We start from the raw sequence: 72,089 nt of genomic DNA on the forward strand, positions 1-72,089 counted from the left end.
TCAACTTTTTTGCTCTACTGCTCATTATTTATAATAGTTCCCAGGTAGCAAGACTGTTTAACGCGCTCTATCTGAATCTGCGTTCCATTAGTGTGCAGATGGGTTATAGGTATAGATAGGGCTATTATAGCAATCGCCATTAAGGCCGGCCATTGGTAATGTTACAAGTATAGGCGATCCCATCACCTTTATAAAGTACACCACTCATAATCTAGAGCATATATGTATACCGAAAAATGCTTAACCTACTAACAATATATCTCGCTAATTACAGCCATATTTTTGCTGCCCTACCTGTTGTGTATTGTTTATAAAAAAATGTGAAAGTTTTGCTTTTTTTTCAATAAATATAAGAGCGTTTATATCTAAATTACTCAAGTATTTAAATGAATTTCATGATAAAAGTCCGTTTAGCACTAGCCTATATGTAACGGAAGGATGTAACGTTAAAAAAATGTGAATTAATAAAGTACTTTTTGCGTGGTGTACTTTTAAAATAAATTTCTGGAATTAATAGAAATTGGCATGTGAAACGTAAATCTTGTACATATAATACACAAAAAGTATAGGAATCTGTAAGAATCTAAGCTCTGTTAATGTAGCGATTATGTATAAGATGGCGCTACGAAAAAAATTAAATAAACATCAAAAATTCAGGAGCGTAATGGCCCGTTTGAAACTTTCCTTAGGAAATTTCGGTACTTGACAAATATGAGTTTATTAGGGGTTCGGACAAATAATCCCCGGACAAAAAATCCCCACAAATTATCCCCGGACAAAAAATCCCCACAAATAATCCTCACAAATAATCCCCACAAATAATCCCCACAAAAAATCCCGGACAGATAATCCCCACAATTTTTTTTTGACAAAATATCCCCGCAAAAAATCCCGGACAAAAAATCCCCAAGAAATATTTTTGCCGAATAAAGTTGTCAAATGAATGCTTATAATCCAAGGATGGTACTAAAGATGAGAAATTTAGACTGTCTGTCCGTCGGTACGTCCGACCGCGAATGTAACTACTCCGTCAATATGCCAGGTAGATTGACAAATGGGGTGTCGAATGAACGGTTATAACCCAACGATGGTACTAAAGATGAGCAATTTGGTCCGTCGGTCTGCCTGACCGCGAATATAAGTCTTCCGTCACTGTACCAGGTAGAATGACAAATAAGGTGTCGAATGAAAGCTTATAACCAAGGATGGTACTAAGGTTGAGACATTTGACCAAGGCTGTCTGTCCATCGGTCCGTCCGACCGCGAATGTAACTACTCCGTCAATATGCCAGGTAGATTGACAAATGGGGTGTCGAATGAACGGTTATAACCCAACGATGGTACTAAAGATGAGCAATTTGGTCCGTCTGTCTGCTTGACCGCGAATATAACTCCCCCGTCACTGTACCAGGTAGAATGACAAATGAGGTGTCGAATGCAAGCTTATAATCCAAAGATGGTACTAAAGATGAGAAATTAGACCAAGGCTGTCTGTCCATCGGTCCGTCCGACCGCGAATGTAACTACTCCGTCATTATGCCAGGTAGATTGACAAATGGGGTGTCGAATGAACGGTTATATTCCAACGATGGTACTAAAGATGAGCAATTTGGTCCGTCGGTCTGCCTGACCGCGAATATAAGTCTTCCGTCACTGTACCAGGTAGAATGACAAATAAGGTGTCGAATGAAAGCTTATAACCAAGGATGGTACTAAGGTTGAGAAATTTGACCAAGGCTGTCTGTCCATCGGTCCGTCCGACCGCGAATGTAACTACTCCGTCAATATGCCAGGTAGAATGACAAATGAGGTGTCGAATGAATGGTTATAATCCAACGATGGTACTAAAGATGAGAAATTTGATCCGTCGGTGTGCCTGACCGCGAATATAACTCCTCCGTCACTGTACCAGGTAGAATGACAAATGAGGTGTCAAATGAAAGCTTATAATCCAAGGATGGTACTAAAGATGAGAAATTAGACCAAGGCTGTCTGTCCATCGGTCCGTCCGACCGCGAATGTAACTACTCCGTCATTATGCCAGGCAGAATGACAGATGAGGTGACGAGTGTACAGTGAACGGTTATAATCCAACCATGGTACTAAAGATTCACGCACGCATTTCGTTTCCGAAAGTTGCACTTTCACGCACGACGTGCGGGAAAGTAAAATACCTTGTAATATTGCATTATAATATATTATAATACTTGCAATAAACTAATATTGAAAGTTTGTTTTTGACAACCTTGTCAAATAATTGATTTGTGTATTTTCACTTCTAAATAAAAATTGATATAACTCTATTTTTTGTGGCTTTTTCCAAACGTACGGCCCTAGAATATATATTAGGTTTGTTCGTAGAACGATCAGCAACCGTTGCCAACCGTCAGACGCAAGCGCGTTCGTAGTCTACGAACTCGAACTGTTAACTGCGCAGCGCTAACTGTTAACTGCGCATGCGTCTGATGGTTGGCAACGGTTGCTGATCGATTGGATCGTACTACTAACAAACCTATTATTCCTAACTCGTGCGGAAAGTGTGTTCCTCGCACTCGAATGCCTGCCCGAACTCCGCTATCGCGTCGTTCGGGTCAACGGCAGTCTCGTGCGTGAAATTATCACTTTCCGCACTAGTTAGGAAAATAACTATTTTATGATGTCGATATTTTCCAAGTTATGGGGGGAAATAGTGACAGTTGGAGGTTAGAGTTAGAGCATAACTATTGAATTGTCTCGTTAATTATGACTTTTACGACAAAAATGTAGGTACCTATAATACAAAAATAGAACTTAGTAGATAGAATTAACTTTTACATAATTTTGAATTTTGATCTCTTTCATTTTTTTACGAATATTTAAAATTGTTTCAAATATGATTTCCTACAATTATTTCTTTTTGACAATTTTTTTCGTGCGGTTGATATTTTCCGAGTTAGCGGGAATATATTAAAAAGGGGTGGGGGAGCATAATTATTGAATTGAATCTTGTTTCCGAGCTGCCCCAAATTTTATAATTCTAACCTTTAGGGGAGGTCAATAGTGGTGTAAATTTAAAATTGCGACTGAATTCCGCTGAAGGGTTAGCCGTCATATTGATTTTAAAGGAGAACCGTTGATGCTAAATACCTCCACCATTTTCAACTTTTTTGCTCTACTGCTCATTATTTATAATAGTTCCCAGGTAGCAAGACTGTTTAACGCGCTCTATCTGAATCTGCGTTCCATTAGTGTGCAGATCATGGACGTATAAATAAAGCGTCCATGGTGCAGATGGGTTATAGGTATAGATAGGGCTATTATAGCAATCGCCATTAAACCGGTTTTTGGTACGAAAATAGTGATTAGCAATTAAATTTAAACATGAATTGTAATTTCGATTACCAAATATCGAATTCCAATTGTGAGTTCTTTCAAAAATCGTGCATGCAGCACTCTGTTTTGAATAACCCTGTTCAAAACATCCTATTTGTGATGATAATTGCTTGTCCTGAAAACGATAATCTTGATTGTAATACAAAAAAACCTATTCATTTTTGTAATTTCAAAAGTATTTGGTCATCATCATCATCAATGGCGTTATAACTCTTCGAGACTCTGCCACATTTTTTATTATTTAAAATCAATACAGCTGCCCACGATGTGATATTTGATACCGTTCACGTTATCAACACCAGTAATAAAAATTTAATGTGTTTCTCGGTCGATGATCGAAATGCCACATCAGCGACTTGTTAATTATTGTGTTTTGACTGGAATAAGAATGTGAATTTTAACCGAATTTTTAACGTGCATACAAATTGCACATACAATTTTTTTTGTTTATGCTTATTTTTTATTATAATAAATATGTTGATTTTCACCCATTCGTGAGCAAAAATTTGGTTGTTTTGACTTCTGAGTAATACCAAAAAGTCAAAAATCGTTATAACTGAAAAAACTCGACAGATTTATGCTCGATAAACTCATAATACTCATAAAGCTAATAAAATATTTTTGATCTTTTCGTTTCACATGATTCACTGAGCGTTGGCTTATTTTTTAATATTTTTCCTTATTTTTTTTTAATTCATTGAATTATAGCGTTGATTGAGATATTAGAGGCCGTCCAATATATCAATCAACGATTATAGTGAATATGCTTATTTAATTTAAAAATAAAATAATTCTATCCTCTTCTTCTTGCTGTGCCTGTCCGTGACGAATGTTGGCGATCTCCATGGCATGGCAATCTTTATTTTATCTGCAGCAATGCAGGAAAGCTTCACATATGTTGAGTTGAACCAGGTTCTGAGGTTCTTTAACCAGGATGTTCTTCTTCTTCCTGGACCTCGCTTTCCAAATATTTTTCCTTGCAGAATGGCTTGTAGGAGGGCATATCTGGATTCATTTCGCATAATGTGCCCAAAGTATAACTTTTGAGATTTGATGGTCTCGGTTTTTCCCCATTCTTCTGTAAGGACCTCCTCATTTGTGACCCGATCAGTCAATGGGATTTTAAGAATTCTATTATAAGTTCAAAAAAATTCAAAAAAATATGCTTGAAATATTTATTTCAAACTCTAAGCTCACCCCACCTTAAGGATAGCTATGACACGAATTTGATAGGCAAGCCATGCAAGTCGTTTTTGTCTATGTATGAAATTTAATAAAAAAATGTCTCATCCGGAAAGCAGATGGGTGCAGGTCGACCTATATTCGGATCTTAGACTATAACGTATATATAGTTTCGTAGAGTTTTGCTATCAGCCGTTGATGATTTGCTGATGAACGCTACTCGTGTTATTTCTTTCCGTTCATGTTCACAAGAGCATGTGTTAACCAGTAATTGGACTTCGTAAGTCCTAGGTTTTCATCCAAAGTAATCGAAAGTAGAACTGGAAGTCGATATTTTAACTCTTCGTGTAACTTTGCGTCGATTCATATACGATTTTACTAATTTTGGATCATATTCATTTACATTCATACCATACTTTGAGTCACTTTAAAACAGATACTTGCGGTTGCAACTCTAAAACTGAAGTCCGATGTTAAATTACTCATCTTTAATACCATCCTTGTGTTATAAGCTTTTATTCGAAACCTCATTATTTGTCATTATATCTGTATTAATACGGAGGAGTTGTATGTAGGAGGACAGACGGAAAGACACTCATGAAACCGGAAGTATATATTTGTTCTCGCCTTGCGAAGGCTCGTCGAATAATATATCACTTTTACTATTCCGGTGACTTTAAAACAGTATTTCCGGTCCCATTTGTAAAACCGGAAGTCCTTGGTCAAATTTCTCACCTTTAGTACCATCCTTGGATTATAAGCTTTCATTCGACACCTCATTTGTCATTCAACCTGGTATAGTGACGGAAGAGTTATATTCGCGGTCGGACGGACCGACGGACAGACAGCCTTGGTCAAATTGCTCATCTTTAGTACCATCCTTGGATTATAAGCTTTCATTCGACACCTTATTGGTCATTCTACCTGGTACAGTGACGGAGGAGTTATATTCGCGGTCAGGCAGACCGACGGACCAAATTGCTCAACTTTAGTACCATTGTTGGATTATAATCGTTCATTTGAAACCTCATTTGTCATTTTCCCTGGCATAATGACGGAGAAGTTACATTCGCGGTCGGACGGACAAATGGACCGACAGCCTTGGTCAAATTTTTCATCTTTAGTACCATCCTCGGTTATAAGCTTTCATTCGAAACCTTATTTGTCATTCTACCTGGTACAGTGACGGAGGAGTTATATTCGCGGTCAGGCAGACCGACGGACCAAATTGCTTATCTTTAGTACCATCGTTGGATTATAACCATTCATTCGACACCTCATTTGTCATTCTACCTGGCATAATGAAGGAGTAGTTACATTCGCGGTCGGACGGACAGATGGACAGACAGCCTTGGTCAAATTTATCAGCTTTAGTACCATCCTTGGATTATAGGCTTTCATTCGACACCTCATTCGCTATTCTACCTAGTACAGTGACGGAGGAGTTATATTCGCGGTCAGGCAGACCGACGGACCAAATTGCTCATCTTTAGTACCATCCTTGGTTATAAGCTTTCATTAAATGTTCTAAAAATTAATTACATTTTCATTCTAAATTAGACAATTAGACAAATTTGAGTGATATAATTGTTCTTCCCTGGTATAATTTTATAATATTGGGACATGAGAAGTAGGTAACAAACTATGATGAACCAATATGCGAAATAGATTTTTCCAATACTTTTGGTTTAGATTTTACCACGAGATACGAGCACAGTATTTATCCGAGTAAAATTTTCAGCGAGAACCCGTCCTTAAACCTCCTAGAAAATGAAAAGTTCGCACCTCATATATAAAACGATTTCGAGTCATCTTAGCGAGACCGCACCTGCATACCTCTCTGTACTGAAACTAAACTATCAGCTGACTATAAAGTCTGGAGTCCGCGCTTCGCTTAGATATCTATTGCGTTATTTCTCCTATAGAGGCAGCATCTCTCGGGAAAGAATCTTTTCTCTCTGTTGCACTGAGACTTGGGGACCTCTCTTTCATACAACGGCCGGCCTTAAACCGGTTTTTGGTACGAAAATAGTGATTAGCAATTAAATTTAAGCATGAATTGTAATTTCGATTACCAAATATCGAATTCCAATTGTGAGTTTCTTTCAAAAATCGTGCATGCAGCACTCTGCTTTGAATAACCCTGTTCAAAACATCCTATTTGTGATGATAATTGCTTGTCCTGAAAACGATAATCTTGATTGTAATACAAAAAAACCTATTCATTTTTGTAATTTCAAAAGTATTTGGTCATCATCATCATCAATGGCGTTATAACTCTTCGAGACTCTGCCACATTTTTTATTATTTAAAATCAATACAGCTGCCCACGATGTGAATTTGATACCGTTCACGTTATCAACACCAGTAATAAAAATTTAATGTGTTTCTCGGTCGATGATCGAAATGCCACATCAGCGACTTGTTAATTATTGTGTTTTGACTGGAATAAGAATGTGAATTTTAACCGAATTTTTAACGTGCATACAAATTGCACATACATTTTTTTTTGTTTATGCTTATTTTTTATTATAATAAATATGTTGATTTTCACCCATTCGTGAGCAAAAATTTGGTTGTTTTGACTTCTGAGTAATACCAAAAAGTCAAAAATCGTTATAACTGAAAAAACTCGACAGAGTTATGCTCGATAAACTCATAATACTCATAAAGCTAATAAAATATTTTTGATCTTTTCGTTTCACATGATTCACTGAGCGTTGGCTTATTTTTTAATATTTTTCCTTATTTTTTTTTAATTCATTGAATTATAGCGTTGATTGAGATATTAGAGGCCGTCCAATATATCAATCAACGATTATAGTGAATATGCTTATTTAATTTAAAAATAAAATAATTCTATCCTCTTCTTCTTGCTGTGCCTGTCCGTGACGAATGTTGGCGATCACCATGGCATGGCATCTTTATTTTATCTGCAGCAATGCAGGAAAGCTTCACATATGTTGAGTTGAACCAGGTTCTGAGGTTCTTTAACCAGGATGTTCTTCTTCTTCCTGGACCTCGCTTTCCAAATATTTTTCCTTGCAGAATGGCTTGTAGGAGGGCATATCTGGATTCATTTCGCATAATGTGTCCAAAGTATTCCAACTTTTGAGATTTGATGGTGGTTAATACTTCTCGGTTTTTCCCCATTCTTCTGTAAGGACCTCCTCATTTGTGACCCGATCAGTCCATGGGATTTTAAGAATTCTATTATAAGTTCAAAAAAAATTCAAAAAAATATGCTTGAAATATTTATTTCAAACTCTAAGCTCACCCCACCTTAAGGATAGCTATGACACGAATTTGATAGGCAAGCCATGCAAGTCGTTTTTGTCTATGTATGAAATTTAATAAAAAAATGTCTCATCCGGAAAGCAGATGGGTGCAGGTCGACCTATATTCGGATCTTAGACTATAACGTATATATAGTTTCGTAGAGTTTTGCTATCAGCCGTTGATGATTTGCTGATGAACGCTACTCGTGTTATTTCTTTCCGTTCATGTTCACAAGAGCATGTGTTAACAAGTAATTGGACTTCGTAAGTCCTAGGTTTTCATCCAAAGTAATCGAAAGTAGAACTGGAAGTCGATATTTTAACTCTTCGTGTAACTTTGCGTCGATTCATATACGATTTTACTAATTTTGGATCATATTCATTTACATTCATATCATACTTTGAGTCACTTTAAAACAGATACTTGCGGTTGCAACTCTAAAACTGAAGTCCGATGTTAAATTACTCATCTTTAATACCATCCTTGTGTTATAATCTTTTATTCGAAACCTCATTATTTGTCATTATATCTGTATTAATACGGAGGAGTTGTATGTAGGAGGACAGACGGAAAGACACTCATGAAACCGGAAGTATATATTTGTTCTCGCCTTGCGAAGGTTCGTCGGATAATATATCACTTTTACTATTCCGGTGACTTTAAAACAGTAGGTATTTCCGGTCCCATTTGTAAAACCGGAAGTCCTTGGTCAAATTTCTCACCTTTAGTACCATTCTTGGATTATAAGCTTTCATTCGACACCTCATTTGTCATTCAACCTGGTATAGTGACGGAAGAGTTATATTCGCGGTCGGACGGACCGACGGACAGACAGCCTTGGTCAAATTGCTCATCTTTAGTACCATCCTTGGATTATAAGCTTTCATTCGACACCTCATTTGTCATTCTACCTGGTACAGTAACGGAGGAGTTATATTCGCGATCAGGCAGACCGACGGACCAAATTGCTCATCTTTAGTACCATCGTTAGATTATAATCGTTCATTCGAAACCTCATTTGTCATTTTCCCTGGCATAATGACGGAGAGAAGTTACATTTGCGGTCGGACGGACAGATGGACAGGCAGCCTTGGTCAAATTTCTCATCTTTAGTACCATCCTTGGTTATAAGCTTTCATTCGACACCTTATTGGTCATTCTACCTGGTACAGTGACGGAGGAGTTATATTCGCGGTCAGGCAGACCGACGGACCAAATTGCTCAACTTTAGTACCATCGTTGGATTATAATCGTTCATTTGAAACCTCATTTGTCATTTTCCCTGGCATAATGACGGAGAAGTTACATTCGCGGTCGGACGGACAAATGGACCGACAGCCTTGGTCAAATTTTTCATCTTTAGTACCATCCTCGGTTATAAGCTTTCATTCGAAACCTTATTTGTCATTCTACCTGGTACAGTGACGGAGGAGTTATATTCGCGGTCAGGCAGACCGACGGACCAAATTGCTTATCTTTAGTACCATCGTTGGATTATAACCATTCATTCGACACCTCATTTGTCACTCTACCTGGCATAATGACGGAGTAGTTACATTCGCGGTCGGGCGGACAGATGGACAGACAGCCTTGGTCAAATTTATCAGCTTTAGTACCATCCTTGGATTATAGGCTTTCATTCGACACCTCATTCGCTATTCTACCTGGTACAGTGACGGAGGAGTTATATTCGCGGTCAGGCAGACCGACGGACCAAATTGCTCATCTTTAGTACCATCCTTGGTTATAAGCTTTCATTAAATGTTCTAAACATTAATTACATTTTCATTCTAAATTAGACAATTAGACAAATTTGAGTGATATAATTGTTCTTCCCTGGTATAATTTTATAATATTGGGACATGAGAAGTAGGTAACAAACTATGATGAACCAATATGCGAAATAGATTTTTCCAATACTTTTGGTTTAGATTTTACCACGAGATACGAGCACAGTATTTATCCGAGTAAAATTTTCAGCGAGACCCCGTCCTTAAACCTCCTAGAAAATGAAAAGTTCGCACCTCATATATAAAACGATTTCGAGTCATCTTAGCGAGACCGCACCTGCATACCAATCTGTACTGAAACTAAACTATCAGTTGACTATAAAGTCTGGAGTCCGCGGCTTCGCTTAGATATCTATTGCGTTATTTCTCCGATAGAGGCAGCATCTCTCGGGAAAGAATCTTTTCTCTCTGTTGCACTGCGACTTGGGGACCTCTCTTTCATACAACGGCCGGCCTTAATTCGTAGAACAATTTTAACAATTGTTTTCAATAAAGATTTCAATCCTCGACAAATAGTTTCTCATGTTTTTGATGTAGAATAATTAGGGAAGCAGGAATTCAACAGTTTAGAATTTTACATTGAGTTTCCTATGGCCCGTTTTCCACATAGAGTTATATATTAGCATAGAGAGAGTGTCATTCAGAGCGAAGTGACGACACCATCTTTTTTATTTGGATTAGTGTTGTTTCACTCTTACGCATAGTAAAGCTGCTACAGTTGTCCTACTCTTCCGTGCCTATGTTCACACTGAATGTCATCATAGATTTTCCATACAATGTGTTAGAAAGAGATGCAGCAAACCAGTCCATGAGATCTTGTCGTCAGGAAGCGCGAAAGGTAGGCTCCCTCTATGTTAATATATACCTCTATGGTTTTCCAATGGACCATGATAGTGTGACGTCAAAACGTCAAAATTTTTCCAAACACGTTGTGTCTAGGGTATACGCTACCGTGTACGCAAATAAAAAAGTTAGGTAGAATTAAACGTCATAACAAATATTTTTCTATCAAACAAACACTAAACATATCAAAATAGCGTGTATCAAAATATACAGTCACTGCCCACGCTAAATAGTCACTAGCTTGATGAAGTTTAACTTTTTTATTTGCGTACATTTTAGCGTGTACCTAGACACAACGTGTTTGGAAAACTTTTTTTGACGTTTTGACGTCACGACTATCACAGTCTATTCACCACCCTGTATAGTTAAACTCTGTGACGTCACGGATCGTTAGAACTATTTTAAGAAACAGAAGACTTTAAATTTGTACTTCAAAGTTATTATGAATTTTTAAAGCGTGAAATTTTGAAAATCTCATTTTTATACAAAACTGAACATTACTATGTAATAAAAAAATGTGCAAGTTCCCTATTATTGAAATTAAGTAGATTTTATACTTTAACAGACCAGCAGCAGGATTTTTAACACATTTCATATTTCGCAGATAAATATATTTTGAAAATTGTGTCTTAAAATAAATATAATCTACCTGTAACACTAGTTTTACTAATTTACAGTTATAATTCAGGATAAAAACAATAATTAAAAATATTCTTTCGTTGTCATATTTACAGAAATATACACTGTTTTTCAGAACCACTTATTTTTAGGAAAAGCGCAAAAACACGTCAAATAATATTTGAATGGGGAGACATTATGCCATATTTAAGCTTGCTGGGGAAGGCACCCTCTCATTCCCTAACTCAAGGCTTTCAAGCGCCCCGGGGCAAGTAATTTTAAGCGCCCCTTTCCTCCTTCCTTTGTAAGTAGTCTTTTGCAACTTAATGAATCGGTATACGGTATACCTACAAACTATTTGATATGTGTTAGGAAAGTAACATCATCACAATCTAGCCGTTATCGTCCACTGAACAACATAGACCTCCTCTAATTTTCTCCATGTCTCCCTATCTTAAGCTACCATCATTTAGTTGCCGGCAGTTCTTTTTACATCGTCACTCCAGCGCGTTGGTGGCCGATCTCTGCTTCGTTTGTCCGCCCGCGGTCGTTATTCCAATAATCTTCTAGTCCAGCTGTTGTTCGGTGTTCTTGCCACATGACCTGTCCATTTCCATTTCTTTTTTGGTACATGTTCTACTATGTCTTTGATTCTTTTTCTTTGCGTGATGATATTATTTGCTATTCTGTCTCTCCTTCTGATTCCTAGCATGGTCTTCTGGGTAACTCTTAGTTATCTGTTCTTAGATTTTCAGCAACATGAAGGTAAAATGCTGATAAGTTATTATGAATACTATAAATATTTACGAAAAACAACGATTACACTATCAGAGAACAGATATTTATATAATTATAGTCCGTTTACTCACGGTTTTGCTCCATATTTTAAAAAACCGCTTGGATTGACATGACATTTGGCGTACGCATAGCTAACATATCAAAGAAAAAAATTGATATTGCGTCGATGTGTGCTTTTGCCCTGGGGGTGAGTACCACCCTTTTTCCGGGATGAAAAAATATACATTTAAGATAAGTCCGCAAGGCAATACTTTTCGAGTTATTTAGACTGTTTTTTGCAAATAACACAAAAAGTGTATATTTTATTAAAAACAATTTTCTAAACAAAAATATAGCATATAAAAAAATGAAAAAAATTGTGTATGTATGGAGTCAGTAGACCTAGTAGAGGCAGAGTTATAGCTCGTGGAAAATGGGTCCTCATTAGTCAAATTCCAAATCGAATAAATATTTCAAGTTGAGATAACCAAAAAATGAAGCACTTTTCGGGTAAAACTCATCATACTTTTTTAAAGTCTTTAGAAAAAGCTTTATTATTGTTTTTTTAATGTTTCTAGCATCAAAAGTAAGCCACTTACGCAAAAAATAAAGTTGGTGGCTTTTTTTGATAAAAAAAAATCGCAAAAATATCCGCCTAATTAGCATCCCAAATGAAATTAATCGTTACAGCTTTACAATTTACTTATGTATTTATGTACTTATGTATTTTTATATGATCTCTAAGTTTTATTGTTTCAAAGTGATTTATTAAAAAAAAAATTGGTTTAAAAAAAATGAATATTTTGAAAAAAAATGCTTTTTTTCAAAATTGTTCCCAAGATTTTTTTTTGTTAGAATATTTACTTTTTGAGTTATTTGGAAAAACGCGTTTAAAAACTTGTTTTTTTATTGAAAAATGAACATATTTATTCACTAGCAAATAACTCGAAAAGTATCGACTTCATTATTTATCTTTATAGTTACTTACAATTCGTCAGTTTGTCCACCTCCGGTCTTATTTTGAACTTATATTTTTTCACCTCTGAGAAGGTGTGGTACTCACCACCAGGGCAAAAGCACACGTCGATACAATATCAATTTTTTTCTTTGACATGTTAGCTATGTGTATGTCAAATTTCATGTCAAATCTAAGCTGTTCTAAAATTCGGAGGTTTTGCAATATTTTACCGTGAGTGAATGGACTAATAGTTCAGGTTAATGAGAGAAATAAGGGTTCGTACACTTATGGGATCAAAGTAATACTAACTGCTATTTTAATATTTACCTACGATAGGCAAGTTTTCAATTTTACAAGATAATAAAATATTATTACTAATATTTCTAGTAATTTCGGCATTGTCAATTTTTTTTCGGTACCTACCGGCGCGGCGCCTTTTTGATTCTGGGCCGAGGGGCGCCGCCCCTCTTTGCCCTTATGGACGGCGCGGCCCTGCCCTAACCATCCTTTCCCAGCAAGCTTAAATATGGAATAATCTCTCCCCCTTCCAATATTATTTCACGTGTTTTTGCACTTTTCCTAAAAATCAGTGGTTCAAAAGTTATAATAAGGTTAATCATTTTATCTGAAAAGCACTGTATAACATTTCAAGAAAAGTTTTGTGATTTTTTTTAATTGGAATTATTTTATTTTTAAATTAAATAAACGTATTCAGTATAATTCAAAGAATATTAAAATAAAATTTCAAGCCAAAATATTGAAAAGTAACCCAACAGTAGTAAATTTTTACAGACAACTCCAAAAAAATGGATTTTACGGTGGACATCAGAACTTGTTGTCATTGGATCATGTGAAACAAAAATTCAAAAACATTTTATCAGCTTATCAGTTTCTCGAGGTAACACTGTTGAGTTTTTTTAGTTTTAATGATTTTTGAGTTTTTGGTATCATTCAGAAGTCAAAATAACGAAACTTTTTGTAAAAATGGGTAAAAATCAATATATTTATTTTATATTGTTAAACAAAAAATCAGCCCAAAACAAAAAATATCTCGACAGCGTTACCTTACGCAATGTCAAAAAATATGTGCAAAATGGATCAGTTTCTGAGTTACAATGTCCACCGCCTTTGAAAAAAGCAGATTTTGGAAAAACACGTTTAAAGTTTTCATAATATTTTCAAGCCTGTCAAATCGTAAAGTGATGCACACCGGAATATATTTTTGAATGGCGGAGTAATTTACAAAAGAGAAGGGGAACAGTTATTGAAAGTTTCTCACTACGCTCAAGCGCACTGGTGCAAAGCTGCTGGAAAGCGAGTCGAAAGTAGGGATATTCAACATGCTGTGTTTTCAGTTATTTTGATACGATCAATTTGAAATTTTCAGTGAGTATTCTTGAAGTTTTGTACTTTTATTTAAAATGATAAAAATCGAAAATTTCAAAATTTTCTAAAAAAAGTACTGCAAGGTATTTTTAGTGTAGGAAAGTATGCAAAATACATTCATTATATACACTGCCTAATGCTAAATTTGTTTAAAACATCTAAATGTTGCCGTTACGCATTATATTGTTACGAAATGTCGATGTTACGAAGTGTCACCGTTACGAATTGACGGCATTACGGATTTGTCGGGTTACGAACTGTCGCGTTACGAGATGTCGTGGAACCACTAAACTGACAGTTATAAGTTCAAAACCTGACCATCTCAATAGGTCTATTCGCGAAGCACATCCTGAACTTAGCCAGAGGGAGAACGCCTGCGCATTACAAAATTTGGCGTTCGATAAGGTCGAATTTTCCCCTCTGAACAGCTAAGGCGCAGGCGTTGTCCCTCTGGCTAAGTTCAGAATGTGCTCCGCGAAGCGATCCTAGTGTTTCTTTGTGTAATAAAATGTTTGTCCTTTTATATAAACGTATTTAGAACAATTAGGAAAGCCTAAAATTGCCTTCGTGTCACTACGTCCATTAGTATTAGTTTTTGTACATAGACTAGACCAAAAAAGGTGTATTTTCAATAATAAGGAATTAATTTTAATTTTTGTTCTATCCTGTGATGTATTAAGTACTTAAGATATTCAAGACAAGCTCACTTGACGAAGCTATGGAATATTATTATACTAGGTATCTACAGAAGAAGCAGTACCTATTATAGTTTATTACTTTTTATTAAATCTACGAAATAAATTATATCAATATATTATTCAAACCTTTTAGATCCAGTATTCTTTAATGTTTCAATTGTGCTTCTTCTTCATCCAATGGAAAATTTGACAATGTTGTTTTGGGCCAGCTGAGCTTGACTGGACATATTTTGTACAAAAATGTGATAGAAATAGAATGTAATGATATTTATGGTTTTGTATGTGTCATTTGAAAAAAATGTTGTGGAATATAAATAAATGTTAATAATAAACTTGATTTTTTTTGAAGCATGAAAAATAACTCATTGAAGGGCAGTTAACGGAGAAATAGAGAAATAAAGAAACAACCTTTCATATGGTAGGTTTTCATTGATCTTGAAAAAGCATATGGTAGAGTTCATCAAGAGATTATGTGGTGGGCACTCAAAAAAATACCAGAGAAAGTACAGGGTAACATCCCCTGGTGTTTAATGTATGCTGATGATAATGTAGTGTTAATAGGAAATAGTGAAAGCGACTTAGAACAATAACTTGGACAGTGGAGATAAGCTCTTGAAAACTTAGAACTTGAAAAAGGTTTAAAACTTAGTAGGGCAAGACAGAGTATTTGGAATGTTCATCGAAAGATGTTATAGGTACCTACTACAAATAAAATTATATAATAATGGGGAAATAGATGGAGATGCACGCGGTAGAAATAGGGTTGAATTGATGAAGAGCAAGGAAGTGACCGTAATTTTAAAGTCCTTCCAAAGTTCTTAAATATTTTCTAGTAGTTAATCAATGTTTTGTGGTTTGGAATTAAATTCCTGTTTATTTTATTTCCGTATTATCACAGTTTTGTGTACTGGGTTTTTGTTATTATCGTTTTTCATTAAGGATACCTTTATAACAGCCATAAGGGGTTGATGATCTGATCCATACTTGCCTCCTTTTTAAGTATGTAACGCATTTGATTTCTCATGAGTCGTAGTATCAAATTATTGATGTTTCAAGTATATAAGCATAATTGGGAATTATATAATTCGAATATGTTTCATAATTGTTCATCTAAGCTTATAAGTTCATAAGTACCTACTGATTGTCCTCGTCAACCTTCTCCAATATTTGCCTTGCATCTGTTCACAATATATTATGTAATTTCTTTTTTTTTTAATTTGTGTAGACTAAAAATTTGGTCAGATTTTTTTACTTCTTCTCAAAATTTCTTCCTTATCATGCTGTATACTGTATAGTTTACCAAATAACTAATAAATTAGAAGCATAGTTTTACAATTAATTTATTGAATTATCATAAAAATGCTTATAATAAACGTAACAGCAAAGAATTATACCACAAGAGTGACACTATAAAAAATCAGTGGATCTGTGCAAAATACAAAATTCATGTGTAAATCATTGCATTTGATATTATTATACGTGTATAGCTCCCTATATTTATGATCTCAAGTTTTGTTATGGCAACAAATCACTCAACAATACGAGAAAAAAAAATATTTTTAAAATAACAGCAGTAATTAAAAACAAAGATTTAAGTCAGATATGTTAACAATACAGTTAAGTTACTAGTACATTTTAGAACACCAAAATAAGCATATTTTTCAAGAATTTTTTTCTCAGAACCTTTGTTAAAAATGAACATAAAACTTTTTACATATTAATATCTAACTCTTAGAGAGTACAAAAAAATCTTTATCTGCTCTAAGTCATATTATGTATAAGTTTTTAGTTTGTGAAAACTGTCATTACAGATAGCAGTCTGTGAAGGATTTAAAGTGTGCGTGAAGTAACAATGTATTTTAAACGGGATTTACTTTTTCGCACGGTCTTTGGTACACTTTCATATAATCAAATATCCTTAACTTTCGCGTTGTCATGGTGATGACATAATGAGAAATAAATTACAACAAATGTTTTGACAGTTTTGTGGTTTGAAAGAAGTTAGAATTTTTAAATGCCAAAATTCTAAAAATTGTAGAATAGAAATGAATTCCAGTGACGAAGAGTTACAGTTTTTTTATTTGTTTATCGTAGATAAAATATTGTATGAAACTGTGCGTGAAGTACTTTTTGCGAACTTGCGCGAAGTATATCACTCGCTCCGCTGTCGCTCGTGCTCTAAACATCGCGTGCGTTCGCAAAAAGCATACTTCCCGAACTGTTTCATAAATAACTATTTTTCATTTATGCACGTACATTAATATTGTAGAGGGCGCAAAAGTCGAGGCCTCGAAAAAAAGTAGTTCCGATGGCGGACTACTCAGGATTGGGATCTCTGAAACAAAAAAATCGTACGGCATTTGAAAAAGGAAGTATCTTACGTGACAATTTACCACAATTTGACCAAAAAATAAAAAATAAATATTTTTTAACCATGAAAAACTGAAGAAAAAGGTCGATGTTTTCAAAAAATTTTCAAATTTCCGTAAATTTTTTTATTGCGGAGTTTTCCACTAACGGTGGTAAATTGTCACATAAGAAACCTTCCTTTTTCAAACGCCGTACGATTTTTTTGTTTCAGAGATCCCAATCCTGAGATTAACTGTCCGCCATCCGAACTACTTTTTTCGAGGTCTCTACTTTGGCGCCTTCTACAATATTAGTGTACGTGCAAAAATGAAAAACGATATATTTTTGTGTACTTTCTAAGAGTTAGTTATTAATATGTAAAAAGTTTTATGTTCATTTTTAATAAAGTGTCCGAGAAAAAAAATTCTTGAAAAAATGCTTATTTTTGATCTTCTAAAGTGTACTAGTACCTTAACAAAAAAAAATTAACGAAAAATACCAAAAGTTTTATCAGGTGTAATAAAAACTGTAATGGGTTAAGGAACACAATAAAGTTAAACTTTGGGTGAAATGGGTAACGGTGAATTTGTAACTATTTTAATCTCCCATCGTAATTCCAAGCCAACTGGCCACTCTGGCCCTCAGCTAATTTTTCGATAACCCATCAACTACCGGTGAATTTGTAATTTTCATTTTCTAAGTAGTTCTTGACGATGTTTTTAATCTAATACCAGTATTCCAGATATTTATGTTCCTGTATAAACTACCCTCTTTGAAGGTGGTGTAAAAGGTACTCATCATTTATGTAGTGTCTCTTGGAAGAGTTATTAGAGAAAATGCAAATAAAAATAAATTTTGTTAAAATGGCTGTAATTCTTGTAACAGATTTCGTAATGAGTGAACATGGGTGTAAGTTATTAGTGCTAAATAATTTTAAATTTTACTTAAAGAAAGTGCTAAAAAGTGAAAAACATTTATGGTACTGTTCTGCATTCTGCATCTGAATACCTGAGGTATAAGATTTAAGCAATAGTTTCGAATTCACCTGTATAAAGTTTCGAGTTGGCAGGGTCAGGTAGTAGAAAAGTTACGAATTGGCCGGTATACATTTTGATTTGAAAATGTTTGTCATTAAAAGTTGCGAGTTGGTGCGTGTCCGGTGAAACTAAAACAAAAGCCTGTAAAATAAAAAAATGCCAAAATGTATCCAGATGATTTTAAGAAAGGTATCTCTTAAAAAGATCAGTAAAGTTTTCTTAATATAATGGAAAAAGTATTGAGATGTATATAAAAAACAATGAAGAACACTAAGCTACAATGGTATCTCCGTTATTATGATTATGAACTCGTATATGTTCGTTTTTAATCCTATCATAACCAGGAGATGAAGCTTAGCGTTTTAAGTTTAAAATCACACTATAAATCCCCATTTAAAAAATAAACATACCTAAAAAAACACAATATATTTTGTATGGATCATTGAAACATGAGATCATTAAGAAAAACTTCTTAAATTCCAAGAGACCATTTAAGCTCTGATAGTCTGAGGTGCTTTTGGTTTGTTCTGTATAGGTAAAAACAGCTTAAACTCCGCAGGCAACTCATCTTCAGAATACAGCCTATCAGAAAAGTATACCCGTCTTATCCTACAGTTTGCATGAACTTGTACTCTGAGAGTCTCAACGTAGTTTGTTCCGTAAGCTCTTCTTGTGAAGTCAGCCACATTAAACTGGATTTGATTCCATCCTTCATCTAGCCTCATAGGCATAGTGCATATGAAAGGTTTTACTCTTGTAGTTGATTGGTAGTTACTGGCCCTGAACCTTCTCCTTACATTTTTATCATCTAATATCTAAAATAAAAACAATGATGTAGGTCACACCTCTTAAAATAAAAACAAGAGTGTATGTTTAACACTAGCAAATAGGAAACATAGAATTATGCAACAGTAGAAAAACTGGACCCCGTATCACAAACGAAGTCATGAATGCAGTAAAATTGTCAGAAGATAATAAAGCTAGAGGTCCTGACGAGATACCAGCATAAATTAATAGGAGATCAAATAGATTATACTAAAAGACCTGCAATGTAGGAAACAGAAGTTGAACATCGCAAACTCGACACAAGTCCGGTTTTATTTTTTTTTTCTTTCGGTATATCAAGGGGTGTTTATTATGAGACTAACTTTTTCTTAAAAAAATTCGCCCCGGAACTCATTTTCATCCCTTTAAAGGAGGTAGTTTGTGGTTTTGGCGAAACCTAGCCCTTCCTGTACGTTTTTGCTAAAAAATTCCTTTATAGTAATATGAAGAGGACTACATTTCCTACAATTTAATCCGCGACAGCATATGTCTTTCACCCACCGTTTAGTGCAGGTGGCTAAAGTAGACTAGTTTGAAAAAAATGTTTAAAAAAAATATTTTTCCTTAACTGTAATGGAATCAAGAAGAAACCCAGCGGCAATAAATCACAAATAAGTGGTCGATTTTTTGGTATAGGTTACATTTAAGGACAATTGCCCATTTTTTAATTACAAAGTGTTACATTTTAAAAAACCCCTTTTTTAATCTGAACCGCTTATGCTAGCGTAAAAAAACTTTCAGAGATTACCCATACCCATGCACTGGTGTTATTTACAAATTTGTATAATGCACCCCATATTTTCCCCGGAACCAGCCCAAAAAAAGGAGAATTGATAAAGAAAATATGGAAAAATTTGCTTTGGGCCACCACTGTGGCTTTAGGGTGCAAAGAAAGTAAAATATGTATAGGTGTGTGTAGCCGACAGTGTGTTATTTTATTTGCCATAAGTACGTTATCAATAAAATGAATGGGTGACGAAAAAAAAAAAACAACAACTGGAGCCCACTAAAGCATTTGTGAGGTTTACGGCGTCACTGTGCCGCAACGGTTGCGGAAAAAATGCATAGGTACTGAGAAAATCCTAAAAACATGCTCGCCAAACTTATTTTCAGGGATAGGGGTATTTCCGCAGGGATGTTGCAATAAGCATATATATTTATAAAAACTCCTATTGATGGAGTATAGGCCCATATGGGCCAAAAAGCGAACAATTTTTTGTTTTATTATTTTTTTTTTTTTTGCTACAGTGGTTCCACCAGGAAATCGCTTTTGGTGTCTATGCATGGGTAATAAGAACGTGCACAAAATGATATTAAAAGCATTTTAATAAAGAGCACCATGTGGTGTGTGAAGGATTCTAAGAAAACCACTTTCTTTATTAATTCACCTTTTTTGGGGTGGTTCCGACGAAAAAATGTGGGTGCATTATACAAATTTGTAAATAACACCAATATATGGGTAATCGCTGAAAGTTTTTTTACGCTAGCATAAGCGGTTCAGATGGTATAAAACGTTTTTTTTTTTGTTAATGTAACACCCTGTAGGTAATTAAAAAATGGGCAATTGCCCTTAAATGAAACCTGTACCAAAAAATCAGCCACTAATTTGTGATTAATTGCCGCAGGGTTTCTTCCTGATTCCCATTACAGTTAGGGAAAAATATGTTTTTTTAAAAAACATCTTTTTTAAAAACTTGTCAACTTTGAGGTGTCATCCCCGCTAAATGGTGGGTGGTAGACATATGCTGTCGTGGAATAAATTGTAGGAAATATATTTCTATAAAGGAATTTTTTGCAAAAACGTACAGGAAGGGCTACGTTTCACAAAAACCACACACTACCCCCTTGAAAGGGATGAAAAAGGGTATTCCAGGGCGAAATTAAAAAAAAGTTAGTCTCATAATAAGCACCCCTTGATATACCAGAAAAAAAAAATAAGATCGGACTTGTGTCAAGTTTGCGAGGTTCAACCTCTGTTTCCTACACTATTGTACAACACCATAATATGATGCAGAGGCATCATTCCAAAAGAATGACTTAAGTCAATGTTTGTAACTTTACCAAAAAAAGTTAACACTAGAGAATGCCATGACCAGCGAAATGAGACACACTCATACAGATATTTTTGAAAATTATTCATCAAAGGATTTTCAGAAAACTGGAGCAAGATACAGGGGTCGGCACAGTGTCGGTTTATCCACTGGGCGTTTGGGGCGGGCGCCCAGGGGCCCGTTCCTTTTAATTATAAAAAAATAAAGACGTTAAAAATAATCTACATATGCTCCGAAAAAAATCTCATACGCAGATACACCAATACACTGCAAAAGCCTATGTTCTATTGTTACATCTCTTCACGCCTATACACAGTGGCGCAGCCTAGCCTCACAGGGGCCCCGTGTCAGTGTTTGTGGCGGGGCCCTCTTCCAAAAACTATAGAAAGTTGTCAGATTTAGCTATGTCTCGAATTGTATCCAAAATAATCGCATAAACGGAGTTTTTTTAGTTTCTAATCATTTCATTTTGAATTGTGGGGCTTAAATAATAATAGGTATATCTCACTTATCGGCTTTAAAATAAGTTCTATTAAAATAATAGTTAAACGAAAGACAAAACTAGATACACATACATCAAATTTATAGATAAAGAATAGATTATTCTCGAAAATGCCAATACCCAAACAATAGGTACACACTCTTTCAAACATTCAAAAGTAAAGCGATTACAAAAAATGCAATTTGGCATTATACAGTGGCCTCTAAGGCTAGCACTACACTTGCGATTTGTAGTCGCGGCGACAAAAAAATCGCTGTCGCAAATATTTAGAGTCTAGAAAATTAGTCGCCGTTTTCAGAATCGCGAATTGAATGCTACAAGGGTGTGACATCAGCTTTTAGATGTTTTTTTACTCTAGATAAACAAGAAGTCAAGACGTCAATTAATACTTTATGCGAGAAACATAAAAACCTCGATAAAAACGATGTTGATGAAACCAAAGAGAACTTGCATAATGAAATTACCCATTTTGTAACGTTATGCCAAAATTTGAATAAACCTAGAATTTTAGAAAAATTTGATGTCATCCAGGATGTAAAGGCAACTTTTCCCAATATCTTAACTTTACTGCAAATTTATTTGACGCGTCAGGTGAGTGGTCTTTTTCGACTTTAAAAAGAATAAAAACATATTTAAGAGGAAAGGAACATTTTGACGCCTGTCAAAATTTTCAATGTATTTTAAATGTAATCATTTTTTTCGAATCCTCAGAAGACTAATAAGTATTTTTGAAAAATTTAAACGCAGAATGAAAGACTATTTTATTACCGAGGGCCGAAAGTCTCTTAGAATGAATAAAAAGTTTCTTTTGAATGAGATATTTGAAATTAAAAATCACAATACATTTTCTCTTAGTTTTTCACCCCTGTAACTTATTAAAATAAACATTATAAAAGTTCTCAGGGACTTTCGGCCCTCGGTAAGAACGTAATCTTTCATTCTGCGTTTAAATTTTTAAAAAATACTATTAGTTTTCTCAGGATTCGAAAAAAAATGAATGCCCATTTAAATACCATTGCAGCCGAAAATACGTACCCATCCCCTTAAGGTCAAATTTGGGTCAAAAAAACCTAGACGCATTATCACTATTGTATAAAGAACTGGAGAAAATGAATTGTGATAATATTATATGGCAGTTTGCGAATGCCAAGTCAAGAAGAAAAGTGATCTAATTTTTGTCTTTGTGTATTTTTTAAAATATGATTTTTTGCTTGTCATGTGTTGTTTTGTGGAACTTTCTGTTTTTTATTTATGTTTTTAAGAGCATTTTTTGGATTATTTTTTACGTTTTCTATTCTTCTTGCTTTTAAAAAAAATTACTTTATGGGTTTTACAATAAACCTAGTTAATGCATGTGTTTTCTTGTTAAATAACTGACAACGAATATCAATGAAGGGGGCCCCTAAACCTCCAGCGCCCAGGGCCAGAAGTTAGGTCAAACCGGCACTGGGTCGGCATAAGTCAGGCAGTTCAGGCAACAAATTTGCATTAAGAGAAAAAATGCAGCTTCAAAACGAATAAGAAATTAGAAAAGGGATTCGAAAAAAAAAATATTGTCAGTGTTCAAATTGATGCCCATCTTGATCAATGCATTTATTGCAACTTTTCGCAACGGAGAGGCAGGTTCGGCGAAGCACGTCAAGCTGTCCGCGAAGAATTTCAAATTCTTCAATTGCCGTTCGGAGCTCAGAAAGGATGTAGTCCTCTTGCAAAAACGCGGTTCTTGAGAAGACCCCACAGCAAGAAATCACAGGGTGTCAGGTCACATGAGGGTGCGGGCCACTCGACGATTCTTCATGTGCCTATCCATTCTCCAAAGATGAACATTAAGGTTACTCCCGCACACATGGCATGTAGCTCAATGCCCACGTGCTGGCATGACACTAACACAACAGTCTGTTTTAATCTTTTTTGACAGCTTTGTCTGACTAATGCGACCCCCATATTAGTTGTAATACTGTAGTAACATGCCATGACCAGCGAACCCTCAACTTCATGAGCCACACTCATACAGATGTTCTTGAAAACTATTCATTGAACATTATTGATGAGTTTGGTGTCCTAGTTCATTGTCCAGGTGATCCAGCTGTTGATGTGGCACAAGCTTATGGTTACCTAAAATTTTACCAACGAAACTCTTTACCTAATGACAGAAACGTATTTTTAGACCTGGTTTTCTCTAACGATAGGGACTTGGATATCACAAGGGCGGGTGATCCTCTCTTGAACTCTAGTTTACATCATTTCGGCTATGAAGCTAGTTTAATGGCCTTAAACACATCCTCCTCTTCATATCTGTCCTATGATGAATTCTACTATGATTTCAAGAACGGCAACTACTTTGAGTTTAATAACTTCTTGGCTGCTATAGATTGGCAGGAACTTAGGTTATAGCGATATAAATGTATCAACTCAAGCCTTCAATGAAATTCTTGCTACAGGTATCGCTTTTTTGTACCTTTGAAACGCTATAGATCTTCTACTTTTCCTAAGTGGTTTTCTCATGATCTTAGATGTTTGACGAGAGAAAAGAAGTATGCCCACTCTCTGTACATGAAGAATCGGTCTGATGTTAATTATTCCAATTTCTCTCGTCTCTTAAACGGTTGTCTGATGCATGCTTTTCCCTGTATATTAGAGGTTTAGATGCTGTCAGCTTAGAACGGTCAGCTTCTAATGGACAAGGTATTGCTAATTTATTCAAAGATTTCTTTCAGACTGTTTACTTACCCAGTAATAACGATCTCAAGTTACCCAGTGCACATTTAGATAGCAACATCGGTGCTTGCTTCAATATCACTGACTTTACTGTCACTGATATTTTTGATGGTATAGGTTCTCTTCCAAATAAAACATCCAGCGGTCCAGATGGTGTTCCTAATTTCCTTTTAAAAAAATGTGTCTGCACTGTGGTTGGGCCATCACTGTTATTATTTAATAAATCCTTACAGTCTTCTACATTTCCAGGTGCTTGGAAGGAGAGTTTTGTTGTACCCATATTTAAAAAAGGTAAGAAGAATGACATAGAAAATTATCGTAGTATATGCATTCAATCCGCAATTCCCAAACTCTTTGATAGTTTGGTAGCTAAGCAGCTGTCGTGGGTGTGCAGGGGTCTGATTTCTGAATCTCAGCACGGTTTTTGCAGACAAAAATCTACAGTAACGAATCTAGTTTGCTACCAATCTGACCTCTTAAAGCATATGGAAGATCGTAAGCAGATTGATGCTATTTATACTGATCTCAGTAAGGCATTTGATCGTGTTGATCACCAAATTCTCCTTAATAAATTGGCATCCATAGGTTTTCATGTCCATTTTGTTGAGTGGGTTAAAAACTTTTTATCTGGTCGTACCCAACGAGTTAAAGTGGGTGGTCTTTTTTCTGATGTTATTACTGTAAGTTCTGGTGTTCCACAGGGTGGGCATACATCTCCCCTGTTTTTTGCTTATTTGTTAATGATATCGTTAATTGCTTCTTATATAGTAAATGTTTAATGTTGGCTGATGATGTAAAATTTTGGCGAGTTGTGAATGATATTGAGGATCAGAAACTTTTACAGGCTGATATGGATTGCTTATTTGATTGGTGCATTTGCAATAATCTTCAGTTATGTGTTGAGAAGTGTTGTTATATTAGTTTTTCCCTTAAGTTAAACAGAATTGATACTGCTTATCACATAGACAGTAAACCTCTTAGATATGTCTCGTCTGTTAGAGATCTAGGCGTTATCATAGATAAAAAGCTCTCATTTGTCGAACATATCAATTCATTATCCGTAAAAGCTTCTAAATTACTTGGATTTGTTAAAAGAAACTTTAAATACTTCTCTATTGATGCTGTTGGGTTGATCTATTGTTGTCTAGTCAGATCTATATTAGAATATTGTTCGGTAGTTTGGTCTCCGTACCATCAAATTCATATTGACACGATTGAAAAACTCCAACATAAGTTCCTAAAATACTGTGCTTATAAAACTCAGACTTATATTGAGAACCATGATTACACTGGGATTGAGCAACGTTTATCATTAGCTCTCCTTAGTGTTAGGCGTGATATTTCGGGAGGTGTCTTTGTTTTCAAAATCATTAATGGACTTATTGATTGTCCCAGTTTGTTGGATAGTATAAGATTTAATGTTCCATATCCAGGTTTACACTACAATGTTACCTTTAACACGGCCTTTCACAGAACATCCTACAGTAGTAACATGGCTTTAGATAGATATATGTGCTTCCTTAACGGTTTTGATATGGATCTGTTTAATATAAGCCTGGGCCAACTGAGGAGATCTCTTGCCATGTGATAATTAGGTTTCATCTTGCAATGTTGTTGTATTTTATTATTGTATTTGTGTTTTGTATAATTTTATTGATTTGTTTCAGTTACATGTGTACATTTTACATTTTATTTTTCTAACTGTTATGTTTTGAATATCTTGCCTGGTGATTTTTCAAGCCTTTGCTTTTCTTATTTTTACTTTTTATATTTTAATGAATGATTGTACCTCATTTCTTTATTGTATTTATTGTATTTTTACTGTTAATGGGGTTTTTCCGTGGGTAAATAAATAAAAAAAAATAATAAAAGGATTTTCAGAAAACGGGAGCAAGATATTAATTAGTAACCCTCACTTTGGTTTCAGAAAGGGAATGGAAGAGGCCTTTTTTGCCAATAATGTATTGGCGCAAATATGTATGGATATTAACCAACCTCTATAGCTTTTTCCTTGGCTATTCTTGGTATCTACAAAAAGGTAATTAACTAAGTCTTCAATATCAAACCTTTACTTTATTCAAGTTGAATCTGTAAAGGTTGGCAATGAACTATCAGAAAATATAGAAATACAATGAGGGGTTGGCAGGGATGCATACTTTCTCTGCTGATGTTTAACCTAAATGCAGAATAGCAATAGATCATTCAGAAAGCACTAAATAAGTTGTTTGAGAAACTAATCTCAGATACAAAGTCGTATATGTTTCAAGAGAAACCTGACCCTGTTTAACCCGCGAGTAGTCACTCCGTTAGATAGAATCTCACATTTTATCCTTTTCTCGATAACTTGATGAAACTTTGAAAAAATTTCGTAAGTGCCTCGAGGAAGGGTGTAGTAATGCGTAGGATTTTTTTAGCTCTTTTTTTTTCTTCTTCTTTTTGTCGAATTTATGGCTTTGGGGAGAGCCAATTAGCTTTATAATAATTGTTAGAAATAATATTTCTAACATAACAAGTAAATGAAAATACTATAAAATAAAAATTTGTTGTAAATTCTTATTTAAATTCGTATTTTGAGAATCTAACACGGGACTATTCACGTTACAGAAGTGAGTGCGACTACTCCCGGGTTAACATTCTATATGAACCTAGAGACTTGAGGAATTTTCCTGAATCAAGTTTTTGTACTTTTCCACAAAGTCGCTTTTGTGACTATGTCAGGTTTCTCAAATGACAGAGAACCTATAAACAACATCCGATACGCCAATGATTAGTTGCCGAGCTCCTTGAAGAATTGCAGATTCTGATGAATAATATTGTAGATAATAGTGAAGAGGGTAGACTTACTTTAAATATCAAAAAGACGAAATTCATGACCATTGCAAAGACACAACAGTAAGAGACGTTATGGATTAGGTATATACAGTATATACAGGTACTCAAATCACATATATAGGAAAAGCCCAATCAACATTTAATAATATGAGAACCATACTTTGCAGCAATGATCTGAGTCTGCAACTCAAAGTAGGAATACTGATGTGTCATGTATTTTCTGTGTAATTATATGGAATGGAGGCTTGGACGCTAAAAGGAACGGAATAGAAGTGTTTGAGAAGTGGGCTTATAAAAGAATTTTAAAAATTAGTTTCTTCGAAGGTTATGAAGAATGACATTTTAACCTTTTGACTGCCACCCACAATAAGAGGTTGTTCTCCATATGCCAGCGAAACATTAGACACATAAGATGAATCATATGAACAACACGAGAGTTGCATTGCCAGTACATAAACACAGCGAGAGGCATAAGAAAATTATAGTAGGGGTATGAGTCATGTCATGAGAGATATGCATTGCTGCAGTTATTATACAGGGAAAGATACTGGGCAGAAGAGGCATAGGCTGACAACATAATATATCCTGGCTGAACAATTTGAGACAATGGTACAATTTTAACACTGTTAAGCTGTTTACAGCAGCAGTATCAAAGGTGAAGATATACAACCTTCCTAGGAGACGGTACTTAATGAAGAAGAATGTTTAACAATGAGCATAAATCCCTTATATAGGAAAAGCAGTTTAAACCATATCTAGTATTTCACAGTTTGCATGTTTGCACTCCATTAGTACTTAATTTGTTTGATCAATACATTTACTTTAATCAATAAACTCTACTTACTTGGACTTCGAAAGTAAAATACTTTTTCAAATTCTTCACTATCATTACTAGATAAGGCAACTTTATACCTAAAGTCTTCTTAGGATCGGCAGGGCACGTAATATACGTGGTACTAACATTACACCCTATTAATTCCAGTACCAAAGACTGTATATCTTCGTCGGTGATTCGTTTAATATGACCATTTTTGTATTTCTTGTCCCAAATCTGGAGCGGTTTGCTTCCTATGCTGTATAGAATGGAGAGAAACCCACTTTGAAAAGTGTTTTTGAACATTTTTACGAAAGATTTAAATCATCTTGCTCAACATGTCAACAAACAATATTTGAGGTTAGAGATAACTTTAAGTTTTGTTTGATGTGTTGCCTACATTCGAAACAAATATCTGGATTAATTTTTAGGAATTATAGAATTCCTCCTATACTGTGATTATAATATAATAAAAATGATACACAAAATTCATCAGTCGTATTAAAAATGATATAGAATATTGTTATTTAAAATATTGCGTTACATTTACATCCAATGAAAATAAAAATGATTTCGATTATAAATGTTTTCGATTTTATTATATTTCAATACATAGAATCGATTTTAAAGAATGACGATGAAGTTCTGGTTGCCGACCTTAAGAGGTTTTTGTATTTAATAAAATATAAATATTAATATGTTTTAATTTTTCTTCTATTTTAGATGATAAAGAGTGTTACCACTTCACAAAGGAATACTTCTTCTTCTTGTGCCATTCCTATCAGAGATTGGAAATAATCAAGGCTACTCTGACCTAAAAAGTTCATCAGTGGTGCAGCCATAGGCGCCCATACCCATGGGAGCCGTGCCCCCTAGCTTTTCGGGTGCTTTGAACTATATATTGTTATTCACAGTGTTCTTCCTTCTTGTATGTAGTCTTTAAAGCCTGTTTCTTCTTCAATATTAGAGCTCCTAAATTGTTTAGGTTATCGCATCATCTTTTTCTTGGTCTGCCAATACTTCTTCGTCCATTTGGTGACTTATCTCGCTATTCGTACTATCCTATCCTCTGCTATTCTACTAGTGTGTTCGTTCCACTCTTGTTTCCGTTTTGTCACCCATCCATTTATGTCTTCTATATTGCATGATCTTCTTATGTTTTCGCTTCTCTCCCTATCCAACAGATTTTTACATATTCGTCGGAGTAATTTCATCTCTGTTGTTTCTAGTAGTCGTCTCGTTTTAGATGTGTCAGGCCTTGTCTCCGCCGTGTATAGGTCTAATTGCTGCTTTATATATTCTTGCTTTTGTGTCTTGTCTTAGGTGTTTGTACTTCCAGATTGTGTCATTAAGAGATCCCGCCGCTTTACTTACTTTTAAGCTTTGTCGTCTTACTTCCTCTTTAACATCTCCGTAACTGGTTATATCTATTCCCAGATATCTAAACCTTGCTTCCTTTATTATTTTCCCATCAATTTCGATTTTACATCGTAGTGTTTATTTAGATGTTGTCATACATTTGTTTTTTTCTGCTGATATTATCATATTGTGTTGAAGATGTGTGTTAATCTTTGGAGATCGTCTTCTGTCTCGACGATTAATGCGGCGTCGTCTGCATAACATAATACTTGGATTTCTTTGTTAACCATTCTGTAACCATGACCTTTACATACTGCTTCTATTATTTCGTCCATTATTATATTAAAGAGCAGTGGGCTTATAATGACTCACCTTGTCTGACTCCGCTTTGTACTGGTATAAACTGCGTTAGTTTTCCATTTATCTTTGCTGTATTCGATTATGAAAGTAGATGTTTTCGATGGTTTGTATAATATTGATTGGTATGTTTCTTCTATACAGTAAATGTAAGACGTCTTCGACTTGGATGCGATATGCGATCGAAAGCCTTTGTCAAGTCTATAAAACATAGATATGCTGGTTTATTGTACTCAATGGCCTTTTCTGTGATTTGTCTCAGTACAAATACGACGTCTACGCAGGATCTTCCGGATCTGAATCCTTGTTGTTCATCTCATGATAAAGTTGTTAGTTTATTGATTTTTTTGGTTATCTTAAGTGCGGTGTTTAGTAGATTTATCTATAATTGTTGGGGTCTTCTTTGTCTCCTTTCTTGAACATTGGTATCATTATGCTGTTTCTCCATGCGTCTGGTATCTTGCAGTGCAATATTAGTTTTTGTATAAGTTTTGTCATCTCTAGGGTTATACTTTCTCCTTCGTATTTTAGAAACTCGTTGGGTATTCCGTCTGGTCCTGGTGACTTTCTATTTTTAAGTGAATTTATGGCTATCTCTACTTCCTGAAAACTGATTTCTATTTCGGGTCTTAATTCAGGTAGGTTATTATTTTGATTATGATTTTCCTTTCCTTTAAACGGTTCCGTCAAGTATCTTTCCCATTCGTTTGCTGGTATGTTATTGTATTCCTTCAATTCTGCCATTTATTTCCGTTGGTTTCTCATGAATCTCCATATTTGTTTTTGTGTTCCGTAGAAGTCACTTTCCATCCTTTTTGTAAACTGTTCCCAGTGTTCATTTTTTGTTCTTCTTACCAATTGCTTTGTTTGATTTCGTATTATTCTATAGGTGTCTCTGGATTCTGGAGTGTTTGATGTTTTATACTTCATGTAGGCGTCTCTCTTTTCTTTACACTTATTTTTTATTTCTTTTCTGAACCATGGTGTATTGTTGTTGTTTCTTTTGTTTAGTATGACTTTGCGTTTTTCTAGAGCTTCTTTTGCTGCCTCTTTAATGTTTTTAATTTTCTCCCAGCTCGCGTTTATATCTTCGATGTCGTCTATTTGTTTCAGCTGTATCTTCTATGTTAGCCTCCTTTGGTACATTTCTCTTGTAGAACCGTTTCACAGTGATTCTACATTGAATTTTTCCTCGGTGATTTCCTGTAGAAAATGTTTTGGTGTTAGTTTCATTCTTATTTTTGCTAGGACTAGTTTGTGTTCACTCCCTGCGTTTGCCGAGTTTAAAGTTCGAATATCTAGAGAATCTGCTCTGGGTGGATTTTTCTATTAGTGACTATAAAGTCAATCATAGATTTGTGCCCCCTGGAGTTTTCAAACGTATATTTATACTGAAGCTTATGGTCGAAAAATGTATTATTGATTCTCAGTTCGTAAAAAGCACAGATATTAGCCATGAGTTCTCCATTTGAGTTGACATGGTTTTCTTTGAATCTTTGTTTTACTCCTGGAACTACTTAATTTCCGATTCGTGCATTAAAATCACCCATAAGAATTAAGTGTTCTTCATCAGGTATGTCATCCAGGATGGTTTGCAACTGTTCGTAGAATGCCTCTCGTTCCTTCTTAGGTTTGCAGTCCTCGGGGCTATAGATAGATATAACATTTAATTTTTGGTAGTTCATTGTGATGTTCATATGTATTATTCTTTCGGAGATGTAACGGCAGTTATTTATGTTGTTTTTAAATTTTTTATGGACAAGTATACCTACACCTGCTCGTGCTCGTTATTCACTCCACTATATGCTAAAATATATTGGTTATAGTTTCTTTGGCCTTTACCTTTCTTCTTGGTTTCTTGGATTGCACAAATGTCTATGTTTTTGTTTATCAGTTCTTCGATTATCTCTTGGTCTTTGTTGTTGAACGATAGAACGCAGCCAAACCACTCTCTCAAATTCCGCAACCATGACATTCTTCTATACGGCCTGGATTACGAAGGTATACTAGAAAATCGATTAATATGTATTAATCCCGATTGATCTGACAACGTCGCGTAACCAAAGTCATCGATCGGTCTGACCTTGGTGATTTCAGATATTTCTGTAGACCTGTACCCATATTATCAATATGATAACAGTTGATATCAGAAACATATATACAGTGCGCTGGAATAAGTGTTACCCACCTTATTAACTTATTTACACAAGCAAAACGCTCGGACAGGTCGATTTTTAAAACAATCATAGTAGGTATATTATAGCATCAATGTTTCGAAGTTTACGCGATCACTCTTCAGGTGACAGGCATAACTTTGATTTTTTTTTAATGGGAAAGTACATCATGTGACACCTCATTTAAAAGCTTTTGAAATACTGGATACAAAAATATATACCTATGTTCTATGTTGTTATATTTTTCTTCGATTTTTTTACAACTTAAATTTACCGTACAATTCTCCGAGATTATAACCTTAATGCTTATTACTAAGCTGAAGATTTTCTTCAGTGTTTTATAGACCAACCTGCATGCTTATGGTGATTACATATTAGTACTCTTTTTGCTCTGGTGGCATTGAGGTAAGATTTTTATGTTTTGTTGTAGCTTCTAACCTATACTCACATACTAGTTAAAATAAATTATATATTATAAGTATATTTATTTGTTTAATGTATGGCTAATCACAGTTTTTGTATAAAAATAAAGATCACAATACATTATAAAAAATAATAATTAATTTTTATAAACGAAAATTTAGTTGATAAATATATTGAATCGACTCATTGGTCGCCACTAAAAAATCGGACCAATTGCCACTGTACGATCTGATGGGGAATTCCTCCACCAAATGCTCAACCGTTTGTCTTTCAGCACCGCAATCGCAATTTGGAGAAGGTATTTTCCCCATCTAAAAAGTGAGTCAGATCACCTACCACAGTTGGCTATGTAATTCTATTTAGTGTCGCCCAGATCCGCCTTGGTCGATTGAAACCCTCTGCCTTGCTTGTAATACATGGCATATTTCGGATGTCAGGTGGAGCATTCTTCTCCCAATCTTCTTGCCAACGGTCGGTTATTTCGAAATTCCTTTCAATTAGTATCCTTGCAGAATCCAGAGGGTTTTTTCTTGAACGAAGCCTACTTATGTCTATGTCGTTAATATCAACGTGAGAGCGGAGTACAGGATTGGCGTTAATTTTTCTATACTCCCTGACAAGGACATGTTCTCGACGGATTTGTGAGGGGGCTATGTGGCTTAGTGCTGGTAGCCAATACGTTGGCGTGGCCTTGATTGTACCTGATGAAATACGCCAAGCCTGGTTTAGTATATTTTATTATAAGTATAATACAATTATATATAAACAAATTTTAGGTTTTATTGTAAAATTGTTACTTTAACAGCTTTTTACCTATTTTAATAGCATAGATTAATTCTGTTCACACAGCAAGAGTTTATATAACAATTTCTTTTATTTGTTTCAGAGCTGATAGACAAAACCAAGCGTCGGAATCTGAAGCTATAAGGTGGTTTAATGTAGGCTCCAATGAATAATTTTAGACAATAGATTATACAGGGTGTCCCGAAAAGATTGGTCATAAATCATACCACACATTTTGGACTCAAAAATAGTTCGATTGAACCTAACTTACCTTAGTACAAATATGCTCATCAAAAAAGTTACAGCCCTTTGAGGTTATAAAATGAAAATCGATTTTTTTCAATATATCGAAAACTATTAAAGATTTTTTATTGAAAATGGACATGTATCATTCTTATGGCAGGATCATCTTAAAACAAAATTATAGTGAGATTTGTCCACCCCATAAAAATTTTATGGGGGTTTTGATCTCTTAAACCCCCCCAAACATTTGTCTACGTTCCAATTAATTCATTATTGTGGTACCATTAGTTAAACTCAAAGTTCTAAAACTTTTTTGCATCTTAGTACTTTTTCTTCGATAAGCGAGTTTTTATCGAGATGCAGCTTCTTTTTTAATATAATTCAGAAAAATTTTAAGGGAGTTTTGTTCCTTTAAACCCCCCAAATGTTTGTGTACGTTCCAATTAAACTATTATTGTGGTACCATTAGTTAAACACAGTGTTTTTAAAACTTTTTTGCCTCTTAGTCTTTTTTTTTTGATAAGTCATCTTTTATCGAGATGTGGCTTCTTTTTCAAAATACATATAGGTACCTAAAAATGTAAATTATAAATACATTTTCAGATTATTAACAGGTCTCTATAATCGTACTTAACCATATACAAATATGTGGTGGATTCGATAAATATTCAAAATATTTCGATAAACACTGGCTTATCGAAAAAGTCATAAGAGCCAAAAATGGTTTAAAAACAGTGTGTTTAACTAATGGTGCCACACAAATAATTAAATTGGAACGTACACAAAAGTTTGGGGGGTTTAAGGGAACAAAACCCCCATAAACTTTTTATGGGGTAAACAAATTTCACTTTAATTTTTATTTAAGATGCTGCTGCCATAAGAATGCCACATGTCCATTTTCAATGAAAAATCTCTGAGTTTTCGATATATGAAGAAAAAAATTCATTTTCATTTTGTAACTTCAAAGGGCTGTAACTTTTTTTGTGTACAGTATTGTATATAGGTAAGTGAGGTTCAATCAATCTATTTTTAACCCCAGAATCTGTGGTATAACTTATGACCAATCTTTTCGGGACACTCGGGTATTTTTTTTTATTTATTTATTTATTTACGGGATTACCCCCATTACAACACATACAGTATAAAATCAATCTCTGTAATATCTACTAAACTAGAGTAAAATAAATCTTAATTACATACTTATTAAACAAAAACGAAATATTAATAGTTATCCATTACACATATTACATCTATTACACAAATCAGTTCAAATAAACAAAAAGTACCTGTCAAGCTCTTTTAATCCGATTCTTAAAACCAGCCAAGGAGACACCAAACATTTCCAAGTTATTCTCGTTTATAATTTTTAGTGTTCGCTCAATGGGCGAATGCATACCATAGTTTGTCCGATGAAAAGGTATATAAAACAAATCAACATGTCTGAGACTTCTGGAGGGAACATATAAATTAATAGATTGGAGAAGTTCAGAACAACAAATTAAACCATTTATTAATTTAAACACAAATACCAAATCAGAGTTATCTCGTCGAGTTTTTAATAAATTCATGTTGAGTGTTTTTAAAATATAGGTATAATCATGATTAGTAATGCGTATGTTTAATTTGTATGCACAATATCTCAAAAATTTATTCTGCAATCTCTCCAACGTAGTAGAATGAGCTTGGTATTGTGGAGACCATACAATAGATGCATATTCCACTTTAGATACAACCAAAGCATAATATACCGTTCTTAAAGCCCCTACAGATAGTCTCAGACAGTTGCGAATGATAAAGCCCAAAGATTTTGATGCATTTACTGTTACACCATTTATATGTTGCACAAAACGCAACTGCTCATCAAATGTGACTCCTAAGTATTTTATTGTTTTAACATAAGACAATTAATTTTCATTAATTGTGTAAGAAGTATCATATTTTTTATTACCTCTATAAAAGCTTATATAACAGCATTTAGCAACATTTAAATGCAAAATATTATTCTCACACCAAATACTCAACCGGTCTAAATCTTCTTGAATTAATGTTACATCAACATTTGAATCTACGGATTTAAATAATTTCAAATCATCTGCAAACATCAGGAAATCGCAATTTCTAAAACACTCTGATATATCGTTCACAAATATATTAAATAACAAAGGTGAACAGTGAGCTCCTTGGGGTACTCCTGATGTCACATGAATTATATTTGAATTAAAACAACCTACTCTCACCTGCTGTGTGCGATCTCTTAAAAAGCTATTGAACCATTGTAAGGATTGATGACTGAAGCCAAAAGCATTTAATTTTCCCAATAACATGTTATGATCTACTCTGTCAAATGCCTTGGAGAAGTCAGTATAAATAGTATCCATCTGACTTTTATTCTCCAACGCGTTTAATATTTTTTGTTCAAAGAGTACTAAATTTGTTACCGTTGATTTATTCTGAGAAAATCCATGTTGATTGTGTATTAGACGCTCTTTACAATAAAATTTTAATTGATCGTGCAATAGTCTATCAAAAAGTTTTGGTATAGAGGATTGTTTACAAACGCTTTGATAATTTGTTATGTCTTGTTTATTACCTGATTTAAAAATTGGACAGATATAAGAGTGCTTCCATAAAGTTGGGAAAACTGATGTCTTTAATGATGACTCAAAAAGAAGATATAAAGGATTAGTTAGTGAATATATACAGTTCTTTAGAAAGAAATCGGGAATACCATCTGGACCACTGCTTAACTTATTGGGTAGGGATAAAATGTTGTTGAAAATATCTTTCACTCATATTGAAAAATTAGGTATAAAAAGATTGTTGTTTCCCTTTACTTCCAAGTTATTAATATTTGATTGTGGCGAATAAACTGTTGAAAAAAATTGACGGAAACAGTTTGCAATCTGTTGTCCGTTTGTTGCTATAGCATTACCATAGTATATACTGTTTGGTAAATCATTTGATGCTCTCTTACTGTTTACAAACTGCCAAAAGTACTTAGGATTACTGCATAAATTATGATTTACTTGATTCAGATAAGTGTTATAACATTGATTTGATAGATCCTTACACAATCTCCTAAGTTCTGAAAAAATCACATAATCCTCTTGATTACAGGAAGCTAAATAATTTTTATGAGCAATTTTTTTCTGTACAACTAAATAACGCAAGTCCAAACCATTTTGGATAACTAGAAGTTTTAAATCTTTTCACCGGTACAAACAATGATAGTGACATATTAAGTATGTTGTAAAATTCTGTTAAAGCATCATCAACATTTGACAAATTCAAATGGTCTTCCCAATGTATCATTGAAAGATAGTTATTGAGACCTTCATAGTCTGCATTTACAAAATCATGATAAAATTCAGTATATTCTAATGACTTACCTCGATGTTCACACAAACTAATATTGTAAGTGTAACTTATGTGATGATAACTATTTTTAAAAATCGGATCTGAGGCTTTTGCTACTTGTAAATCACAAACATTTGTAAATATTAAGTCTAAAAACACATTTCTTTCATTTGGAATATTAATCATCTGGAAAAAATTCAAGTACCCATAAAACTCAGCTAAGTACAATGCATGTGAACCTTGAGGACAATTCACCAAGACACCTGATTCATTGTTATCCCATGAAGCTTCCGGAAGGTTGAAGTCTCCGAATATATATGTCTTATGATGATTATACCTTTGGGATATATCTTCGACTGATAAACAGTGTTGTTCATATATTTGTTCTACGGATTTTGGTGGAATATATACCCCTCCAATTATAAAATTTTCTTTACCAAATGAGCATAAAACAAAAAGTTGTTCAATAGATTTGTACAAGGGTTTCAGCACAGTTACCTTAATGTAGTCTTTAACAACAATCAAAATACCTCCTCCTCTTGACTTATAACTATTATCACGATCACATCTAAAAGTTCTATATGAAGGTATTTTAATTTCACTATCTAAAATATCCTCGTTTAACCAACTTTCAACAAATATAAAAATGTCATAATCAGAACATAAAATAGAACTAATCAGATCTTGAATTTTTGTACGAAGTCCTCCGACGTTCTGACAATAAACTTGTAATGGGGATGAGATTAGTTTTTTCCTTCTTTCTTGAATGATCCAATTTTTGGTACACCATTTCTGTATTTTATGGCAATGTCTTTTTCGCCTTTATTTTGTCTGTCTTTTAATTCTTTCCAAGTTTTACTGAACATATCCCTTTGCATATTTGTTTGATCACTATTTTAGTTGAGTGATTAATAAATAGTATTATATACAATGGTATTGTATTTTTTATTCATGTTGTTTTATTCAAATTGAGGTTAATATGTCAAAACAAACCTTAATCAAGCTTGTATGAACTTTGAAAAAACAAACTTCATGCAACAAAACAAAACAAACCTTTAGCAAGTGTGTTATATTATAAAGTTTGTATCAGGTTTGAAAAAATAAACTTCATGCGAGTTTGTCACACTGTAACTAGAAAGTTTGATATAAACTTGCAGCAAGCCTTCAAGTTTGATGTATCAAACTTGTTGCAAGTTTCAAACAAGTGTATATTGTTATCTGGGATTTCAATATTGGTAATGGTTGACAACACCGTCGACATCCCATCCTCTCCTGGTTGTATGTCGAGTCAAAATATTTGGAAATTCAGTAGAACAAACTTCATGCGAGTTTGTCACACTGTAACTAGAAAGTTTGATTTAAACTTGCAGCAAGCCTTCAAGTTTGATGTATCAAACTTGTTGCAAGCTTCAAACAAGTTTATATTGTTATCTGGGATTTCAATATTGGTAATGGTTGACAACAGTCAACATCCCAGTCAAAGTATTTGGAAATTCAATAGATATATAACACATTTCTTTTGTCATGCCATTTACTAATCATTACTCTAACATAGGTAGTATATACTAGTAACATATATGTTAGAATAATGTAAACAGTATGTTAGAGTATATATGTAAAAAAACACTGGATCCAGCTGGATGCAATTTCTAGTCACGGCGCGCCACTGCTAGTATGTTTTCGCAAATGAATCTTCAAACTACTTCCTGCAGTAAATGCCTTAAAGCAAATTTCACACTTGTAAGGTTTTTCCCCTGTGTGCACTCTCAAATGTCGTTTCGAACTACTTGCTTTGGTAAATTGCTTCAAACAAATTTCACACTTATAAGGTTTTTCCCCAGTATGTATTTGCAAATGTATTTTCAAACTATCTGCTCTAGTAAATGTCTTAAAACAAATTTCACACTTGTAAGGTTTTTCCCCAGTATGTACTGTATTATGATTTATCAAACTGCCTTGCTGAGAAAACTGTACAAGACAGATTTCACACTTGTAAGGTTTTTCCCCGGTATGCACTTTATTATGATTTATCAAACTGCTTTGCTGAGAAAACTGTGCAAGACAAATTTCACACTTGTAAGGTTTTTCCCCTGTATGTGTTCTCAAATGAATCTTCAAATTATTTTCTGCAGTAAATGTCTTAAAGCAAATTTCACACTTGTAAGGTTTTTCCTCAGTGTGCACTCTCAAATGTAAATTCAAATGACCTGCTGTAATAAACTTCTTAAAACAAATTTTACATTTGAATGGTTTTTCTCCAGTATGTATTCTCATATGTACTTTTAAATGACTTGCTGCAACAAACTGCTTAAAACAAATTTCACACTTGTGAGGTTTTTCCTCAGTGTGCACTCTCAAATGTCTTTTCAAATTACCTGCTCCACTAAATTGCTTAAAACAAATTTCACACTTATGAGGTTCTTGTCCAATCTGAACCTTTACACTTTTGTTTAATATGGTTTCTTCCGCATGTATTTGTTGGTCTTTATTATGGTATGAATGTGTTGGTGATAATTTTTTGGGTTCCGTTTGAATGTTGATTTTGGGGAAACCTAAAATATAAAACAAACCATAAACATTTAATTTTTTACTGCAATGAAAAATTTGTGCACAAACTCAACGGCAGGAATACAAATAACAGTCTACAAAAAAATTATTAATAAACAACCTAACATAAGTTTACCTTTTGCAATTTACCATTTTAAAGAAAAAAGAACAAAAGGTCCCAGATACAAAATGCATTATTAAAAAAAATAAAATTAAAATAACAAATAATGAATTAAATCTGAAATCTGCAACCACTTTCTGGTAACATTCTTTATCTCTGACTTAAGCCAAGAGACTACGAATAAAGAAAGCGAAAAGGATTCTATAGGAAAAGGTCTGAAAGACAGTTCCAAGTACTCAAAATCTGAATAAAGATAAAAGTGAACGACAGTTTGTGTTTCCCTTCGATTCGGAGGATATCCACCATCCCTAGACAGCTGTTTCTGTCTCTAGACATCGTCAGTGGGACTACGTGAACACCTCCGAACCAAGAAAATAAATTGCGTATTTAAGTGGAATTATATAAATAATATTAAAATCCACTTTTAAAACGCTGTAGCGACATCTCTTAGAGAAAAGAAGAAAGGTCTTAGATACAAAATTCATTATTAGAATAAATTAACCAATAATGACTTAAATCTGAAACCTTTCTTGGAACCACTTTCTGGTAACATAATTTATATCTGACTTTTACAATTTATAAGCCAAGAGACGACGAATAAAGAAAGCGAAAAGGATTCTACAATACGCAATCAAATTTTATGTGATTGCATATTTATTATTAATTAATATCTTTAATGTTAAGAAATATATTTCGCAGATATAATCGTATATTTAGAATTAAGTTACATTTCTTTGAGTTTATTTCTGATTTCAGTTTATTTTCTTTGAATGTACAAAATATATACAACAAACTGATGACTTAATAAAAAATTTAATCAATCATAAAATCCTTCCTTCCTATAACATTTGCTACCTTTTGTCATTAAATAATAAAACCGTATATGACTATTTAACAGAATTTATTTCAAAAAGTAACCTTAACTTGTGAGCACAGTTAAACTAGTAACCTTTGTTTTACACCATTTGTTTAAAACCTTCTTTCCGTGACCCAGTCTAGTTTGTGTATTAATTTAATGTCTTGATGGGTCCCTAGACGAGAAGCGAGAAACCATGTTATTTCTTACTGATAATCAAATAGGTATTGTGATAATTACTTTCTTTTCTTTGCTTTAGGAAGAACTTAAAAAGGTTGTGACTGGCTGAATGGCAAAAGCCTATGCCAAAAAAAAAAGTTACATTTCTTGAAAATAGAGTGATATTACATACGGCGAAATAAATCATTGTGTTAATGTAAAATCATTCTTTATTAATAAAAACAGGATATAAAACGTTATTATTACATACAAATATTTTCTTCACTCTTAAACCACTGACTTCTATACAACAATAACCGGATGGAGAGGCAAATTCAACTTTTTCAATTTTTATTCTTTTTGAATAGCACTTTATATATCAGCAATTAACTAAACTAGTAACTATTTTTTATTGGTATCCCATTTTGCTTATTTAGTACGAAACAGCGTGTTTAAATTCAACTTTCAAAAACGCTCGTGTTTTAAAGTTACCATGGCAACATCAACAGTTTTAAATATTGATCTAACCTGATAGGAGTACATACCTTGCAACGTCAGATAAATAAAATATTACTAACAAAAGTTTCAAAAGCTTTATTCAAATATTTGAAAATCTTAATGTTTTAAATGAATGTGAAAAATACAGTTGGTACAGTTTAAAATATTTATGCTTCCGTTTTTAAATCAGAGGAAATGCTGTTTAAATTAATACTACCGACATTCTCGGAAGCAAATGAGGCTGTACTTCCATTATTGATACTTGCAATAATGTTTAGACATTCTTCTTATTGGTAATACTCTCTTCGACGTAACCAGTCGCCACAGCTGCCGATTTCAATCCTACTTGTCCTTGAAATTGATCCACTGTCTTGCCACTGTTCACCATAATTAATTGTAGCGGACGTACGTCGAAACGCATGTCCCGTTTATTTCTCAGGACATGCCACTATTTTTAAACATCTGTACAAATTGACAGTGACGTATTTATGCGAGTAAATATTTATTGGAATATTTCTCTTCGCGCCAATATTGTAAAGTCAACAAATGTGATTATGGTTTATTTTTGACTGATTGCACAGTAAATGGACTGCCATAGAGTGAAAGCCACCAAAGCACAAACTTGGAGAAGATCCATCATGGACGAGATAATAGGTCAAGGGAAGCTTTGGAATGAGGTGAAGGCCTTAGGACAAAATAGAACCCGATGACGCGTTTTCACTGAAGCTTTATGCTCCACTTAGGAGCAGTTCACACTTGTAAGGTTTTTCCCCAGTATGCACTCTCAAATGTACTTTCAAACTACTTGCCTTAATAAATTGATTCAAACAAATTTCACACTTGTAAGGTTTTCCCCTGTATGTGTTTGCAAATGCATTTTCAAACTATCTGCTCTAGTAAATTGTGTACTTTATTATGATTTATCAAACGGCTTTGCTCAGAAAACTGTACAAGACAAATTTCACACTTGTAAGGTTTTTTTCCCGGTATGTGTCCGCAAATGAATTTTCAAATTGCATGCTGTAGCAAATGTCTTAAAGCAAATTTCACAATTGTAAAGTTTTTCCCCAGTGTGCACTCTCGAATGTACTTTCAAATTACTTGCTGTACTAAATTGATTAAAACAAATTTCACACTTGTAAGGTTTTTCCCCTGTGTGCACTCTAGAATGTACTTTCAAACTACCTGCTTTAATAAATTGCTTCAAACAAATTTCACACTTGTAATGTTTTTCCCCGGTATGTGTTTGCAAATGCATTTTCAAACTATCTGCTCTCGAAAATGTCTTAAAGCAAATTTCACACTTGTAAGGTTTTTCCCCCGTGTGTACTTTATTATGAGTTATCAAACTACTTTGCTGAGAAAATTGTACAAGACAAATTTCACACTTGTAAGGTTTTTCCCCGGTATGTGTTCGCAAATGAATTTTCAAACTACCTGCTGTAGTAAATGTCTTAGAGCAAATTTTACACTTGTAAGGTTTTTCCCCAGTGTGCACTCTCAAATGTACTTTCAAATTACTTGCTTGACTAAACTGATTAAAACAAATTTCACACTTGTGAGGTGTTTCCCTTGTATGTGTTCTCAAATGAACCTTCAAATTATCTGCTTTAGTAAATGTCTTGAAACAAATTTCACACTTGTAATGCTTTTCTCCAGTGTGTATCTTCTTATGCTTTATCAAACTGCTTTGCCGAGGAAACTGGACAAGACAAATTTTACACTTATAAGGTTTTTGTTCTATCTGAACTTTTACACTTTTGTTTAATATGGTTTCTTCCGCATGTATTTGTTGTTCTTTATGGTATGAATGTGTAAGTGATGTTTTTTTAGTTTCCATTTGATCGTTGATTTGGGGGAAACCTAAAATATAAAACAAACCATATAGGGGAGTGCATATAGATTTTCACTTCGGAAAAAATCAAATAAGATATAACTTTTTGTAATTTCATTAAGAAATGTTTAATAAACAACATATCAAAAAGTTCTACTCGAGAAGTGGGTGTTTCATTTTTTATTAAACAAATGAACTGCTAAATTAGATGTTTTTTTTAAATAACTCCGAAAATATAAATTTTAGAAAATAACTGACTTGTCCATTGAAAAATTCAGAAAATTTTACAAAATAAACCTTATATAAAGATTTTTCTAAAATTAAATCTATAGCTTCTATATTTTTTTATTTATAACGCTAAAGTCACCCTTCTCACAAACATTGACTGCGTTCACCAGATGCAAACACATTCACAAATGTTTGCGCTTTGATTCTAAACTTGTTGACAGCGAACTGAACGGTTGGTTGTTTAGGTTAAAATTTGACATTTTGCTTGCTTGGTTTGAACGTAACCTAAAATAAATTTTCTCAATAAATACGTTTTTGAATTTATTTTTTTTATTAAAGGAAAAAAGAAAATTTATTTAATAGATAATAACGTAGCAGAATGTCTTCAGTAGCCTTTATTTTATATATAAAACTCTTATCAATATATTTTACAATATATACAATTTAAATTCCCGCCATATTATTATTTCAACACGTTTGCAAAGTTCAACTTAAATATCTTATGTTTGCAAAAATGGCGACCGCTTTCCAAACATGTTTGACGTTAGCAAGTCGTTCAGAACCATAAAGCGCAAATTGATTGCCAACGTTTGCATCTGGTGAACGCGCCCATTGGCGCACTGTTGTAAACTAGCGTTCGGCGAAGTGCATGGTTGAGTTATGTCAAAATAATTCTGTAACTAATGGATCAAACGAAATTTTTCAAATTGGACATAAAAAAAGAACAATTAACCTATCTTATGGTTATAATAAAAAGAAGTAAAATGTATGGGCATAAGTACGGTTTGGGCGGAAAGTGAGACTTATAGGTCTGGATCCCGCGCATGAAAAAAAAAGTTGATTAATAGCAAGCTGAAAATTTGTTAATAGCTTAAGGGTGTCTAGTCGGACAAACTTTGATATATGGGAACACTGGAACAGGGTAAGTTTTAATTGTGGAACAGGTTAAAAATTTGGAACGGTCAGACCACGAAAACGGCACATGTATTTTGTCCGACAGAACAGACTTAAACTCTCCGAACAGAGATTAAACTCTCATGCAAAAATCAGACTGCTATTTATCACCAAATGGGCGTTTTAATGAGTGGAACATGTAGAATATGTCAAATGACAGGAATTATGACAGGTGATAAATAGCAGTCTGATTTTTGCATGAGAGTTTAATCTCTGTTCGGAGAGTTTAAGTCTGTTCTGTCGGACAAAATACATGTGCCGTTTTCGTGGTCTGACCGTTCCAAATTTTTAACCTGTTCCACAATTAAAACTGCCCCTGTTACAGTGTTCCCATATATCAAAGTTTATCCGACTAGACACCCTTAAGCTATTAACAAATTTTCAGCTTGCTATTAATCAACTTTTTTTTCATACGCGGGATCCAGACCTATTACATGAATTTTGTTTAAAAATGATCTAAAAATGTGTACATAACTAATACAATTTTACTTATAAAACTCTCCAATTTGCACAACTTACCTCTCAAACATCTTACTAAACGATGTTTTATTCAGACAAAATCTCAAAAATTTAACTCAAATGATACATCTAAAAAAATATAATTTTTGAAAACTTTGTAGTTTTACAGAATTACTACCATTTTAAGACAATATTACTCAAGTTTGAACAGATTTATTACAATTTTATAGGTGTTTTTTTTAAAGCTTAGGATGCAATATTTAAAATGCACTTAATTATTTTACTTTAGAAACGAAACAAACAATTTCGCTTTGAGAAAATTAAGAAAGATAAAATAATGTAATAAAAAAACCGAAAATTTCCTGCTAAAAAAATGTTTATACAAAGTGATCAAAACTTTTTTCTGTAAAATTTACCTAAAATAAATTTAATAATAAGCTTCAACAATAATAAATGTTCAACAAAAAATTTTTTTGTGCTCTTATACAGTATGTCGGCGTAAATTGGAACCTATTGATAACTTTTTTATTATCAGTTTTACGAAAACAAGTTATTCTTTATAAAATACTCTTCATCATATATAATCTGAGATGCAACCATAAGATATCAAATTTTATTAATTTTATACGAGGTATGTCAAAAAATATGAATTTCACTCAAGAGTAAAGCACCTTTAAATTTCACAATATTAAAAATTTTAGTTAAAAAAAGTTGTTTGGAATTAAAAACTAAGTTCCAATGTTCAATTACGTCCTTCTAATTGAAATATTATGCACTATAAGGGCACTTAACTGTTAAACGAAATTCATATTTTTTTACATACCTCGTATAAAATTGAAAAAGTTTGATATATGATGGTTGTATCTTAGATTTTAGACCAGGTAGAGAATTTTATGCGGAATAATTTTTTTTGTAAAATTGATAATAAAATAATTATCATAAATGTAATAAAATGATGATAGGTATCGGGTAATTTAAGAAAAAATTGAATTTTTTTTTCTTAATTAGGATATCATTGTATATTAAAACATAGTTTTTAATTCCAAATAACTTTTCATAATAACAATTTTTATTATTCTGGAATATAAAGGTACTTTAAAAAACTCATACAGAAGTAAAAACTTAAACTTGTATTCGGGTCGGGTATAAAATCGTTTATTAAAAAACTATCTAAAAAGTCATCCAAACGGATTGCAAAACGTTTTCGTTCTAATTCAGAACATATTCAGTGCATTCTGCTGAGTAGTTTGAAACTAGCACACTATTCAAAGTGGTAACCCCATAATATATGGTTTAAATATCTTATTTTAGCAAAACATGGTGACTACAAGTCGATGTTATTAGATATAATAGAACACATGCTCAAAGGGCAACATGGTTCCCTGCTCGAAAATGCTAGGTACTTGCCAGTTCAATGGGCACAGACCAACTGTGCCAACAGTTATATAAGGGTTGGGCCAATGGGTAAATAAAAGGTAAAATGTTTGTGGATATGTATGTATGTAAGTAGTGAAGTGGACAGTGGAAATGGATGGAATCGTTTCCACACTGTGACAAATGAAGGTTTCAGTCAAAAATGTAGAGAAATGAAAGCCAGATGTTTATACTATTCCATATAATTAGCGGATACGTTTCGTTCTAAGTTTTCAGAACATCATCGGAGTTCTCCGATCGACTGCGTGAAAATGACTGTCAGATATTTTGTGTTTAATTTTTAAACAGATGTGTTACAAATAAGTTTTTAAAACTTGACGATGACTAACTGTCATCCCGTTAGTCAACATCAGTATCATTTATTATTATAAGAGTGCTTATACTCAGTACCCTCATTGTTTAACTGTGTTATTTCTACATGTTGGCTGTGTATTTTTTTGAAGTTGTACTTCTTTAGGCACGAGGGTGAATTTTTATTTTCCCGGGCGCATGCGCACACCGACAGTATGGTATTATACGGGATTATATATAATACGGGTGTTATACGGGATCTGATTGGGTGTTAAAATCATCTGTCAATAATTGTTCAATATGGAGATTATGGATAAACAAGTGTATATTAGTTTTTATTGTTGTGATGGCAGAGAAAAAAAAAAGAAGTTTATAATTGTAGTGACTTTTTAAATAGTTTTTAAAAGCGACAGGTACATAATAATTGTAAATGTTTCAGTATCCTAATAAAAAACTTCTTGAGTACCTACCTACTTGGAAAATTTAAAAAGAACCTACCAAAATAGTATGTAATGCTTTGATTTACATAATTTGATAACCATCAAAATTTCTATCAATATTCACCTAATATATTGTTATTCCACAAAATATTCCTTTAATTCCACAAAAATCAAACTAATTTGATTAAATTCATATAAGTAATAAATAACTGTCAAAAAGTTTATGGCGTAAACGTTCAGTTGTTGTATATTTCCACATGACAGAAACGCGAAGATGGCGCAATGGGAAAGCACCTCGATTTTCGATCGGCGGGATCGACCGGAAGCAGGTTCGATCTCCAATGCCAGTTACTATTTTTTTTATACATTTTATGATTGTAAGTATATTATTATATAATTTTTTTCAGAAAATACGTATTTAGTTAAAAATTTTGGCAACAATTATTGTTCAGAAATCATTTCTTTGTGGCATTTTTCAATGTGTTTGTGTGTGTTTTATCCTTTTATTTTTTTTTAATTTTTGGTATTGTTTTAATAAAAATTTTTGGAAAGTAGTAAGTATTAAAATTAGTTTAATAGTTAAATTAAATATAAATAAACTGTTTAAAGTGTATTGATTTCTTTGAAATCATATATTAGAAGTATAACTTTTTACGTGCGTACAAAGTACACACATTCTTCTTTTTATGTGATGTTTTTCACTTTTCTTATTTTAAAATCAGTTTTATGCACTTCCATAAGCTTTACAAAGTGCAAACTGCATAATCAACATTAATGTTACGAATCAAACAGAAACTCTGTGGCAGTTTTTTACATTCACTTTTTATACAGAAGTTATGTTCCTGCTAGGCTTGTTATTGATCAATTTACCTGTTATATTATGTGATTTGTAAACCGATGGTCCAGTCTCTTCTAGATCTGTTGCTTTTAACATGTTGACGGACAGAACATCTATAGACGTCTAATTTCCATTGATTTAATGTGACACAACGTCTATAGACGTTGCATTTTGCCCTATTCTACTTTGCAAAATACATATAGTGTCACAACACTTGCTTATACATTTGACGCATTGTCCGTCAACATGTTAACATCTAGACATTATATACTTCTCATATACTAGGACTGATGATGTTCTGAAAACTTAGAACGAAACGTATCCGCTAATTATATGGAATAGTATAAAAATCTGGCGGGAATAAAGACGGCAATTATTCCCAAAGAATACCCAGATATATCTGTAATGGAAAAAGACGTTGGGGCAATAAAAGAAGCCCTAATTAAACTTATTGATGAGGTTCCTTGCTCAACTCGTTACGAAGGTCATCGGCTCATGGATAGATACTATGGGTTGATATGTGCTGACGAGGAGTCCTTTAAGAATCCCAGAACTCCCAGAATCGAAGCGTGTACTGATGTACCTTCCAGAGACTAAAAATAAGGAACTGAAGGTGCCACCGACACGAATTGGAAAACAAAATCCTGAACTAAGGACCAGTCGTTGGGCAATTCTGAGTTCCAAACCAGCAGCTGATGGAGGACTGCATATGAGTCTCCGAACTGATAAGGAGTCAGAGGCACAGCTCGAAAGGTTCAATGGAAGCCTTATTACCTTCTCCAGCGAGCAAGTACTATACCGTTGGAAGAGGGTAAAGCAAGACAGGCAGGGAACATTGGGGAACCAAAACCTGCAACAATTACTTCCGAACCGCAGGAGGCCGAAGGGGACTCTATGCAGGTGGAAAAAATTACAAGAGGGCCTGTTAGAGACCCAAAAAATGAATAAACTGCAAAATTAAGATCATACAGATCAATTAGCAGCACAAAAAACAGCTTCGGCACTTTTGTGCCAGGAAGTAGCTGAGAAGAACATTTATATGGTACTTATTCAAGAACCGTAGATAAATGAAGGTAAGATACTGGGATTGAATGTTACGGAATGGGAACTAATTTTGGGAGTACCTGACAATAAAATCAGAACTTGTATCTTTTGTAGATCTGACCTTAACCTGCTACCAGTTATGGAGCTCTGTAGGGGAGACATGACAGCTGCCAGAATTAAACTGAATTGCAATGGGTTGGTTACAGAGTTTATTGTTCCGTCTCTTTACCTTCCTATTGACACTAAAGAGCAACTTCCAGGGACTAACCTAGAGCACCTTCTAGAATACACTAATAATAAGCACACAGAGCTTATCATTGGAGTCAACTCCAACGCTCACCACATCATTTGGGGGAGCAGAGATACAAACAATAGAGGTAAGTTACTTTTTGAGTATCATTGCACTACTGAACTTCTGAATCTTCTGAACACGGGTAATAAGCCCACCTTCAGGACATCAAGAGAAGAATCACTGATCGACATAAGCCTATGCTCTATGGGGATTGGGAACATAATATCTGACTGGCATGTGTCGGATGCGTTATCCTTATTGGATCATGCATACATATGCTTTGAGATAAACTCAGTCAAACCAGAACCAAGGTTCTATAGAGACCCTAAGGTGACCGATTGGGAATCCTTTAAGAGTGATCTTGGAACAAGGGTACGGAATTATCCTAACAGACCAAAAAACAACGTTGAGGTTGAGATGGCAGTAGACTGGTTGCAGCTTGCAGCATGCAATAGTCGTCTCATATGAGGAAAACTGCCTGTTAAAAGAAAGTCGTCCTCCCAGGCAAGTAACTTGGTGGAATAAGGAGCTGTCTGATCTCAAAAGAGAAATAAGACGGCTCTTTAATAGGGTGAAGAAATCAGGTGATTGGGAAGCATATAAGGCTAAACTGAAAACCTATAATAAGAAAATCCAATCCGCTAAGGAAAGATCCTGGAGAGAATTCTGTGAAAACATTGAAAGTGTACCTGAAAGCGCCAGGGTTAACAGAATCCTCAAAAGAGATAACATTAACAAACCCGTGTCAATGAAATTGTCCAATGGGAAGTAAAATCACTCTTCTGTCGGCGCTTTGATCTCAGGAAGTAATACCAACAGTAAGCAATTGGTAATTCACCAGTGGTGGATGCGGGTTTTCCCTGTTAAAAGCCCTACGTTTCTATGCGAATAGCAATGCGAGAGTGGGGCAAAAGCGACTGCCAACATTGCGCGGTCGCCATGCATGACTACAGATTTTACTTCCAATTTTTCAGAGAGTGGTTCTACTGTCCCTCTTTATACTGTGACACAGAGAAGGAGGCTGTAGAGCATCTTTTGAGTATTCACTTTCCAGGGTCGACGCAGTTGACTGGTAATAACAATTATCAAGCAAACAATAGCCCAACCAAAAGGGACTAGCTGACCTCCTAGCCATGCTCTGGGATACATTCCCAAAGCTTGGAGAAGGGCAAGGGTGTCGTTTATTCCCAAACCAGGAAAAACAGACTTCACCTTAGCAAAATCCTACAGGCCTATAAGTCTGACCTCATTCATGTTGAAAACCATGGAAAAAATCTTGAATGAACACATCAAGAAAAACAATCTAAATGAAAATCCACTGCACCAACGACAATGGGCGTATCAGGCAGGGAAATCAAAAATCTGGAGCTACAAAACTATAATCCATTTAACCATTATCGCCGAAATGGTTTATGTAGTTGTTGTGGTTACGACACTAAGTTTGATCGGGCAATCCGAGTTTATTTGCCGGCCATAATTATTAGGATGGCTGGGATGAACTCGGATTGTCTTATCACAAGTCTGGTGTCTGACCTAACTACTAGATCATTTGGGAGAGAATGCGATAAAGACGACCATTTATAACGCTTAAGTGTAATCGAGAAACATTACATTCAACTTCATACATTTAATTTATAAAAAACTTTAAAAAACTCCTGATACAGGAATAAAAAACCGCTAAACACTGTAAAAAGAGTGGCGCATACAATATTCCAGCTACAAAAGAGCTGATATGAATATTACGTGGCGTGAAAATGTATTTTCATTTTGATGGAAAATAAAATTCTAGTTTTATTTTGAAAGATTGTTCCATAAGATTTGCTAAATTTGAAGTAAAACGTGCCACAAAAGGATGTACTCTGATACAGTTTGCATTTTGAACCTCTTTTGTGGCGTGTTTTACTTCAAATTTAGCAAATATTATGGAAAAATCCTTCAAAATAAAAGAAGAATTTTATTTCCCATCAAAATGAAAATACATTTTTGTGCCACGTAATATTCATATTATCAGCTCTTTTGTAGCTGGAATATTGTATGCGCCACTCTTTTTTATGGCGTTTAGCAATTTTTTATTTTTGTATAAATAATACCGTCGATAGATAAATATACAAGGTTCATATTTACCTATACCTCGTCCAATTTACTTACCGTTGCACTTCATCCGCGCCATAGCCTGTGACACGATACCAACACGAAATATCTAGGCGGTAGGTGTGTTCCCCTTTAGAATCATTTTGATTCTAAAAAAGAACACACCCACCGCCTAAATATTTCGTGTTGGTATCGTGTCACAGGCTATGGCGCGGATGACGTGCAATGGTAAATAAGTTGGACGAGGTATAGTATAATTTAATAATTAGTTATTAATATTGATTAAAAGTAAATATACCTTGTATATTTATCTATTAACGGTATTATTTATATTAGGTGAGGGTAGGAGTTGTCAGCGACAAGTCGTCCAGGGTATCTGCGAAAGCACTTAATATAGGTATAAGAAGTACATTTTGTTTGAAGTCAAAAACGAAATTATATTAACAACGGCTAAGAAATCTTCATCTTCTGTGATATCTCCATCATCAAAATCAAAGACACCCTTATTAGCAGTAGTGATTATTATTAGTATAGATACGAAATTATAATAGATTATTACTGCAAATAATGTTATCTACGACTACAAATTTGTAGAAAGAACAATACAATATATACACTCACCGGCACAAAATTCCGCCACCCAAAATTTTTGATTAAGTTTGATAATTTATAACTTTATTATTTGTACTCCGATTTTCAAGATTCTTGCAGCAGTTTGTAGGTACGTGTATTGATATCGTTTGGTGTTATTCCAACACAAAAATTTTGCTTGCATTGCATTATATGGGGGTGAATGGAAGTATTGTATTTCCTCCTAACATTCTGTGGAAAAATGGAAGGGCTGGTTTTGTTTCATAGTCCTGTCATATTATCCCGGAGGTATCACTAAAATTTTGTTTTTTGAATTATCCGAATATCTCTTTTCTTGTAAGAACTGTACCTACCATTTTTTGTAAATAAAAACAATGATTGACTCACAAAATAGAGGTTGGATTGATAAGATTAGAATGGCCCGCATGCAGCCCAGATCTCAATCCTATTGAGTATTTATGGGATGAATTAAAAAAAGCTATTCGCCCTCATCCTAGGCCTCCAGAAAATTTGGTACAGTTATGGCCCTCTTAGAGGAATATTGGGCTATTCCCGAGGCAAGGATAACACATCTTTATTTGATGCCAAACAGATTGCGAGCAGTCGTTGCTGCAAGAGGTGGACATACATGCTATTGAATTGTTTGGTTTTGTTGTTAATTTTAGGGAGTTTGATATTTTTAATTAAAAAAACCTTCAAAGCAGTGTTTTTATTTACAGCTCTTACAAGAAAAGAGATATTTGGATAATTCAAAAAACAAAATCTTATTGATACTTCCAGGATAATACAAAAGGAGTATGAAACAAAATCAGCCCTCAAAATTTTTCCACAAAATTTTTTAAAGTTAAGAGAAAATACAAACCCTTCCATTCACCCCCGTATAATGCCATCTAAGCAAAAAATTTTTATTACCGGAATAATAAAAAACGACATCAGTACATGTACCTACAAACTGATGCAAGAATCTTGAAAATTGGAGTACACATAATAAAGTTATAGATTGTCAAACTTAATCAAAAATTTTGGGTAGCGGAATTTTGTGCCAATGAGTGTAGATGCCTCAGAAGCCAATCCATGTTAAGTCAATAAATGTCTGAAATGAGATAATAAGGTGTTTGTAAAAATAGTTGTGGAAATATTACGAGGAGACTTTAAAAATAAATAAACCATCTTTATTGCTCCATCAATATAAGTATTACATAAGTATATTCATAAATACAAACAAGGGCAAACTATTTGTCCTTGGCGCATTTTTGGTGTTACATCCCATAAGTAATTTTTAGGGAGAACTTGACTTACACTGTTCAACTTCTGAAGCATCCATATAGGGCAATAACTAGGGTTGTTTTAATCTGGAATGTTCTTGATAATATTTAATTTAAAACCAGAAAGTCAGGTTACAAATCTCTAATAATTTAACACTGCTAGACAGATGGTTAAGTGTTAAGCATGCATTGAACAACGCAATATTAAGTTTAATTTAAGATTATTTTTAATCTGAAGATAATCTCTAATTGAACAATCGACCCTAAGTGTCTCACCTGAATCATCTTCTTGTGTTTCCTTTTTAACATCTTTTATATCTACTTCTGTGGATAACTCACTTTGCACATATCGTATGACTTCACTACTAAGTTCATTGTCATATTCGTCAGGTTCTTTCTTAATTTCTGCTTTAATGTCCATTATAGTCTTGTCTTGCCTCACAGAGGGTTAATTATATTATTTTAAAATTTTAAAGAAACAACAAACAACAACGACACATCGACATCTTTGACTACATAACCTTAACCTTATCACTTATCAATTTCTTCTCTCTTCGTTGCTATTGGCCTCGACAAGGGTCTCGTGCCTTTCAGCATGCAGCCACTGCCATTCATTTCGACGCTCTCAAGCCAAAACGGCATAAACGACATTAACTTGATTTTTCAGGAAACACAAAAAACTGATTATTTTTATTTTTACCAATTCTGCTTATCTGCATAGTGACTCAAAAAAATTGATGATTTTTTTTTTCAAATTTTAATATTTTGCGAACATGACTGTAGCTGAAAATACTATCTGAAATAAATTAAAAACTAGAAAATGGCGCTTTTGTGTCCAATCAAGATATAACATTGGTGAATATGCCAAACTTACCTCTGGCGTTTGTGTCGATCGCATAAGGTTAGCCAATATGGCGCTTAAAAGGGATATATTCCATTAATGAAAAAAAAAAACGAAAATTAAAAATTGTCGTTTATGCCAACAAGAAAAATTATGAAATTACGAAGATTTTCGATAAGCTTTATTTTTTTAAACCAAAAATACATTCTAAGTTAAAAACAATACCCTAAATTCTTTAAACATGTTTTTGATGCTATGAAATACTTAAAAGAAATAATTCGCAAATAGAAGCGGATATCTAATAATAGCGGATTCTAATTCATAATCACTGTCAATATTTGGCTCAACATCATTATTGATTTGATTGCTTGTATTTTCCTTATTTTGATCACTACTTATACCGGCACCCAAACCATTATCTGCTGCTAAGTTGAAACATGATGTGAGATCGTGACTAAATATTTCTTCTTCTACTGCAACGTCTGGTGGTTCCTCAAAGATGATAATGTCATTGCTAAAAGCTTCTGCAATGTTGGCATTATAAATATCATAAACCTCTAAGGGAAATATAGGGGAATTATTGTCAGTCTGTATATCATTTTTAATGCTTCGGTCTATATTTTATTGTCATTTAGTAAGGCCATTATTTTTTTACTTCTGCTATTCATCTGCAACAAAAAAATGGCATAAACGCCAAAAATCGATCGCCATTTTTAGCTATATAAAATTGATTTGAACTATATGCTGTAATACAAAAGGAATTGTTCATCACACTAGTACAAAGTTACAATAGAAAATTTTAAAACAAACTTTTTATTTGCGCAATTTTTAAATAAGAAACCTCCATAAGAATACCATTGAGGAATGGCGCTTGTGTCAACCACGATGTAAATATTTGGTTTTGGCATAAACGCCTCATAGTTTTAAGAGAATTTCAGTATATTTACGCTTCAAAAATCAATACAGATTGAAAATATTGCAGAGGTAAGTAATATCATGTTACTTATCCATAAAAATTGTAAAAATACATACCTTTACTATTATTACTGGACCGAACTGTACACAATGATAATCTTACGGGCACTGGCGATTATGTCAATCGGTGTTCACGTCGGTGTTCACGTGCGTGACTAGACTGGCGTTTATAAAAATTTTAAACCAATATTACCCCTATTTCACTTTGTCTGGGGTTATACCGCGTTGACTGTCTGGTGCGGAAATTAAAATCCTATTTTTTGGTGCAGCTAACTAAAAAGTGGTCATTTTGGCGTTTATGCCGTTTTGGCTTGGCAGCGCCGATTTCTTCCCTGAAGAGGCAGTCAGAAGGCGCACTTGCGTGCATCTGACTCCTCTGAGGAAGGGCTTAATACAAGACTCAACTTTCTGCGTGTTCCTATTATTGGCTTCTACATATTTTGGAAGGATAGAGAAAATACAAAAGTGTACCAGTTTCACATCCCACGGCGTATACAAGAAGGTAACTTTGCAGAAGGTTTGCGCCAGGCGGGATAGGAAACTATAAGCAAAGTCGATATAGCATTTGATCTTGCATCACTTGCATGCCGAACTGCCCCAAATTTTATTTTTCTAATTTTTAGTTGGGGTCAAGAGTAGTGTAAATTTAAAACCGCGACTGAATTCCGCTGTTGTGTTAGTCACCATCTTCATTTTAAACGAGAACCGTTTTTGCTCAATATCTCCGCCATTTTCAACATTTCGACAAAAAGTGTAGGAACTGAAATTATGAAAAATGCGGATATTTATAATTATTTCGTTTATTATAATTTGTTTTGTACTGTCTATATTTTCCGAGTTATGGGGGAAAATATAGTTACAGCTAGAGCATAATTATTGAATTATCCCGTTTATTATTAGTTTTACAACAAAAATGTACCTATATAAAAATGAAGAGATATCTATATATTTTATACAATTTTAATCATTTTAATTTTTTTTGCTAAAATCAATATTTTAAGTTAGTACCTAGGTACGCCAGTCATATGAGAGCAAGAACAGGATATTACCTCCGAATTCTATGCTACTGCATGGATTTTAATGACAATTTGGGAATAGCCTCTACTTTTCTCCTAATTCAAAGTTTACTGTATGTAATGTGGCACTTTTATCTTGGGGGCGGTTCCCACCGCACCCATATAAAAAAATTCAGGGGGGGGGGGCAGACGTGAAGATTTTGCACATTACATTTTGTACACGTCGGATAACAATACATAGTTTAAAGCACCCGAAAAGCAGGGGGGCACGGCCTCCACCTACCCATGGGTATGGGCGCCTATGTTCCCACCCCTTTAAGTGGAAAATTTTTTGGTGAAAATAACCACGGAATTGGCTACCCAGCTAGCAAGATAACGTTACATTAACGTTAAATTTAGGTTTTTTTGTATTGTTACGTAACATCTATCAAAAAATGACGTTACTGATACGAAATTTTAATACGTATATTATACGTATGAATTTATTCGTTTCTGAAACGTGGCTCTTTGGTAGGTTTTAATGCGTATGAATTTATTCGTCTCCAACACGTGGATTTTTGGTAGGTATAGACACGTATAAGATCTCGTTTGAAATTGCAGCGCCATCGCGGATTTATTTTGAACCTTTCATTAATACCTAACCTTACATTTCCGTGATTAAAATCGTGTTTGTTTTTATGGAGTATGGAGTTATGTAAAAAAAAATCGAATTATTATTGTTGTGTGCCTCAATGTGATTCTTGGATAAAGCGTACCTAATAGTAATTTATCGTTTCATTCGTTCCCTAAATAGGATAAACAATATAGAATTCTATTCAATGACAGTTTAGTTGAAAACGAAATGTATGGAAATATCTTCTAAAAATGGGGAAGCAGTCTAGTCCTTATATGAAAGTGTGCAGTTTACGAATGAAGATTACTTCAAGGGTATGTTTATGTATTGTAATATAAAGTAGCTATTAATAATTTTGTCTCTTTATCTCACATAAAAGTCAAATATATAATAAAAATGTTTATTTCAAATATTTAATAAATTTGTCAGCATATGTATGTGGTTTTATTTACACAATAATTTTAAGTCCTATTTATAAATATCATTTATACCGAAAATTCTCCTAAAAAGTGACGTTAAAAAAATTACGTAGAAATAACGTAAAATTGTTACGTAACATCGCTGTGACTTTTTTACGTATATTTTAGGTAAAATTTGATGTAACATTTGTCGTAACTTCTCCCAAAATGTTGACGTTTGTTTGACGTTATATATACGAACACTGTTAGCTGGGTAGAAAATCAAATTCTAAGCAAAAACTGTTTTATATATTTTTTTGAAAACTCAATACTTACTTTTTGAGTTATTCGTGGTTGAAAATTAGAATTAAAATTAAATGTGTCATTGAAAAATGACACATTTTCGGACGGATTTTTGCGAATACCTTAAAAGCTACGCATCTAACTAAAAAACTTTATAAAATATTTTTGTAGCTTATAAAAAAGCAAAGAGACTCGTTTCTTCAAAAACCTTCTAGTTATAACAAAAAGTTTTATATAGGGTGTCCCAAAAGTAGTGGAACGGTCGAATATTTCGCGAACTAAACATCGGATCGAAAAACTGAAAAATACATGTTCAATAATTTTCAAAAATCTATCCAATGACACCAAACACCAACCCCCACTACACCCCCTGGAGGTGGGGTGGGGGGTAACTTTAAAATCTCAAGTGGAAACCCCTAGTTTTTCTTGCAGATTTGGATTCGTTACGTAAAAGTAAGCAACTTTTATTCAAGACATTTTTTCGAACTGTGGATAGATGGCGCTATAATTGGGAAAAACGATTTATCCTGATACCATAGGTAAATTATAGAAACGGTCTAATATCTCTAGAAATACACTTCCAAATGAGAAACCAAAAAACAGGTTTTTAATATTTTTCGAAAACCTATCGATAAACACCAAAATTGACCCTCCAACCCACGCCCTGGAGACGGAGTGGGGGTTAAATTTAAAATCTTAAATAACAACCCCCACTTTTTATTGCAGATTCGAATTTGTCATGAAAAATTAAGCAACATTTATTCGAAACATTTTTTAAAATTGCTGATAGATGGCGCTAATAAATCGTATTTTTCCAATTAAAGCGCCATCTATGAACAATTCTAAAAAATGTCTTGAATAAAAGTTGCTTACTTTTACGTAACAAATCCAAATCTGCAAGAAAAACTAGGGGTTTCCATTTGAGATTTTAAAGTTACCCTCCACCCCACCTCCAGGGGATGTAGTGGGGATTGGTGTTTGGTGTCATTGGATAGATTTTTGAAAATGATTGAACACGTATTTTTCAGTTTTTCGATCCGATGTTTAGTTCGCGAAATATTCGACCGTTCCACTACTTTTGGGACACCCTGTATAAAAAGAGATACTTATGGTCGTTGAAAAAATTTTCTTTTTTTGATGCTTGCTCAAATCGGTGTATTCAACTTGAAATAATAGAGAAACGGTCGATTTCAGGTTTATAATGCTACCAATACCTTTTATAGTGCTTGAAAAGATCTTATTTGGCAACATTAAATGTCGATTATGTTCAAACTAAGCCAGATATGCTGCAAAAAATTGCTACATTTAACTCCTCATCTACCAAAATTTAAATCCATCGTTTTTCTTCCACAATACCTTTTATTATAGTGTTTTCTATATTTATAAAGTTGGATGGGTTTAAAATAAATGGTTTTTGAAAAAAATAAGATCAAATTATAGAGCGCATTTTTAAATTTTCTTAAAAATCTTCCTTTTTCTCCATGTAACTTGAAAATGATAAGAGCCCTAATAACACAAAACATTCCAGGAATGTTCCTAGAAGGTACACACAGGACATTGAAAACATTCCTGGAATGTCCCCAAAAGCACACGAATGTCCCTGGAAAGTGGTGTGTCAGCATTTTAAACATTCCTTTGAATGTCTTGTTGGAACATTCCATGAATGTCTACGAATGTTCTTTGGACATTCACAGTATATTTTTTAGACTGAATGTCTTGTTGGAACATTCCATGAATGTCCACGAATGTTCGTACGACATTCACAGTATATTTTTTAGACATTCACTGAAATATATCGTCAGTGATGTGACAATACCTCCTATTGGGACCGTGCAAGTTCGGCAAAGCGACACCTATTTCTACGCTCTGCAACTTTATTCGCACTTTTAATTATATTGGCCAATTATATTTAGTCCTGGTTACTGGATAATTTTCAAGGCCATAGTCCAAAAAAATAATAAGAAGAAAAAATATGATTCAGGTTATGTTATTAAAACGTAAACAATTGTATGTAGTAAATAAAATTAGTTATTAAAATGCAGTACTGCAAGCAAAATACAATTAATTAAATTTACCTTTATATAATAATTGCATATCATGTCAATATTGTGGACCAACATAAAATTTTTCTTCTTCAATGACAGTAGATATGAAATGTACGTCAATTTGACAATTTCAATTGAAAATATGAATTATTTAAGAAAGTTGCAATATTTCTCCGCTATTCGCGCACGATCGTTTTTTAATTCCCTTTCAAGTACTTGCACAATTGCACACCGCGAATATGTTTTTTCATGAGTTTTGCAGGAGACGAAAAACATTTTTTAAGGCCACCTCCTGTTTTCATACGTAAGTTTTGACTTGTTTTGTAGTAAATAGATAATTGAATTTACTACAAGATAATCTTTGTAGAACACTTCGCTCAGCTGATTCTAAAAAAAATTAAAATAAATGGTAATTTTTCTATCCTTTACAATTAGCAATCAGAAGAAATATTATTTACAGGTAATAATATGGATAAATAATAATAAAATAAATATTAAATAATATTTAAATAAATAATAAATCATATTTTGTATTTTGCCAATGACGTCCGATGTGGAAGTAGAAACCTTAATAAATTATTTCCTTATTTTCCAATTAGTAGAGTTGATTACAAAAATGCCACAAAGAAATAGCTTTTTCACAAACAAATAAGTATTAATTTTATTATATTTTATTGTTTTTATTATTTACTTTAACATAAGATTTTAACTTAATTCTTGTTTTCTATTTCTTATGTTTTTATTTATTCACATTGAATATTAATCAAATAATTAAACAATGTCAACTGAGATCTCTGATGTAGATAATGAAGTGCAACGGTATCTATATTGTCCGGACTGTATTATTAATTAGGTTAAGCATATTACCTGTGTGACATAAGCTATTGGAACAGCACAGTCTCTCAATTAACAGATGAAAGTGAAGTTCTGTCAACATCTTTTTCTAAAAAATGTTTTGAACCAGGGGCGGCCCGTCGGGGTAGGCAAGGTAGGCGCCGCCTACCCTCTTCAAATGTAGTACAATAATATAAATTATTAATATAAATTACTTATTTCAAAATTGTAATTTATAAATTTTGACACAATACCTACAATAAAATAGCAAAAATTATCCAAATTATTTTTAAAAATATCCAAAAAATTTTCTCCGTAGTTATAATTATTGTACGCTCCTTGTAGTGTCAGTAGTACTGTATAAGATTTTATATTCTTCCTGGGTCAGGCACTTGAAAACGTAGCCTGAAATAGAACAACGCCAATACCAAATTGACGTGCGATCTTTCTCTGTTTACGCGAGCAGGCCTGCTACAGGTCTGCTGGTAACGACCGTATTCTACGATTTTGAAAGGGGGCGAATAGGCACAGAGTCTTATAGCCGGACCTACAAAATTTTATCAGTTGCTTCTCTTGTGTCTTGTGAAACTGTTTTAAATAATTGTTGTTGATTTTGGCTGTTATTAGTAGGTTAAGTATTGAATAAAACTAGGTAGGACAATTTAAATTTGTTTATGAAAACTGAATAATAAACAGGTAAATTTTATATTAATTTAGTAATAATTCACTAACGACAAATAAATCTGTGAATAGTTATTTGTCAGTCGTCCATTATATTTTTATTGTGTTTCAATACAATTTAGATAATTTAAAGTTAAACTGACGAATTGTGTTATTAGATTATATAGATAATTAAAAATTTAAAGCGAGGTTAATTGTTAACTTATCAATTTATTCGAAGAGTAAATTATTATTTGATACATAAATAAAATAAGTAATATTTAACGTTGTTGAAACGTAGGTGTGTTAGTTTTATTGGTGGAAAAACTTTAGTCATCGAATATGAATATTTTAAACGATGTAATATGCAGTTTGATTGAGACGCCTTTTTCAAGGCGCCAAAATCAAGAAAGATCAGAAATTATTTCAATGGACCGGCCTTTACTAAATTTAACAATTTTATCCACAGATAAGACAAAAGACAATCGACCATTTTCGAGATCGTTTAAAACCATATGGTATGAAAATCATAAATGGCTAAGCGGAAGTTATTTTAAAAATTCATTTTTCTGTTGGCCTTGTCTGTTGCTCTCAAATTTGAAGCAAAATGTTTGGGTGAGTCAGGGATATTCAGATTTGAAAAATTTATCAGCTAGTGTAAAAAAACATGAATCTTCGAAAGAACATTTAAACAATTGCTTAGGTTTAAAACGGTTAGAAAAAAATAAACAAACTATTGACAGTGCTTTAGCTGGATAAATTTCTCTATCTAATAAGATATTATATAATGAAGAAGTTGAAAAAGATTGAAGAAGTTGAAGAAATTGATGTTACAATCCTGTTAGTAAAACAAGAACTTGCATTTCGCGGTCGTGATGAGAGCAATAATTCTTCAAACATGGGTAATTTTAAAGAAATTTTTAATTTAGTAGTTAAACGCGATCAGGAAATCCAGGATCATGTTAAAAAATAGAAGGGGTGTTCACGGGTTTGTCAAAAACAATACAAAATGATTTAATAGATTGCCTTGCCGATTACGTAAAAAATGAAATTTCAACAGAAATTAATGAAAGTCAATTTTTTTCTATACTAGCGGACGATACTACTGATAATAACCGAAAAATCACAGTGTACTTTAACAATCCGTTTTGTTAACAAAGTTGGTCAGGTAACAGAAAGATTTTTAGGGTTTTTTGATGTTAGCGAGAATAGATCTGCAGACGCTCTATATAGTTTAATTTCAAACGTGCTTGAGCCATATGATTACAAAAATAAATTAATTGCTCCATTTTACGATGGTGCAAGTGTAATGGCTGGCTCTTTAAACGGATTACAATCAAAAATTAAAGTAGATGGTCCAAAAGCAATTTTTACACATTGTTGCGCTCATAGATTACATTTAGTATTGCAAGACGGCTCAAAATGTATTACAAATTGTAGGATATTTTTTGTCGCCTACCCGAAGTATATGTGTAGCCTACCCGCATACTGAGGTCACGAGCCGCCACTGTTTTGAACATACTCCTCTATTAACAAATCTGATCTATACTTCACGCCTTCTTCTCAGGATCTTCTGGAAAGCTAAAAATACAAATATATATGCATTACTAAGCATTATTAACGAGCTCAAAAATATTATAAAACAGCTTAGAAATTGTTTATTAATATAATCGGTTCGCTAAACTCAGACACAACTGGCTAGTGATTCTAGTAGGTAATTTTTTTGTTTTTGGCCAATTTTGCCAAAATTGGCAAAATAGGGCTTTTCATCGATTGTCATTTGTTTCCAGCTCCTGTCATATGTTGTATAATCTGTGTATAATATTAATATACAGGGATTACACGACATATGATAGATGCTCGAAACAAATGACTGTGAATGAAAAGCCCTATTACTAACTATTTAGTAATTATTAACTATTTAGTATTTATTTTTTTTGGTAAAATTTGCAAAATTATTTACTAAAATCACTAGCCAGTTGTGTCTGAGCCTCAGTGGTACTGGGACTCTGAGTTTAGCGGACCGACAATATCTTTATATTCTGTGTATTCATTATATTATGTAGTTGGTACTATTATAGTGTGTGGTCTACCCTCGTGTTTATAAACTATAAATGCATACATTAGCAAAAACGCAAAAAGAAGAATTATTATTTTAATTTTACAAATAATCTTTTGTTATTATCTCGTAATGTTTAACTTATTAAACCTGTCGGGATTCTGGGGTGTCGGTATTTTGGCTGTCGAGATTTTAGCTGTCGGGATTTTGGGGTAGACCTGTACCTATGTTCAACATATTTGTTGTCTGAATTACTTATTTTGTTGAAATGTTTTTTTGTCAATCTGTTAAACAATAAATTTCCTAATCTAAAAGTCTTTTAACAGAGTGGCTAGATCTGAAAGGAATTTAGTGTAGTTATTATTACTTTTTATATTAATTTGACTATTCTATTGCTTGGCTAAAATAAGTAAAAAATATACTTAGTCCAAGCTGTGGGTGAAAAATAGGTCGATTTCAGGATATAATTCAGGAATTTTTGAAACCTATCAGGTGTTGTAAAAGACGATGCCAGGAATAACTTATACTAAAATGTAACCAAAAATTTTGTGCGGTTTTTTATTTATGACGATTTTCGTTTGTTAAATTTGCAATTTTTAAAGATTTTTAATTTTGCAGCTTAGGATATTCATTTTAGAGAAAAACTTTTAAAAAGAAAATTGTAGTAAATTAAAAAACCTACAATTTGAGCTATGGCAAGTTTAATTTTGTTAATACGTTATTGCAAAACAGCCTGCGAACGGTCCAAAATGGCCATTTTTTGTAATTGCCTTATTTATTGTAAAAATAACTTTTATGTATTTTTTAAGGCTTCAAAATGAAGATCTTTCAATACTAAACATAAAAAAAATTGTAGTGCCCGATTGGTGAACTTGGTGCCTAGATATTATAATTTGTTTATCCCAAGAGGTCAAATGTCCAAGGCAATAACTTTTTGAAAAAAAAAATCGTACAGAGTTAATCCAAGATCCACTCTCCTTCTAAAGACATATATTTTCATATTCTGATGTAAATTAATGCGTATAACATTTTTCAACCTCTTATTTCGGGTTTGAAAATAAGGGGTCAAATTTCGTTATAAACATTTAGAACTGAAGCCGCCTCTGTACATTCTATGAGTTTCTAACTTGCAGGTTATTGTTGCTGAAGACAAAATAAACATTCAAAACCAAATAAAAATTTTCTACGACCAACTGAAGCCGAGATAATTGTTTTTGTTTTCTTAAATCGTAGTGACTTTATTTATAAAAATTAAGAAATTATTACACAGTCATTGACTAAAGAAAGACTTATATTATCTTAATATAAAAATTATTTTAACCGAAAATTACATTTAATTATTAAAAATGAGTTTTAAACTGTAGTGGAGATTTATTTTTCGTTACGACTATGATTTATTGTGTCGGTTGCCCTTAGCAACGGCTAGCAACTTATAATACATTGAGTCACGGTTTTTGCTTTAAATTTTAAAGCACCGCTTGGATTGACATGAAATTTGGCAAACACATAGATAACATGTTAAAGAATAAAAATGATATCGGGCCTCTGTGTGCTTTTGTCCTGGGGGTGAGTTTCACCCCGTATATTGGGTGAAAAAATATATGTTAAAAATAAGTTCGGAAATGGATAAAACGTCTAATTCTAAGCACCTTTTATTCTATAGCATTTTTTCACCAAGTTAATATGTTTCGAGTTATTTTCGAGTAAATACCTTCATTTTTCAACAACAAAAAAACACGTTTTTGGGCGGTTTTTGTCAAATAACTCAAAAAGTAAGTATTTTATTGAAAAAAAGACAAAAATATAACAAATTAAAAATTGAAAAAAGAAATGATGTATGCATGAAATCTCTAGACCCAGTAGAAACAAATTTCTAGCTAATGAAAAATAGGTTCATATCCGTCAAATTTCAAGGTGAACTATTTCAACGTGAAATAACCAAAAAGTCATGCACTTTTTGGTGATAAATCCATTACAACTTTTTTAAAGTGGTTAAAAAAATATGTATATCTGTTTTTAAAAAAAGTTTATAGCACCAAAAGTAAGCAAGTTACGCTGAAAATAAAGTTGATCTCTTTTTTTTTGGTCAAAAAACTCGCGAAAGTCGTCCCCTAATTACCATCTTAAATCAAATTAATCATTACCGATTCACAAGTTACTTTGCTCATGTATTATTTATATGATCTGTAAGTATCATCGGTTCAAAGGGCTTATTAAAAAAACTGGTTTTAAGTAGGTAAATCTGTTTTAATTTTTAATTTTGAAAATTTTTTTTTAAATTACTTAAAATTTATTGTGTGACCAAAAATCATAAAGAGTAAAAAAATGTAGTTTTTGCTGGTTTAAATATTTTGGATTTTTTGCTTTTTTTTTGGAAGGCAAAAATTTGTTAATATATGGCTGTTCTAAATTTGCATACACTCGTGATTATTGACTAGTTCAAGTCCTTTTAACTACAGCCCCTTCAAAAATAAGCACTTTGAACCGATGAAACTTACAGACATAAACGACACATACACGAGTAAAACAACATTGAAGTAAAATGAATTAATTTGATTTTTGATGCTAATTAGGGGGTGAATTTCCCGAGTTTTTATTTTCAGCGTAACTTTCTTACTTTTGATGCTATAAACTTTTTTTAAAAACAGATATACATATTTTTTTAAACACTTTAAAAAAGTTGTAATGACTTTTTTCCAAAAAGTGCATGATTTTTTGATTATTTCACGTTGAAATAATTCACCTTGAAATTTGATGGATATGAACCTATTTTTCATTAGCTAGAAATTTGTTTCTACTGGGTCTAGAGATTTCATGCATACATCATTTTTTTTCAATTTTTAATTTGCTATATTTTTGTTAAAACTCTTTTTTTTTTCAATAAAATAGGGGAAAGGTAGGTAAAGTGGAATGGGTGGGTAAAGCGGAATAAGCTTAAAATTTAATTTCAAAATTGGCGGTTTTTGTTGTAACTCCTACCACAATATACCTTTTGACATTTGGCAATATTTACTTCAATATGGCGCACTTTCATTGATATGTTCATGTGAGTTAAACAAGATCATTGTTTTTTAACAAAAAGTTGTAATATTTGGTGACTAAGACGAAATTTCTTATCAGCAACAGGTAAGTTTTTCTAACCGTATTTATTATCTATTGTATAAAATGGTTATTTGTGGACATAAATACTCTTTCTTTAACTTATTAGCACGTTTGGTTAGTAGCTATCGTGTTTGTACAGAAAAAATGTTGATGCGGGTAAAGTGGAATGAAACGTATGCGGGTAAAGCGGAATGACGTTCCACTTTACCTCCTAAAAGTTTAACAATGTTATTAAGTGACAACATTTTTTTAGCATGCCTAATTTTTACAAACGAAAGACTTCGCAGCAGAGTTGGGACGAGAAGGCAATGGCTGAGGCTCTAACTGCATGTCAAGGTGGTTTATCAATTCATTCTTCTGCAAAACAATATAACATTCCATCGACAACTCTTTTTAGAAGATTAAAGCGACCACCAGAAGAACGTTTAGTGAAGCAACTTGGACGATTCCGTTGCGTGTTCACGGTAGATCAAGAGAGGATGTTGGTAGACTATATTCTTAAAATGGAAGAACGCCTGTTTGGGCTAACTATTTCTGACTTAAAATATCTTACCTACGAGTTTGCCATACGAAATAACATTGAACATAGATTCAATAATGAGAAGAAAGAAGCTGGTAAAGTATGGTTGCTTGGTTTCATGAAACGGCACCCAGTTCTTTCACTTCGACTTCCAGAAAAAACGTCAGCAGCGCGAGCGTCAGCATTTAACGCAGTTAGTGTCGGAAAGTTCTTTGATTTATTGGAAGACTTATACCAAAAACACAACTACAAACCTAACCGCATCTATAATTGTGACGAAACCGGAATCTCTACCGTGCCAAATAAGCCTTCAAAGATTATTTCAAAAAAGGGGAAAAAGCAAGTAGGAGTTTTATCATCAGCTGAAAGAGGTACGCTTACAACTGCAGAAATTTGCTTCAACGCTGCAGGGGAATACATCCCTCCTGCTCTTATTTTTCCACGGGTGAGACATCACTTGACATTCGACATTGGAGTTCCTCTGAATACCAAAATTTTCACGCATGCTTCTGGATGGATGCAGACCGAAATCTTTACGGCTTGGTTTCACCATTTTATTAAATTTGCGAAGCCTACCTCCGAGGACACGGTTTTACTAATTTTAGATGGCCATTCAACCCACATAAAAAACATTGAAGTCTTAGAGCTTGCTAAGAAAAACTTTGTAGACATCCTGGTGCTACCACCACATTGCACACATCGACTTCAGCCACTGGACGTATCATTTATGTATCCCATGTCGACCTTCTATGAACAGGCAGTGCGAGTTTGGCTGCGAACCCACCCGGGGAAAGTTGTGACGATTCATGATGTCGGTCCTCTCTTCGGAGAAGCTTACTTGAAGGCAGCTAGTATGGCAACAGCTATCTCAGGATTTAAGAAGACGGGTATTTGGCCGTTTGAGAGACCTGATCCAAACGTTTTCGTGGCTGCAGATACAACTGATCGTCCTGGGCCTCTACTCGCTACATCTAACCTGCCATCAGCGTCCACTCCAGTGTCAAATGACATTCTCCTCCATAAGACTATTGTTAGTCCTGCGGATATTTTACCTATCCCACGGGTCGCTTCAAATATCGAAAATCCAACGAAGAAAAGGGCTCGATCAGGAAAAACTGTAGTAGCAACTTCTACCCCTTTTATTGAAGAGTTAAAGAATTTGAAGGCTCCGACCCCAAAAAATCCAACCAAGAAAGTTACGAAGCAACTATTTCAAAGCGACAGCGAAGAAGAAGATGATGCAAACATCAGCATTTATAGTGACACCGACAGCGGTTCAGAGTTGGACCTACCAGTTCAAATTCCTACCATAAAAACAGAAGATATTAAGGAAGGGATATATGTAGCTGTAGAGTACAACGGACAAACATTTCCCGGTTTAGTAATTTCAAAATCAGGTGAATCAGCGTCTGTAAAGTGTATGGAAAGGACGCAAAAATATTTCAAATGGCCTAATAAAGATGATGTATTAGATTACAACATTAAGGACATTAAAATGATTATTAATGAACCAAAACAGTTAAGACGAGGGTTTTTCAATGTTCTTGAGCTCTGTTTATATGCTTAGTTGAATAAATAATATTAATTCATTTTAAGTTTTTGTATTCCGCTTTACCTCCAATATGGCGGGTAAAGTGGAATATTACACCACTTTTACTTTTGACGTTTTTCTCCGAAGTGGTGATATATTAGTTTAATTTCTTAACAGTACTACGTAGGGCTATAACGTAAGTGGCTTCTTCCATAAACTCAAACTTTTAAGACGAATACTTCTACCGGGATACAAGCTTGAATCGGTAATTATTCCACTTTACCTACCTTTCCCCTACTTACTTTTTGAGTTATTTGACAAAAACCACCTAAAAACGTGTTTTTTTGTTGTTGAAAAATGAAGGTATTTACTCGAAAATAACTCGAAACGTATTAACTTGGTGAAAAAATGCTATAGAATAAAAGGTGCTTAGAATTAGACGTTTTATCCATTTCCGAACTTATTTTGAACATATATTTTTTCACCCAATATACGGGGTGAAACTCACCCCCAGGACAAAAGCACACAGAGGCCCAATATCATTTTTATTCTTTAACATGTTATCTATGTGTTTGCCAAATTTCATGTCAATCCAAGCGGTGCTTTAAAATTTAAAGCAAAAACCGTGATTCAATGTATTATAAGTTGCTAGCCGTTGCTAAGGGCAACCGACACAATAAATCATAGTCGTAACGAAAAATAAATCTCCACCACATATTAAAAATCATTTTTAATAATTAAATGTAATTTTCGGTTAAAATAATTTTTATTTTAAGATAATATAAGTCTTTCTTTAGTCAATGACTGTGAAATAATTTCCTAATTGTTATAAATAAAGTCACTACGATTTAAGAAAACAAAAACAATTATCTCGGCTTCAGTTGGTCGCAGAAAATTTTTATTTGGTTTTGAATCTTTATTTTGTCTTCAGCAACTATAACCTCCAAGTTAGAAACTCTTAGGATGTACAGGAGCGGCTTCAGCTCTAAATGTTTATAACGAAATTGGCCCCCTTATTTACAAACCCGAAATAGTAGGTTGAAAAATGTTATACGCATTTATTTACATCAGAATATGAAAATATAGATCTTTAGAAGGGGAGTGGATCTTGGATTAACTCTGTACGATTTTTTTTCAAAAAGTTATAGCCTTGGACATTTGACCTCTTGGGACAAACAAATTATAATATCTAGGCAACAAGTTCACCAATCGGGCACTACAATTTTTTTTATGTTTAGTATTGAAAGATCTTCATTTTAAAGCCTTAAAAAATACATAAAAGTTATTTTTACAATAAATAAGGCAATTTCAAAAAACGGCAATTTTGGACTTTCGCAGGCTGTTTTGCAATAATATATTAACGAAAGTAAACTTGTCATAGCTCAAATTGTAGGTTTTTTAATTTACTACAATTTTTTATTTAAAAGTTTTTCTCTAAAATGAATATCCTAAGCTGCAAAATTAAAAATCTTTAAAAATTACAAATTTAACAAATGAAAATCGTCATAAATAAAAAGCCGCACAAAATTTTTGGTTACATTTTAGTATAAGTTATTCCTGGCATCGTTCTTTACAACACCTGATAGGTTTCAAAAATTCCTGAATTATATCACGTTGTTTCACCCACAGCCTGGGGTAACTGTGATTGTTACCAAGCTTGCAAAAACTCGGTTCGGCTCGAGTTCATCCCTACCCCCACCCTTTTTACTATTTTCCCGCTTAACTCCAAAAATATCAACTCCACGAAAAAAACTGATAAAAAGAAATTGTAGGAAATAATATTTGGAACAATTTTAATTGTAGTCATTTTTGTCAAAAAGTTGAGACTGGCGTAGATATTCGGCGTTCCGTAGTTTTTAATAATTTTAAGATTGATAAAACTTCATTTTCCAGATGACCAGAAGAAAAATTGTCAAGATTCTTCTAGAAAACGGTGTATTCTACCGAGTTAAGCAAAAGCATCTTTTAGTGCTAGAATACCTCACAATTTAATAATCCAGTGTCAACAATGCTTAAAAGTTCAAGACAAAAGTTATGCGATAAAATAACCGTTGCTCTACCCAAAACGGACGCCTATGACCGATACTACAAATTGTACAAATTCGCAATTTATGGAATCGATTAATCTCTGAAAGATAAATAGGCGTACCTACCAGTTTTCCTTTTTTTTTAATGAAAGCGTTCTGGAGGTATTAAAAAAACTAATTCGCCATCTTCAAAGAGCTATATGTAGCTCCCTTTAGCTTTTTCGGACTACTTGATTTGGGTTACAGCTCAATATTTTGAGCCAGGAATCTATAGTTAAAATATTTCCAATTATTATTAATGCAACAACCTGTACAAGTTGAGTCCAGGTTTCTTTACCCGTGCGTCATCATTTAACACTAGAAGCACCAGTATTTTGTATACCTAAAAGCACCGGAGCGGTCAAAATTACGGGTATTAGAATTTTCTATCGCCAGTCGTTTTTGTATTCTTTTTACTTGAGAAAACCTATATTGAGTTAATACCTACATAGTACATACTAATAAAATACATATACAAGGTGTCCCGAAAAGATTGGTCATAAATTATACCACAGATTCTGGGATCAAAAATAGGTTGATTGAACCTCACTTACCTATATACAATAGTGCACACAAAAAAAGTTACAGCCCTTTGAAATTACAAAATGAAAATCAATTGTTTTTTTCATATATCGAAAACTCTTAGAGATTTTTCATTGAAAATGGACATGTGGCATTATTATTTCATTAAATAAAAATTAAAGTAAAATTTGTGTACCCCATAAACATTTTATGGGGGTTTTGTTCCCTTAAACCCCCCAAACTTTTGTGTACGTTCCAATTTAATTATTATTGTGGCACCATTAGTTCAACACACTGTTTTTAAAACATTTTTGCCTCTTAGGACTTTTTCGAGAACCAAGTGTTTATCGAGATATTTTGAATATTTATCGAATCCACCACATATTTTTTGTATGTATGATTAAAGAGACCTGTTAATAAATCTGACTATTTCATTCATAGGAGATTCTGACCAATAGAAAGCTACAGACATGCAAATTAAGGTGATAATTTTTGATAATCTCCCGTCGTTAAGCATATTACGTCAGATGCCCTTCGTTGCTACGAAAAAATACATTCAGTGACATTAATGACAAATGTTTTAAAAATTATAAAAGTGATGACTTTCAACCGTCAAATACATATTTATAACAACTGTGTCTTTAATTTCACTAATTGGTACTTACATACAGAGAGAGTCTGTAATTTGGAATAAATTCAATATCTCAAATACTAATTGTCTTTTTGAAAATTGCTTAGACCCGTCGATTAGTATTTCAAATTGTCCTTTTTGACATACAATAATAGTGTATACAGGGTGTCCCAATTTAGAGATATGACGTCATCGTTAATTTTCTTAAATGGCAACACTGTCATTTTGATAGCTATTTTGATAGGGTGTGTAAAGTTATACATCACTGCAAAATATCAAATTTTTATTCTCTACCATTTAAAAGATAATAAAAAATAACAAAGTTATGTCTGTAATTTGGAATAAATTCAATAATTCAAATACTAATTGTTTTTTTGAAAAATGGTCAAACCCGTCGATTAGTATTTCAAATTGTCATTTTTGACATATAATAATACTGTATACAGGGTGTCCCAATTTAGAGATAAGACGGCATCGTTGATTTTTTTAAATGGCAATACTATCATTTTTATAGCTATTTTGACAGGGTGTGTAAAGCTATACATAACTGCAAAATTTCAAATTTCTATTCCCTACCATTTATAAAATAATAAAAAATAACAGTTATGAAAAACAAGTAATCAAATAATAATGAAATTTAACTATTTCAATTAAGCAAATGCTCATAATATTGCCCATTGACCATTTGACAATCATTGAGGGCAACATTATGAGCATTTGCTTAATTGAAATAATTAAATTCAATTACTATTTGATTACTTGTTTTTTATTACTTTGTTATTTTTTATTATCTTGTATATGGTAGGGAATAAAAATTTGAAATTTTGTTGTTATGTAGGTATAACTTTACACACCCTATCAAAATAGCTATCAAAATGACAGTGTTGACATTTAAGAAAATCAACAATGACGTCAAATCTCTAAATTGGGACACCCTGTATACATTATTATTATATGTCAAAAATGACAATTTGAAATACTAATCGACGGGTCTAAGCATTTTTCAAAAAAACAATTAGTATTTGAATTATTGGATTTATTCCAAATTACAGACATAACTTTATTATTTTTTATTATCTTGTAAATGGCAAAGAATAAAAATTTGATATTTTGCAATTATGTATAACTTTACACACCCTATCAAAATAGCTATCAAAATAACAATGTTGCCATTTAAGAAAATCAACGATAACGTGATATCTCTAAATTGGTACACCCTGTATACATTATTATTGTATGTCAAAAAAGACAATTTGAAATACTAATCGACGGGTCTGAGCAATTTTCAAAAAAAAAATTAGTAT

At 33.4% G+C, this 72,089-nt stretch overlaps 2 protein-coding genes across 2 annotated transcripts; both read right to left on the reverse strand.

The window, feature by feature from the left end:
* Nucleotides 1-16,227: 16,227 nt before the first annotated feature.
* On the reverse strand, nucleotides 16,228-28,406 carry LOC114338895 (cilia- and flagella-associated protein 20). Its single transcript, XM_028289525.2, has 2 exons — nucleotides 28,062-28,406; nucleotides 16,228-19,104 (listed from the first exon to the last, which is right to left on the reverse strand). The coding sequence occupies exons 1-2, from the start codon at nucleotides 28,335-28,337 to the stop codon at nucleotides 18,781-18,783; spliced, it is 600 nt and encodes a 199-aa protein (XP_028145326.1). The 5' UTR covers nucleotides 28,338-28,406; the 3' UTR covers nucleotides 16,228-18,780.
* Nucleotides 28,407-37,356: 8,950 nt separating this feature from the next.
* Nucleotides 37,357-53,215, reverse strand: LOC114338896 (zinc finger protein 664-like). Its single transcript, XM_028289526.2, has 3 exons — nucleotides 52,946-53,215; nucleotides 42,346-42,771; nucleotides 37,357-39,279 (listed from the first exon to the last, which is right to left on the reverse strand). The coding sequence occupies exons 1-3, from the start codon at nucleotides 53,088-53,090 to the stop codon at nucleotides 38,381-38,383; spliced, it is 1,470 nt and encodes a 489-aa protein (XP_028145327.2). The 5' UTR covers nucleotides 53,091-53,215; the 3' UTR covers nucleotides 37,357-38,380.
* Between the last annotated feature and the right edge of the window lie 18,874 nt (nucleotides 53,216-72,089).

Source organism: Diabrotica virgifera, chromosome 1 (genome assembly GCF_917563875.1).
Source record: "Diabrotica virgifera virgifera chromosome 1, PGI_DIABVI_V3a".
NCBI classification, from domain to species: domain Eukaryota; kingdom Metazoa; phylum Arthropoda; class Insecta; order Coleoptera; family Chrysomelidae; genus Diabrotica; species Diabrotica virgifera.

Bases quoted from the DNA above. Each gene is read 5' to 3' on its own strand.
- LOC114338895 (XM_028289525.2), bottom strand. From the start codon at position 28,337: ATGTTCAAAAACACTTTTCAAAGTGGGTTTCTCTCCATTCTATACAGC. The intron at 19,105-28,061 runs GTAAGTAGAGTT...TTTTTATTTTAG, and splicing joins ATTTTACTTTCGAAGTCCAA to ATATTAGATGATAAAAATGT.
- LOC114338896 (XM_028289526.2), bottom strand. From the start codon at position 53,090: ATGGACATTAAAGCAGAAATTAAGAAAGAACCTGACGAATATGACAAT. The intron at 42,772-52,945 runs GTGAGACACTTA...TTTATATTTTAG, and splicing joins AACACAAGAAGATGATTCAG to GTTTCCCCCAAATCAACGAT. The intron at 39,280-42,345 runs GTAGTTTGAAAA...TTTATATTTTAG, and splicing joins TAAGACATTTACTACAGCAG to GTTTCCCCAAAATCAACATT.